Raw genomic sequence first — 72,089 nt, forward strand, 5'->3', positions numbered from 1 at the left:
TTGTATCACTGTTATGTATTAAATTCAGTTAGCCTTTGTACCGTGCTCTGCTTATTTCATACTGGGTCCTTCAAACGCTGGTCGGTTCTCCGAGCTGCGTCCGACACATAACACTGCGGTAAACCAGAAAATAGAACATTGCAGTAGTCCAATCTAGAAGAGATAAACGCATGGATCAGGGTCTCAGCATCAGCCATAGACAGGATGGGACAAATCTTCGCTATATTTTGCAGGTGGAAGAAAGCAGTCCTAGTAATATTTCTAATGTGGAGGCCAAAGGACAATGAAGGATCAAAAATTACCCCAAGGTTCCTCACTTTGTCAGTGTGATGTATGACACACGAGCCGAGGCTGAGCGTTAAATGGTCAAATTGATGCCGATGTCTCACTGGACCAAGAACCATCATTTCAGTCTTATCAGAGTTTAAAAGTAGGAAGTTTCTAGACATCCAACTTCTCACTGCTGCAAGGCAATCTTCTAAGGATTTTATGTGAACGAGATTACCAGCAGTTATCGGCATGTATAACTGACTCGGCTCTTGCTTGCCTCTACTGGTGGTTGGCTCTCACTGCAGTATTGTATCACTTCCTGTTCCGGAGCACAGCAGTGTTTTTCTGTATCTGTTAGCTGTTTAATCTGCGCAGTTAGATTGATCTAGTTATCTAGATTACGATTTGTTTCCCAGTGTAATCTTTACGTGCCTTAACTAAAGCACTCCTTCTGCTGAATCACCTCTAAATTATTTACACATTATTCACTTTGTGTGTTTTTAGGAATCCGCTAGCTTAGCGCAGCTACTAGCTCTTAGCCGGTTTAGCATGGCGGCTTCTCCTGTCTCTCCCGCACTTTTCTGCTCTGGGTGTGAAATGTTTAGTTATTCCTCGGCCTCCTTTAGCAGTAATGGTACTTGTAATAAGTGTAGCTTATTCGTAGCTTTGGAGGCCAGGCCGGGCGAATTGGAGACTCGACTCCGCACCGTGGAAAATTCTATAGCTAGCCAGGCCCCTGTAGTCGGTGCGGACCAAGGTAGCTTAGCCGCAGTTAGTTTCCCTCTGGCAGATCCCGAGCAGCCGGGAAAGCAGGCCGACTGGGTGACTGTGAGGCGGAAGCGTAGTCCTAAACAGAAGCCCCGTGTACACCGCCAACCCGTTCACATTTCTAACCGTTTTTCCCCACTCGACGACACACCCACCGAGGATCAAACTCTGGTTATTGGCGACTCTGTTTTGAGAAATGTGAAGTTAGCGACACCAGCAACCATAGTCAGTTGTCTTCCGGGGGCCAGAGCAGGCGACATTGAAGGAAATTTGAAACTGCTGGCTAAGGCTAAGCGTAAATTTGGTAAGATTGTAATTCACGTCGGCAGTAATGACACCCGGTTACGCCAATCGGAGGTCACTAAAATTAACATTGAATCGGTGTGTAACTTTGCAAAAACAATGTCGGACTCTGTAGTTTTCTCTGGGCCCCTCCCCAATCGGACCGGGAGTGACATGTTTAGCCGCATGTTCTCCTTGAATTGCTGGCTGTCTGAGTGGTGTCCAAAAAATGAGGTGGGTTTCATAGATAATTGGCAAAGCTTCTGGGGAAAACCTGGTCTTGTTAGGAGAGACGGCATCCATCCCACTTTGGATGGAGCAGCTCTCATTTCTAGAAATCTGGCCAATTTTCTTAAATCCTCCAAACCGTGACTATCCAGGGTTGGGACCAGGAAGCAGAGTTGTAGTCTTACACACCTCTCTGCAGCTTCTCTCCCCCTGCCATCCCCTCATTACCCCATCCCCGTAGAGACGGTGCCTGCTCCCAGACCACCAATAACCAGCAAAAATCTATTTAAGCATAAAAATTCAAAAAGAAAAAATAATATAGCACCTTCAACTGCACCACAGACTAAAACAGTTAAATGTGGTCTATTAAACATTAGGTCTCTCTCTTCTAAGTCCCTGTTATTAATTAATCCAAAACCCAGACAGAGCTTTAATTCATTTGAAAGCTTGTCTCTTAGTCTTGTCCATCCAAATTGGAAGTCCCAAAAACCAGTTTTATTTGTTATTATCTATCGTCCACCTGGTCGTTACTGTGAGTTTCTCTGTGAATTTTCAGACCTTTTGTCTGACTTAGTGCTTAGCTCAGATAAGATAATTATAGTGGGCGATTTTAACATCCACACAGATGCTGAGAATGACAGCCTCAACACTGCATTTAATCTATTATTAGACTCTATTGGCTTTGCTCAAAAAGTAAATGAGTCCACCCACCACTTTAATCATATCTTAGATCTTGTTCTGACTTATGGTATGGAAATAGAAGACTTAACAGTATTCCCTGAAACTCCCTTCTGTCTGATCATTTTTTAATAACATTTACATTTACCCTGATGGACTACCCAGCAATGGGGAATAAGTTTCATTACACTAGAAGTCTTTCAGAAAGCGCTGTAACTAGGTTTAAGGATATGATCCCTTCTTTATGTTCTCTAATGCCATATACCAACACAGTGCAGAGTAGCTACCTAAACTCTGTAAGGGAGTTAGAGTATCTCGTCAATAGTTTTACATCCTCATTGAAGACAACCTTGGATGCTGTAGCTCCTCTGAAAAAGAGAGCTTTAAATCAGAAATGTCTGACTCCGTGGTATAACTCACAAACTCGTAGCTTAAAGCAGATAACCCGTAAGTTGGAGAGGAAATGGCGTCTCACTAATTTAGAAGATCTTCACTTAGCCTGGAAAAAGAGTTTGTTGCTCTATAAAAAAGCCTCCATAAAGCTAGGACATCTTTCTACTCATCACTAATTGAAGAAAATAAGAACAACCCCAGGTTTCTTTTCAGCACTGTAGCCAGGCTGACAAAGAGTCAGAGCTCTATTGAGCTGAGTATTCCATTAACTTTAACTAGTAATGACTTCATGACTTTCTTTGCTAACAAAATTTTGACTATTAGAGAAAAAACTACTCATAACCATCCCAAAGATGTATCGTTATCTTTGGCTCCTACAAATATGTAGGACTGCTTTTTTGCATTTACGCAATATCTCTAAAATCAGAAAGGTCTTGTCTCAGAGTGATGCTGAAAAATTAATTCATGCATTTATTTCCTCTAGGCTGGACTATTGTAATTCATTATTATCAGGTTGTCCTAAAAGTTCCCTAAAAAGCCTTCAGTTGGTTCAGAATGCTGCAGCTAGAGTACTGACGGGGACTAGCAGGAGAGAGCATATCTCACCCGTGTTGGCCTCTCTTCATTGGCTTCCTGTTAATTCTAGAATAGAATTTTAAAATTCTTCTTCTTACTTATAAGGTTTGAATAATCAGGTCCCATCTTATCTTAGGGACCTCGTAGTACCATATTACCCCATTAGAGCGCTTCGCTCTCAGACTGCAGGCTTACTTGTAGTTCTTAGGGTTTGTAAGAGTAGAATGGGAGGCAGAGCCTTCAGCTTTCAGGCTCCTCTCCTGTGGAACCAGCTCCCAATTCAGATCATGGAGACAGACACCCTCTCTACTTTTAAGATTAGGCTTAAAACTTTCCTTTTCGCTAAGGCTTATAGTTAGGGCTGGATTAGGTGACCCTGGACCATCCCTTGGTTATGCTGCTTTAGACGTAGACTGTGGGGGGGTTCCCATGATGCACTGTTTCTTTCTCTTTTTGCTCCGTATGCATCACTGCATTTAATCATTAGTGATCGATCTCTGCCCCCCTTCACAGCATGTCTTTTTCCTGGTTCTTTCCCTCAGCCCCAACCAGTCTCAGCAGAAGACTGCCCCTCCCTGAGCCTGGTTCTGCTGGAGGTTTCTTCCTGTTAAAAGGGAGTTTTTCCTTCCCACTGTAGCCAAGTGCTTGCTCATAGTGGGTCGTTTGACCGTTGGGGTTTTTCATAATTATTGTATGGCCTTGCCTTACAATATAGAGCGCCTTGGGGCAACTGTTTGTTGTGATTTGGCGCTATATAAGAAAAAAGTTGATTGATTGATTGATTGATCAGGGAGACAGACACCCTCTCTACTTTTAAGATTAGGCTTAAAACTTTCCTTTTTGCTAAAGCTTATAGTTAGGGCTGGATCAGGTGACCCTGAACCATCCCTTAGTTATGCTGCTATAGACGTAGACTGCTGGGGGGTTCCCATGATGCACTGTTTCTTTCTCTTTTTGCTCTGTATGCACCACTCTGCATTTAATCATTAGTGATCGATCTCTGCTCCCCTCCACAGCATGTCTTTTTCCTGGTTCTCTCCCTCAGCCCCAACCAGTCCCAGCAGAAGACTGCCCCTCCCTGAGCCTGTTAAAAGGGAGTTTTTCCTTCCCACTGTAGCCAAGTGCTTGCTCACAGGGGGTCGTTTTGACCGTTGGGGTTTTACATAATTATTGTATGGCCTTGCCTTACAATATAAAGCGCCTTGGGGCAACTGTTTGTTGTGATTTGGCGCTATATAAAAAAATTGATTGATTGATTGATTGATAATGTTTTCCTTCATGTATCCTGTGTTTAATAAACATGATTGTATACTTTTTTCTTCATGTAAGTGGACCAAATACTTTTTTCTTAATGTTTTCCTTCATGTATGCTGTGATTAATAAACATGAATGTACGAGGTCTCTTAGATAATAAACCGACCCTTTTATTTTTTTTTTAACTATATGGATTTGAATGCCATGCGATTACACCAATCATGCTTGAACCCTCGTGCGCATGCGTGAGTTTTTTCACGCGTGTCGGTGACGTCATTTCCCTGTGGGCAGGCCTTGAGTGAGATGTGGTCCCGCCCTCTCGGCTGAATTCCTTTGTTTCACACGCTGCTCGAGACGGCGCGCGTTGCTTTATCAAAATTTTTTCTGGACCTGTGAGGAATATCCGAGTGGACACTATTCGAGAAATTAAGCTGGTTTTCTGTGAAAAGTTTAACGGCTGATGAGAGATTATGGGGTGTTTCTGTCGGTGTAAGGACTTCCCACGGAGCGGGACGTCCTGCAGCGCTTCCAGGCGCTGTCGTCGGCCTGTTTCGAGCTTAAAACATCCTAATTTAAGGCTTAATTCACCCAGGACATCGTGAGAGAACAGAGAAGATTCAGAAGAGGCCGGCATGAGGAATTTATGCGGACATTCCACTGTTTAAGGACATTTTTTTAATGAAAGACGTACGCGCAAATTCGCCGAGTCGTTTCCGTGACGACTCAGCAAATCTGTGTGCGCCGCGACAGGAAAAACACCTCCGTGTTGAAAACCATTTGTAGAATTCAGGCGGCTTTTAATGGCTTTCAACAAGTGAGTAACTGAGAAATTGTTTAACAGCTTGGGCATGTTCCAACTTGCTCGTTAAGATTTCCAACACGGAGGTGTTTTTCCTGCCGCGACCCCCCGCGGTCGGGTCCAGCCCGACATGCGACTCTGCCCGCACGTTCTTTCATTACAAAAAGACCGTTAACAATGGAATGTCCGAATAAACTCCTCATGCCGACTTCTTCTGAAAGTTCTCTGTCCTCTGACGACTTACTGCGTCAACAGAGCCTGAAATGTGGAAGTTTTCAACTTGAAACGGCGAGACGCTGCCGCCTCGAAGCGCAGATCGCCGTCAGGCGCCGTGGGCCGTCCTTAAAGCGACACTACCAGACCAAAATCTCTCATCAGCCGTTAAAATTTTTACCGAAAACCAGCTGAATTTATTGAATGGTGTCCACTCAGTTGTGCCTTACAGTTTTGAAAAAATTTTTATCAAACAAAGCAACAGTCTCTGAGCCATTCCTAAACAATGAAAAAAATCGACGAGCGGGTGGACGACTCCTCACTCAAAGCCTGCCCACAGGCGAATGACGTAACCGACAGGCGTGAAAAAACTCTTGCATGCCCACGAGGGTTCAAGCATGTCTGATGTAATCACACGTGATTCAAATCCATATGGTTTTTGAAAAAATAATAAGGTCGGTGTTGGGAAAGTGTAGGAACACGGACCCACAACAGGGGGCGCAAATGAACGGACAATGGAGAAAGTCAAATCACAAAGTTTTACTGTTGTGAATTCACACAACAAACACAACAGATTACAAATACAGCAGTAACCGAATTCCAATGGTGTAGTGTGGGCAGGCTCGACGATAGGAGACGTCTGTCCGAGTCGAACCGGAACCACCCGATTTCCTCTGCCACCGAACCCCGGGGATACTGGAGCCGCCAAGTCCCGAACCCCAGGTGGCCACTGCCTCCGCTCGTCGGATCCGTTACTGCTGGCAAGGAACAGAAACAGTCAGGTGTGGGTGCGGCTGCACCCAGCAACACACAGGGTGGAAACACCACCTCCACCTCTTGTCAGGAAAATACTGGTAAGTGCAGGAGTGTGAGTACTTATCCAAGAAGTCCAATACAGTCTCCCGCTGTACTACTCACTATCTGTTATCCAACACACAAGCAACAAAGTATTATCGTCAAGAACACAATTGGCTGAGTACGTTACCTCCTTAGTAGAGCGATATCTCGGCAATGAGGTGGAGATGCCGTCCTGCTGATATACCTCCCTGTTGATTGATATCAGCTGTCTCAGGTGATGGGTGTCAGCTGTCACCCTGGCTGCTCCTGTGAGGCGGCAGCGCCCTCCGGTGCCTGGAGCCCGCACTCCAGGCAGGGCGCCCTCTGGTGGTGGTGGGCCAGCAGTACCTCCTCTTCAGCAGCCCACACAACAGTCGGATACTTTTCTAATAGACCTCGTATATGCTTTTTTCTTAATGTAAGTGGACCAAATACTTTTTTCTTAATGTTTTCCTTCATGTTGGGAAAGTGTAGTGACACGGACCCACAACAGGGGGCACAAATGAACGGTCAATAGATGAGCCAAAAGGTAACAATTTAATGTTGTGAATTGTGCACAACGAGCATACAGACAATCTCAGAATATCATTACAGTCAATCCACAAAGGTGACGTGTGGGCAGGCTCGAGGATAGAAGACGTCCGTCCTGAGAAGAGCCGGAACCACACAATTTCCGCCAGCCACAGAACCTGGTGAATACTGGAGCCGCCAAGTCCCGAATTCCCAGGTGATCACCGTCCCCGACTGTCGGATCTGGTACTGCTGGCGAAGAACAAAGACAGTCAAGTGTGGGTGTGTGTACACCCAGTAACAACAGCGGTGGGAATGCCACCTCCACCTCTCACTCAATGCTTGCAGCGATCCCTCAGAGGAAAAAAAGTGCCGTCTTGCACAGCCTCCACAAAAAGGACCGGTACTCCTGCAAACACTCACAATAAACTGATTTACAAAAGATCACAAAAAGGCTGAGGATATTACCTCCAATGAAGTATGATATCTCGGCGATGAGGTGGAGATGACGTCTGGGTTTTATGGAGTGGGGTGATGAAGAATGAGTGACAGCTGTCAGGACATAATGAGTAACAGCTGTCACTCCCGGCTGTGTCCGTGGCGGCAGCGCCCTCTTGTGCCTGAAGCCCGCACTTCAGGCAGGGCGCCCTCTGGTGGTGGGCCAGCAGTACCTCCTCTTCTGGCGGCCCACACAACAGGACCCCCCCCCCCCCAATGGGCGCCTCATGGCGCCCGACCAGGTTTATCGGGGTGTCTGCGGTAGAAATCGGCCAGGAGGGCCGGATCCAGGATGAAGCTCCTCTTCACCCAGGAGCGTTCTTCGGGTCCATACCCCTCCCAGTCCACCAGATATTGGAACCCTCGGCCCATTCGACGGACGTCCAGGAGCCGGCGCACCGTCCAAGCCGGCTCCCCGTCAATGATCCAGGCAGGAGGCGGCGCCGGACCGGGAGCACAGAGGGGTGAGGTGTGGTATGGTTTGAGTTTGGAGACGTGGAACACCGGTTGGATCCGCAGTGAAGCTGGGAGCTGGAGCTTCACTGCGGCAGGGCTGAGGACCTTGAGGATGCGAAACGGGCCGATGAACCTGTCCATCAGTTTCGGTGACTGTACTTGCAGAGGGATGTCCTTCGTTGACAACCACACCTCCTGCCCGGGCTGGTATGCAGGGGCCGGGGACCGCCGGCGGTCTGCATGGGTCTTCGCCCTCGTCCGGGCCTTCAACAAGGCAGAATGGGCGGTGCGCCTCACCCGACGGCACCTCCGAAGGTGGGCACGGACCGAGGGCACACCGACCTCTCCCTCCACCACGGGAAATAATGGGGGCTGGTACCCCAAACACACCTCAAATGGGGAGAGGCCGGTGGCAGAAGACACCTGGCTGTTATGCGCATACTCGATCCAGGCCAGATGGTTACTCCAGGCCGTCGGGTGCGCGGATGTTACACAGCGGAGGGTCTGTTCCAGCTCCTGGTTGGCCCGCTCTGCCTGTCCGTTCGTCTGTGGATGGTACCCGGACAAGAGGCTCACGGTGGCCCCCAGTTCCCTGCAGAAACTCCTCCAGATGTGAGAGGAAAACTGGGGACCACGATCCGAGACTACGTCAGTGGGTATCCCATGCAGACGGACGACGTGGTGGACCAGGTGGTCTGCTGTCTCCTGGGCCGTAGGGAGCTTTGGGAGGGCCACGAAGTGGGCCACCTTGGAGAATCGGTCCACTATCATGAGGATGGTGGTGTTGCCCTGGGACGGTGGGAGACCCGTGACAAAATCCAGGCCGATGTGGGACCAGGGGCGATGAGGCACAGGAAGCGGTTGGAGCTGACCTTGGGACTTCCTGTGGTCAGCCTTGCCCCTGGCACAGGTGGTACAGGCCTGGATGTACTCCCGGACGTCGGCCTCCATAGACGCCCACCAGAAGCGCTGCCGGACAACTGCCACGGTCCTTCGCACCCCTGGATGACAGGAGAGCTTGGAACTGTGACAGAAGTCCAAGACTGCAGCCCTGGCCTCTGGTGGGACGTATAGCTTGTCTTTTGGTCCAGTTCCCGGGTCCGGGCTTCGTGCCAGGGCCTCCCGGACGATCTTCTCCACGTCCCAGGTGAGGGTGGCCACGATAGTGGACTCCGGCAGGATGGGCTCCGGTGGATCCGACAGTGCAGTTTTGACCTCCTCTTCGTGTACCCGGGACAAGGCATCCGACCTCTGGTTCTTGGTCCCGGGGCGATAGGTGATCCGGAAGTCAAAACGCCCGAAGAACAGTGACCAGCGGGCTTGCCTGGGGTTCAGCCGCCTGGCGGTCCTGATATACTCCAGGTTCCGATGGTCAGTGAAAACCGTGAAAGGCACAGACGCTCCCTCCAACAGGTGTCTCCACTCCTCAAGAGCCTCTTTCACCGCAAGGAGTTCTCGATTGCCGACATCATAGTTCCGTTCAGCCGGGGTCAACCTGCGTGAAAAGTAGGCACACGGGTGAAGAACCTTATCGGTCTCTCTGCTCTGGGACAGCACGGCTCCTATCCCTGAGTCAGAGGCGTCCACTTCAACCACGAACTGGCGGCTAGGGTCGGGCTGCACCAAAACTGGCGCAGTAGAGAACCGTCGTTTCAACTCATTGAACGCGGCTTCGCACCGATCCGACCAGGTGAAGGGGACTTTTGGAGAGGTCAGGGCTGTCAGGGGACTAACTACCTGACTGTAGCCCTTAATGAACCTCCTATAGAAGTTAGCGAAACCGAGGAACTGTTGCAGCTTCCTACGGCTTGTTGGTTGGGGCCAATCTCTCACCGCCGCAACCTTGGCCGGATCAGGGGCGACGGAGTTAGAGAAGATGATAAACCCCAGGAAGGACAAAGACGTGCGGTGAAACTCGCACTTCTCGCCCTTCACAAACAGTCGGTTCTCTAACAGCCGCTGCAGGACCTGACGTACATGCTGGACATGATTCTCAGGATCCGGAGAAAAGATGAGAATATCGTCCAGATATACGAAGATGAATCGGTGCAGGAAGTCCCGCAAGACGTCGTTAACCAAGGCTTGGAACGTCGCGGGGGCGTTGGTGAGGCCGAACAGCATGACCAGGTACTCAAAGTGACCTAACGGGGTGTTAAATGCCGTCTTCCATTCGTCTCCCTTCCGGATCCGAACCAGGTGATACGCATTTCTAAGATCCAGCTTAGTAAAGATTTTGGCTCCATGCAGGGGGGTGAACACGGAATCCAACAATGGCAACGGGTATCGATTGTGAACCGTAATCTCATTCAGCCCCCTGTAATCAATGCATGGACGGAGTCCGTCATCTTTCTTGCCCACAAAAAAGAAACCTGCCCCCCATCGGGGAGGTGGAGTTCCGGATCAGCCCGGCAGCTAATGAGTCCCGGATGTAGGTCTCCATTGATTCGCGCTCAGGTCGTGAGAGGTTGTACAGCCTGCTGGACGGGAACTCAGCGCCTGGAACCAAATCAATGGCACAATCGTACGGACGGTGCGGGGGAAGGGTGAGTGCCAGATCCTTGCTGAAGACGTCAGCAAGATCGTGGTACTCAACCGGCACTGCCGTCAGATTGGGAGGGACTTTGACCTCCTCCTTAGCCTGTAAACCGGGAGGAACCGAGGATCCTAAACACACCCGATGGCAGGTTTCGCTCCACTGAACCACCACCCAGACGGCCAATCAATCTGGGGATTGTGCTTCAACATCCATGGGAAGCCCAAAATCACGCGGGAGGTAGAAGGAGTTACAAAAAACTCAATCTCCTCCCGATGGTTTCCAGACACCACCAGAGTTACTGGTTGTGTCTTGTGTGTGATTAAAGGGAGGAGGGTGCCATCTAGTGCCCGAACCTGCAATGGCGAAGGAAGCGCCACCAGAGGGAGCCCTACCTCCCTTGCTCATCTGCTGTCTAGCAGATTCCCTTCTGACCCCGTGTCCACCAGTGCTGGGGCTTGAAGGGTTAAATCCCCGCTCAGGATTGTGACTGGGAGTCGTGTGGCAATCTGTGTGTGTCTCACTTGAATGTTTTGACCCCCCCTTAGCCCAGTCTCTAAGGGCGAGTGTTGTCGTTTTGGCCGTTTGGGGCAGTTTTTCTGTATGTGCTCTTTTGAGCTGCAGAGAAAACACTCCCCGCGGATCAGCCTCCTCATTTTGGCCCTGTGCATTTCCCTAACAACGTCAGCAGGGGGAGCTGTTGCCCCACAGAGCGCTGCGGCTGTGGAGCGTGGGGAGGGCGGCCCCTTTTCGAACCCGGAAGGGAGAGGGGCGGCGCGTATCCGGTCACGTCCTTCGCCTCGCTCCCGACGGCGTTCCTCCAACCGATTGTCTAACCATATAACGAGATCGATAAGCCCATCTAAATCCCGCGGTTCCTCCTTAGCTACCAGCTGCTCCTTCAGGATTAACGACAGTCTGTTTATGAAGGCGGCGCGGAGCGCAACGTTATTCCAGCCGGACCTCGCAGCCGCGATGCGGAAGTTGACTGCATAAGTGGCTGCGCTCTCGCGTCCCTGTCTCATTGACAGCAGCACGGTTGAAGCGGTCTCTCCTCTGTTAGGGTGATCAAACACTGTTCTGAACTCCCCCACAAACACAGTGTATGCTGATAACAACTGTGAATTCTGTTCCCAGAGCGCCGTAGCCCAGGCTTTACCCCGAAGCAGAGCAATCACATAAGCTATTTTACTAGCATCTGACGCGTACATGACGGGACGTTGTGCGAAGACGAGTGAACATTGCATGAGAAAGTCCGCGCACGTCTCCACACAACCTCCGTACGGCTCAGGAGGGCTTATGTATGCTTCAGGGGATGGTGGGAGGGGTTGTTGAACCACCACTGGAACGTTCATATCTTGCACAGGGTCGGCAGGAGGACGAGCTGCAGCAGCGCCCTGAGCGCTCGCCGCCATCTCTGCGGAGAGAGCCTCCACCCTGCGGTTCAGGAGGATGTTTTGCTCGGTCATCTGATCTAACCGAGCCGTAAAGGCGGTGAGAATGTGCTGCAGCTCACCAATCACGCCTCCTGCAGATGCCTGCGCTCCCTGCTCTCCCATTGGTCGTTCAACAGGCGGATGACGCCCCTCAGAGTCCATGACGCTGGCTGAGATATCCTGTTGGGAAAGTGTAGTGACACGGACCCACAACAGGGGGCGCAAATGAACGGTCAATAGATGAGCCAAAAGGTAACAATTTAATGTTGTGAATTGTGCACAACGAACATACAGACAATCTCAGAATATCATTACAGTCAATCCTTTCATTGATAATTGGCAAAGCTTCTGGGGAAAACCTGGTCTTGTTAGGAGAGACGGCATCCATCCCACTTTAGATGGAGCAGCTCTCATTTCTAGAAATCTGGCCAATTTTCTTGGATCCTCCAAACTGTGACTGTCTAGCGTTGGGACCAGGAGGCAGAGCTGTGGTCTTATACACCTTTCTGCAGCTTCTCTCCCCCTGCCATCCCCTCATTACCCCATCCCCGTAGAGACGGTGCCTGCTTCCAGACCACCAATAACCAGCAAAAATCTATTTAAGCAAAAAAATTCAAAAAGAAAAAATAATATAGCACCTTCAATTGCACCACAGACTAAAACGGTTAAATGTGGTCTATTAAACATTAGGTCTCTCTCTTCTAAGTCCCTGTTGGTAAATGATATAATAATTGATCAACGTATTGATTTATTCTGCCTAACAGAAACCTGGTTACAGCAGGATGAATATGTTAGTTTAAATGAGTCAACACCCCCGAGTCACACTAACTGTCAGAATGCTCGTAGTACGGGCCGGGGCGGAGGATTAGCAGCAATCTTCCATTCCAGCTTATTAATTAATCAAAAACCTAGACAGAGCTTTAATTCATTTGAAAGCTTGTCTCTTAGTCTTTTCCATCCAAATTGGAAGTCCCAAAAACCAGTTTTATTTGTTATTATCTATCGTCCACCTGGTCGTTACTGTGAGTTTCTCTGTGAATTTTCAGACCTTCTGTCTGACTTAGTGCTTAGCTCAGATAAGATACTTATAGTGGGCGATTTTAACATCCACACAGATGCTGAGAATGACAGCCTCAACACTGCATTTAATCTATTATTAGACTCTATTGGCTTTGCTCAAAAAGTAAATGAGTCCACCCACCACTTTAATCATATCTTAGATCTTGTTTTGACTTATGGTATGGAAATAGAAGACTTAACAGTATTCCCTGAAAACTCCCTTCTGTCTGATCATTTTTTAATAACATTTACATTTACCCTGATGGACTACCCTGCAGTGGGGAATAAGTTTCATTACACTAGAAGTCTTTCAGAAAGCGCTGTAACTAGGTTTAAGGATATGATTCCTTCTTTATGTTCTCTATTGTCATATACCAACACAGAGCAGAGTAGCTACCTAAACTCTGTAAGAGAGTTAGAGTATCTCGTCAATAGTTTTACATCCTCATTGAAGACAACTTTGGATGCTGTAGCTCCTCTGAAAAAGAGAGCTTTAAATCAGAAGTGTCTGACTCCGTGGTATAACTCACAAACTCGTAGCTTAAAGCAGATAACCCGTAAGTTGGAGAGGAAATGGCGTCTCACTAATTTAGAAGATCTTCACTTAGCCTGGAAAAAGAGTTTGTTGCTCTATAAAAAAGCCCTCCGTAAAGCTAGGACATCTTTCTACTCATCACTAATTGAAGAAAATAAGAACAACCTCAGGTTTCTTTTCAGCACTGTAGCCAGGCTGACAAAGAGTCAGAGCTCTATTGAGATGAGTATTCCATTAACTTTAACTAGTAATGACTTCATGACTTTCTTTGCTAACAAAATTTTGACTATTAGAGAAAAAATTACTCATAACCATCCCAAAGATGTATCGTTATCTTTGGCTGCTTTCAGTGATGCCGGTATTTGGTTAGACTCTTTCTCTCCGATTGTTCTGTCTGAGTTATTTTCATTAGTTACTTCATCCAAACCATCAACATGTTTATTAGACCCCATTCCTGCCAGGCTGCTTAAGGAAGTCCTACCATTATTTAATGCTTCAATCTTAAATATGATCAACTTATCTTTGTTAGTTGGCTATGTACCACAGGCTTTTAAGGTGGCAGTAATTAAACCATTACTTAAAAAGCCATCACTTGACCCAGCTATTTTAGCTAATTATAGGCCAATCTCCAACCTTCCTTTTCTCTCAAAGATTCTTGAGAGGGTAGTTGTAAAACAGCTAACTGATCACCTGCAGAGGAATGGTCTATTTGAAGAGGTTCAGTCAGGTTTTAGAATTCATCATAGTACAGAAACAGCATTAGTGAAGGTTACAAATGATCTTCTTATGGCTTCGGACAGTGGACTTATCTCTGTGCTTGTTCTGTTGGACCTCAGTGCTGCTTTTGATACTGTTGACCATAAAATTTTATTACAGAGATTAGAGCATGTCATAGGTATTAAAGGCACTGCGCTGCGGTGGTTTGAATCATATTTGTCTAATAGATTACAGTTTGTTCATGTAAATGGGGAATCTTCTTCACAGACTAAAGTTAATTATGGAGTTCCACAAGGTTCTGTGCTAGGACCAATTTTATTCACTTTATACATGCTTCCCTTAGGCAGTATTATTAGACGGTATTGCTTAAATTTTCATTGTTACGCAGATGATACCCAGCTTTATCTATCCATGAAGCCAGAGGACACACACCAATTAGCTAAACTGCAGGATTGTCTTACAGACATAAAGACATGGATGACCTCTAATTTCCTGCTTTTAAACTCAGATAAAACTGAAGTTATTGTACTTGGCCCCACAAATCTTAGAAGCATGGTGTCTAACCAGATCTTTACTCTGGATGGCATTTCCCTGACCTCTAGTAATACTGTGAGAAATCTTGGAGTCATTTTTGATCAGGATATGTCATTCAAAGCGCATATTAAACAAATATGTAGGACTGCCTTTTTGCATTTACGCAATATCTCTAAAATCAGAAAGGTCTTGTCTCAGAGTGATGCTGAAAAACTAATTCATGCATTTATTTCCTCTAGGCTGGACTATTGTAATTCATTATTATCAGGTTGTCCTAAAAGTTCCCTAAAAAGCCTTCAGTTAATTCAAAATGCTGCAGCTAGAGTACTGACGGGGACTAGCAGGAGAGAGCATATCTCACCCGTGTTGGCCTCTCTTCATTGGCTTCCTGTTAATTCTAGAATAGAATTTAAAATTCTTCTTCTTACTTATAAGGTTTTGAATAATCAGGTCCCATCTTATCTTAGGGACCTCGTAGTACCATATCACCCTAATAGAGCGCTTCGCTCTCAGACTGCAGGCTTACTTGTAGTTCCTAGGGTTTGTAAGAGTAGAATGGGAGGCAGAGCCTTCAGCTTTCAGGCTCCTCTCCTGTGGAACCAGCTCCCAATTCAGATCAGGGAGACAGATACCCTCTCTACTTTTAAGATTAGGCTTAAAACTTTCCTTTTCGCTAAGGCTTATAGTTAGGGCTGGATCGGGTGACCCTGGACTATCCCTTGGTTATGCTGCTTTAGACGTAGACTGTGGGGGGGTTCCCATGATGCACTGTTTCTTTCTCTTTTTGCTCTGTATGCATCACTCCGCATTTAATCATTAGTGATCGATCTCTGCCCCCCTCCACAGCATGTCTTTTTCCTGGTTCTTTCCCTCAGCCCCAACCAGTCTCAGCAGAAGACTGCCCCTCCCTGAGCCTGGTTCTGCTGGAGGTTTCTTCCTGTTAAGAGGGAGTTTTTCCTTCCCACTGTTGCCAAGTGCTTGCTCACAGGGGGTCGTTTTGACCGTTGGGGTTTTTCATAATTATTGTATGGCCTTGCCTTACAATATAAAGCGCCTTGGGGCAACTGTTTGTTGTGATTTGGCGCTATATAAAAAAAAAGTTGAGAAAGTTGAGTTGAATCCACAAAGGTGACGTGTGGGCAGGCTTGAGGATAGAAGACGTCCGTCCTGAGAAGAGCCGGAACCACACGATTTCCGCCAGCCACAGAACCTGGTGAATACTGGAGCTGCCAAGTCCCGAATTCCCAGGTGATCACCGTCCCCGACTGTCGGATCTGGTACTGCTGGCAAAGAACAAAGACAGTCAAGTGTGGGTGTGTGTACACCCAGTAACAACAGCGGTGGGAATGCCACCTCCACCTCTCACTCAATGCTTGCAGCGATCCCTCAGAGGAAAAAAAGTGCCGTCTTGCACAGCCTCCACAAAAAGGACCGGTACTCCTGCAAACACTCACAATAAACTGATTTACAAAAGATCACAAAAAGGCTGAGGATATTACCTCCAATGAAGTATGATATCTCGGCGATGAGGTGGAGATGACGTCTGGGTTTTATGGAGTGGGGTGATGAAGAATGAGTGACAGCTGTCAGGACATAATGAGTAACAGCTGTCACTCCCGGCTGTGTCCGTGGCGGCAGCGCCCTCTTGTGCCTGAAGCCCGCACTTCAGGCAGGGCGCCCTCTGGTGGTGGGCCAGCAGTACCTCCTCTTCTGGCGGCCGACACAACACTTCATGTATGTTGTGTTTAATAAACATGAACGTATACTTTTTTTTCTTCGGGTAACTGGAACAAATACCTTTTTTCTTAACGTATGCTGTGTTTAATAAACATGAACGTATACTTTTTTTTTCTTCAGGTAACTGGAACAAATACCTTTTTTCTTAACGTATGTTGTGTTTAATAAACATGAACGTATACTTTTTTCTTCAGGTAACTGGAACAAATACCTTTTTTCTTAACGTATGCTGTGTTTAATAAACATGAACGTATACTTTTTTTTCTTCATGTAAGTGGACCAAATACTTTTTTCTTAATGTTTTCCTTCATGTATGCTGTGTTTAATAAACATGAACGTATACTTTTTTCTTCATGTAAGTGGACCAAATACTTTTTTCTTAATGTTTTCCTTCATGTATGTTGTGTTTAATAAACATGAACGTATACTTTTTTTCTTCATGTAAGTGGACCAAATACTTTTTTTTCTTAATGTTTTCCTTCATGTATGTTGTGTTTAATAAACATGAACGTATACTTTTTTTTCTTCATGTAAGTGGACCAAATACTTTTTTCTTAATGTTTTCTTTCATGTATGTTGTGTTTAATAAACATGAACGTATACTTTTTTTTCTTCATGTAAGTGGACCAAATACTTTTTTCTTAATGTTTTCCTTCATGTATGTTGTGTTTAATAAACATGAACGTATACTTTTTTTCTTCATGTAAGTGGACCAAATACTTTTTTCTTAATGTTTTCTTTCATGTATGTTGTGTTTAATAAACATGAACGTATACTTTTTTTTCTTCATGTAAGTGGACCAAATACTTTTTTCTTAATGTTTTCTTTCATGTATGTTGTGTTTAATAAACATGAACGTATACTTTTTTTCTTCATGTAAGTGGACCAAATACTTTTTTCTTAATGTTTTCTTTCATGTATGTTGTGTTTAATAAACATGAACGTATACTTTTTTTCTTCATGTAAGTGGACCAAATACTTTTTTCTTAATGTTTTCTTTCATGTATGTTGTGTTTAATAAACATGAACGTATACTTTTTTTCTTCATGTAAGTGGACCAAATACTTTTTTCTTAATGTTTTCTTTCATGTATGTTGTGTTTAATAAACATGAACGTATACTTTTTTTCTTCATGTAAGTGGACCAAATACTTTTTTCTTAATGTTTTCTTTCATGTATGTTGTGTTTAATAAACATGAACGTATACTTTTTTTCTTCATGTAAGTGGACCAAATACTTTTTTCTTAACGTATGCTGTGTTTAATAAACATGAACGTATACTTTTTTTCTTCATGTAAGTGGACCAAATACTTTTTTCGTAATGTTTTCTTTCATGTATGTTGTGTTTAATAAACATGAACGTATACTTTTTTTCTTCATGTAAGTGGACCAAATACTTTTTTCTTAACGTATGCTGTGTTTAATAAACATGAACGTATACTTTTTTTCTTCATGTAAGTGGACCAAATACTTTTTTCTTAATGTTTTCCTTCATGTATGCTGTGTTTAATAAACATGAACGTATACTTTTTTCTTCATGTAAGTGGACCAAATACTTTTTTCTTAATGTTTTCTTTCATGTATGTTGTGTTTAATAAACATGAACGTATACTTTTTTTCTTCATGTAAGTGGACCAAATACTTTTTTCTTAATGTTTTCTTTCATGTATGTTGTGTTTAATAAACATGAACGTATACTTTTTTTCTTCATGTAAGTGGACCAAATACTTTTTTCTTAATGTTTTCTTTCATGTATGTTGTGTTTAATAAACATGAACGTATACTTTTTTTCTTCATGTAAGTGGACCAAATACTTTTTTCTTAACGTATGCTGTGTTTAATAAACATGAACGTATACTTTTTTTCTTCATGTAAGTGGACCAAATACTTTTTTCTTAATGTTTTCTTTCATGTATGTTGTGTTTAATAAACATGAACGTATACTTTTTTTTCTTCATGTAAGTGGACCAAATACTTTTTTCTTAATGTTTTCTTTCATGTATGTTGTGTTTAATAAACATGAACGTATACTTTTTTTCTTCATGTAAGTGGACCAAATACTTTTTTCTTAATGTTTTCTTTCATGTATGTTGTGTTTAATAAACATGAACGTATACTTTTTTTCTTCATGTAAGTGGACCAAATACTTTTTTCTTAACGTATGCTGTGTTTAATAAACATGAACGTATACTTTTTTTCTTCATGTAAGTGGACCAAATACTTTTTTCTTAATGTTTTCTTTCATGTATGTTGTGTTTAATAAACATGAACGTATACTTTTTTTCTTCATGTAAGTGGACCAAATACTTTTTTCTTAATGTTTTCTTTCATGTATGTTGTGTTTAATAAACATGAACGTATACTTTTTTTCTTCATGTAAGTGGACCAAATACTTTTTTCTTAATGTTTTCTTTCATGTATGTTGTGTTTAATAAACATGAACGTATACTTTTTTTCTTCATGTAAGTGGACCAAATACTTTTTTCTTAACGTATGCTGTGTTTAATAAACATGAACGTATACTTTTTTCTTCATGTAAGTGGACCAAATACTTTTTTCTTAATGTTTTCTTTCATGTATGTTGTGTTTAATAAACATGAACGTATACTTTTTTTTCTTCATGTAAGTGGACCAAATACTTTTTTCTTAATGTTTTCTTTCATGTATGTTGTGTTTAATAAACATGAACGTATACTTTTTTTCTTCATGTAAGTGGACCAAATACTTTTTTCGTAATGTTTTCTTTCATGTATGTTGTGTTTAATAAACATGAACGTATACTTTTTTTCTTCATGTAAGTGGACCAAATACTTTTTTCTTAACGTATGCTGTGTTTAATAAACATGAACGTATACTTTTTTTCTTCATGTAAGTGGACCAAATACTTTTTTCTTAATGTTTTCCTTCATGTATGCTGTGTTTAATAAACATGAACGTATACTTTTTTTCTTCATGTAAGTGGACCAAATACTTTTTTCTTAATGTTTTCTTTCATGTATGTTGTGTTTAATAAACATGAACGTATACTTTTTTTCTTCATGTAAGTGGACCAAATACTTTTTTCTTAATGTTTTCTTTCATGTATGTTGTGTTTAATAAACATGAACGTATACTTTTTTTCTTCATGTAAGTGGACCAAATACTTTTTTCTTAATGTTTTCTTTCATGTATGTTGTGTTTAATAAACATGAACGTATACTTTTTTTCTTCATGTAAGTGGACCAAATACTTTTTTCTTAATGTTTTCTTTCATGTATGTTGTGTTTAATAAACATGAACGTATACTTTTTTTCTTCATGTAAGTGGACCAAATACTTTTTTCTTAACGTATGCTGTGTTTAATAAACATGAACGTATACTTTTTTTCTTCATGTAAGTGGACCAAATACTTTTTTCGTAATGTTTTCTTTCATGTATGTTGTGTTTAATAAACATGAACGTATACTTTTTTTCTTCATGTAAGTGGACCAAATACTTTTTTCTTAACGTATGCTGTGTTTAATAAACATGAACGTATACTTTTTTTCTTCATGTAAGTGGACCAAATACTTTTTTCTTAATGTTTTCCTTCATGTATGCTGTGTTTAATAAACATGAACGTATACTTTTTTTCTTCATGTAAGTGGACCAAATACTTTTTTCTTAATGTTTTCCTTCATGTATGTTGTGTTTAATAAACATGAACGTATACTTTTTTTCTTCATGTAAGTGGACCAAATACTTTTTTCTTAATGTTTTCCTTCATGTATGTTGTGTTTAATAAACATGAACGTATACTTTTTTTCTTCATGTAAGTGGACCAAATACTTTTTTCTTAATGTTTTCTTTCATGTATGTTGTGTTTAATAAACATGAACGTATACTTTTTTTCTTCATGTAAGTGGACCAAATACTTTTTTCTTAATGTTTTCTTTCATGTATGTTGTGTTTAATAAACATGAACGTATACTTTTTTTCTTCATGTAAGTGGACCAAATACTTTTTTCTTAACGTATGCTGTGTTTAATAAACATGAACGTATACTTTTTTTCTTCATGTAAGTGGACCAAATACTTTTTTCTTAATGTTTTCTTTCATGTATGTTGTGTTTAATAAACATGAACGTATACTTTTTTTCTTCATGTAAGTGGACCAAATACTTTTTTTTCTTAACGTATGCTGTGTTTAATAAACATGAACGTATACTTTTTTTCTTCATGTAAGTGGAACAAATACTTTTTTTCTTAACGTATGCTGTGTTTAATAAACATGAACGTATACTTTTTTTCTTCATGTAAGTGGAACAAATACTTTTTTCTTAACGTATGTTGTGTTTAATAAACATGAACGTATACTTTTTTTCTTCATGTAAGTGGAACAAATACTTTTTTCTTAACGTATGCTGTGTTTAATAAACATGAACGTATACTTTTTTTCTTCATGTAAGTGGAACAAATACTTTTTTTCTTAACGTATGCTGTGTTTAATAAACATGAACGTATACTTTTTTTCTTCATGTAAGTGGAACAAATACTTTTTTCTTAACGTATGCTGTGTTTAATAAACATGAACGTATACTTTTTTTCTTCATGTAAGTGGAACAAATACTTTTTTCTTAACGTATGCTGTGTTTAATAAACATGAACGTATACTTTTTTTCTTCATGTAAGTGGAACAAATACTTTTTTTCTTAACGTATGCTGTGTTTAATAAACATGAACGTATACTTTTTTTCTTCATGTAAGTGGAACAAATACTTTTTTTCTTAACGTATGCTGTGTTTAATAAACATGAACGTATACTTTTTTTCTTCATGTAAGTGGAACAAATACTTTTTTCTTAACGTATGTTGTGTTTAATAAACATGAACGTATACTTTTTTTCTTCATGTAAGTGGAACAAATACTTTTTTCTTAACGTATGCTGTGTTTAATAAACATGAACGTATACTTTTTTTCTTCATGTAAGTGGAACAAATACTTTTTTTCTTAACGTATGTTGTGTTTAATAAACATCAATCAATCAATCAATCAATTTTTTTATATAGCGCCAAATCACAACAAACAGTTGCCCCAAGGCGCTTTATATTGTAAGGCAAGGCCATACAATAATTATGTAAAACCCCAACGGTCAAAACGACCCCCTGTGAGCAAGCACTTGGCTACAGTGGGAAGGAAAAACTCCCTTTTAACAGGAAGAAACCTCCAGCAGAACCAGGCTCAGGGAGGGGCAGTCTTCTGCTGGGACTGGTTGGGGCTGAGGGAGAGAACCAAGAAAAAGACATGCTGTGGAGGGGAGCAGAGATCAATCACTAATGATTAAATGCAGAAACATGAACGTATACTTTTTTTCTTCATGTAAGTGGACCAAATACTTTTTTCTTAATGTTTTCCTTCATGTATGTTGTGTTTAATAAACATGAACGTATACTTTTTTTCTTCATGTAAGTGGACCAAATACTTTTTTCTTAATGTTTTCCTTCATGTATGTTGTGTTTAATAAACATGAACGTATACTTTTTTTCTTCATGTAAGTGGACCAAATACTTTTTTCTTAATGTTTTCCTTCATGTATGTTGTGTTTAATAAACATGAACGTATACTTTTTTTCTTCATGTAAGTGGACCAAATACTTTTTTCTTAATGTTTTCCTTCATGTATGTTGTGTTTAATAAACATGAACGTATACTTTTTTTCTTCATGTAAGTGGACCAAATACTTTTTTCTTAATGTTTTCCTTCATGTATGTTGTGTTTAATAAACATGAACGTATACTTTTTTTCTTCATGTAAGTGGACCAAATACTTTTTTCTTAATGTTTTCCTTCATGTATGTTGTGTTTAATAAACATGAACGTATACTTTTTTTCTTCATGTAAGTGGACCAAATACTTTTTTCTTAATGTTTTCCTTCATGTATGTTGTGTTTAATAAACATGAACGTATACTTTTTTTCTTCATGTAAGTGGACCAAATACTTTTTTCTTAATGTTTTCTTTCATGTATGTTGTGTTTAATAAACATGAACGTATACTTTTTTTTTTCATGTAAGTGGACCAAATACTTTTTTCTTAATGTTTTCTTTCATGTATGTTGTGTTTAATAAACATGAACGTATACTTTTTTTCTTCATGTAAGTGGACCAAATACTTTTTTCTTAATGTTTTCTTTCATGTATGTTGTGTTTAATAAACATGAACGTATACTTTTTTTCTTCATGTAAGTGGACCAAATACTTTTTTCTTAATGTTTTCTTTCATGTATGTTGTGTTTAATAAACATGAACGTATACTTTTTTTCTTCATGTAAGTGGACCAAATACTTTTTTCTTAATGTTTTCTTTCATGTATGTTGTGTTTAATAAACATGAACGTATACTTTTTTTCTTCATGTAAGTGGACCAAATACTTTTTTCTTAATGTTTTCTTTCATGTATGCTGTGTTTAATAAACATGAACGTATACTTTTTTTCTTCATGTAAGTGGACCAAATACTTTTTTCTTAATGTTTTCTTTCATGTATGTTGTGTTTAATAAACATGAACGTATACTTTTTTTCTTCATGTAAGTGGACCAAATACTTTTTTTTCTTAACGTATGTTGTGTTTAATAAACATGAACGTATACTTTTTTTCTTCATGTAAGTGGACCAAATACTTTTTTCTTAATGTTTTCTTTCATGTATGTTGTGTTTAATAAACATGAACGTATACTTTTTTTTCTTCATGTAAGTGGACCAAATACTTTTTTCTTAACGTATGCTGTGTTTAATAAACATGAACGTATACTTTTTTTCTTCATGTAAGTGGACCAAATACTTTTTTCTTAATGTTTTCTTTCATGTATGTTGTGTTTAATAAACATGAACGTATACTTTTTTTTCTTCATGTAAGTGGACCAAATACTTTTTTCTTAACGTATGCTGTGTTTAATAAACATGAACGTATACTTTTTTTCTTCATGTAAGTGGACCAAATACTTTTTTTTCTTAACGTATGCTGTGTTTAATAAACATGAACGTATACTTTTTTTCTTCATGTAAGTGGAACAAATACTTTTTTTCTTAACGTATGCTGTGTTTAATAAACATGAACGTATACTTTTTTTCTTCATGTAAGTGGAACAAATACTTTTTTCTTAACGTATGTTGTGTTTAATAAACATGAACGTATACTTTTTTTCTTCATGTAAGTGGAACAAATACTTTTTTCTTAACGTATGCTGTGTTTAATAAACATGAACGTATACTTTTTTTCTTCATGTAAGTGGAACAAATACTTTTTTTCTTAACGTATGCTGTGTTTAATAAACATGAACGTATACTTTTTTTCTTCATGTAAGTGGAACAAATACTTTTTTTCTTAACGTATGCTGTGTTTAATAAACATGAACGTATACTTTTTTCTTCATGTAAGTGGAACAAATACTTTTTTCTTAACGTATGTTGTGTTTAATAAACATGAACGTATACTTTTTTTCTTCATGTAAGTGGAACAAATACTTTTTTCTTAACGTATGCTGTGTTTAATAAACATGAACGTATACTTTTTTTCTTCATGTAAGTGGAACAAATACTTTTTTTCTTAACGTATGTTGTGTTTAATAAACATCAATCAATCAATCAATCAATTTTTTTATATAGCGCCAAATCACAACAAACAGTTTCCCCAAGGCGCTTTATATTGTAAGGCAAGGCCATACAATAATTATGTAAAACCCCAACGGTCAAAACGACCCCCTGTGAGCAAGCACTTGGCTACAGTGGGAAGGAAAAACTCCCTTTTAACAGGAAGAAACCTCCAGCAGAACCAGGCTCAGGGAGGGGCAGTCTTCTGCTGGGACTGGTTGGGGCTGAGGGAGAGAACCAAGAAAAAGACATGCTGTGGAGGGGAGCAGAGATCAATCACTAATGATTAAATGCAGAAACATGAACGTATACTTTTTTTCTTCATGTAAGTGGACCAAATACTTTTTTCTTAATGTTTTCCTTCATGTATGTTGTGTTTAATAAACATGAACGTATACTTTTTTTCTTCATGTAAGTGGACCAAATACTTTTTTCTTAATGTTTTCCTTCATGTATGTTGTGTTTAATAAACATGAACGTATACTTTTTTTCTTCATGTAAGTGGACCAAATACTTTTTTCTTAATGTTTTCCTTCATGTATGTTGTGTTTAATAAACATGAACGTATACTTTTTTTCTTCATGTAAGTGGACCAAATACTTTTTTCTTAATGTTTTCCTTCATGTATGTTGTGTTTAATAAACATGAACGTATACTTTTTTTCTTCATGTAAGTGGACCAAATACTTTTTTCTTAATGTTTTCCTTCATGTATGTTGTGTTTAATAAACATGAACGTATACTTTTTTTCTTCATGTAAGTGGACCAAATACTTTTTTCTTAATGTTTTCCTTCATGTATGTTGTGTTTAATAAACATGAACGTATACTTTTTTTCTTCATGTAAGTGGACCAAATACTTTTTTCTTAATGTTTTCCTTCATGTATGTTGTGTTTAATAAACATGAACGTATACTTTTTTTCTTCATGTAAGTGGACCAAATACTTTTTTCTTAATGTTTTCCTTCATGTATGTTGTGTTTAATAAACATGAACGTATACTTTTTTTCTTCATGTAAGTGGACCAAATACTTTTTTCTTAATGTTTTCCTTCATGTATGTTGTGTTTAATAAACATGAACGTATACTTTTTTTCTTCATGTAAGTGGACCAAATACTTTTTTTCTTAATGTTTTCCTTCATGTATGTTGTGTTTAATAAACATGAACGTATACTTTTTTTTCTTCATGTAAGTGGACCAAATACTTTTTTTCTTAATGTTTTCCTTCATGTATGTTGTGTTTAATAAACATGAACGTATACTTTTTTCTTCATGTAAGTGGACCAAATACTTTTTTCTTAATGTTTTCCTTCATGTATGTTGTGTTTAATAAACATGAACGTATACTTTTTTTTCTTCATGTAAGTGGACCAAATACTTTTTTCTTAATGTTTTCCTTCACGTATGTTGTGTTTAATAAACATGAACGTATACTTTTTTTCTTCATGTAAGTGGACCAAATACTTTTTTCTTAATGTTTTCCTTCATGTATGTTGTGTTTAATAAACATGAACGTATACTTTTTTTTCTTCATGTAAGTGGACCAAATACTTTTTTCTTAATGTTTTCCTTCACGTATGCTGTGTTTAATAAACATGAACGTATACTTTTTTTTCTTCATGTAAGTGGACCAAATACTTTTTTCTTAATGTTTTCCTTCATGTATGCTGTGTTTAATAAACATGAACGTATACTTTTTTTCTTCATGTAAGTGGACCAAATACTTTTTTCTTAATGTTTTCCTTCACGTATGCTGTGTTTAATAAACATGAACGTATACTTTTTTTTCTTCATGTAAGTGGACCAAATACTTTTTTCTTAATGTTTTCCTTCATGTATGCTGTGTTTAATAAACATGAACGTATACTTTTTTTTTTCATGTAAGTGGACCAAATACTTTTTTCTTAATGTTTTCCTTCACGTATGCTGTGTTTAATAAACATGAACGTATACTTTTTTTCTTCATGTAAGTGGACCAAATACTTTTTTCTTAATGTTTTCCTTCATGTATGCTGTGTTTAATAAACATGAACGTATACTTTTTTTTCTTCATGTAAGTGGACCAAATACTTTTTTCTTAATGTTTTCCTTCACGTATGCTGTGTTTAATAAACATGAACAATTGCTTTTTTCTCTGTGTGTGACTTTAATGAATGTAATAAAGCACATATTCTAAACCTTATACAGCCTGTGTTTCCTATAATATTGTTGAAAAGGGTAAATTGTTTTTCAAACGAGGTTTTTGTGAAAAACACTTAGTGGCACCTTTTGCTCTAAAAAATACCATCTGGCCTGACACCCAGCCACCCTGCCGGGAGTGACGGAGAAGAAACTTTGTTTTTTCCGCCTTCATCACCTTGGGGCGGCATCTCCGATCAGCGGGTGTCCCGCAGTCCCTGATCGACCGGGTAATATCTTAAAAGAAACTGCATCTATCGTGACTAAGAATAAGCTTTGTTTTTCCGTCTTCAAACAAGCCCAGCGAACGACCCCATCATCAGGAAATCGGGTGTAATAAAACATTCAAGCTTCAACCAAAGATTCAAGCTTCTCTACTATGTTATAAAAGACAATCTGGCGTAACACCCCTGCTGCACACACACACACACGCACACACACACGCACACAGTTAGCATCTGCAACAGGTATTACAGCCGTGGGGTCATGTTTCCGTGAGGAGCTCTATGCGTGGGTATTTGACCGTCTTGCTGCAAAGACTTACAGCTGTTACAGCCGAGAGACGGTTATTTTTAACCCTTCTTTAGTTTAAGAATTAACAGAAACAGAAAAGGAGACGCATTAATTTAAGAATTAAAAAATATTAAAGGGGTATTAAAATATTCGTGTTTAATCAGTAAATTGAAGAAAACCTCCCATAATTGTGTAAAAGATATGGGTATTTTTTAATCCTTCTTTAATTGAGGAATTAAAAACCATAAAAGGACACACTTTAATTTAAGAATTAAAAAATATTAAAGGGGTATTAAAATATTAGACAGTGATTTATGTTTAATTATTTCAGAATTAGTTAATTCTTTAATTAATACATTAAAAAAGATCTAGGTATTTTTTAATAATTCTTTAATTCATGAAATAAAAGGACATTAAAATATTAGACCGGGGGGAGGTAGGGCTTGGAGGCGGAGCTTGGGGCGGGGTTGGGGAGGTGCTAGGGGCGGGGTTAGGGGCGTGGCTTAGGGGCGGGACATAGTTTATTCTGATTGTCTGTGACATCATAAGGGGGGGCGTAGGGGCGGGATATAGTGACGTAGTCGATTCTGATTGGCTGTGATGTCATAAGGGGGCGGGGCTTAGTGACGTAGTCAATTCTGATTGGCTGACAGGGCCATAAATCAGTTTTTGACATAAGGTCGCTCAGTTTACTCTCTCAGAGTCATTGGTGTTGTCTCTGACTTCAATCAAGGCCTCTCTCACTGCACCAGCTTGAAACCTCAGGAGCTCCACACGGCTGATTTTACTCTCCCACCTTGTTTCTGTCCACATCTTCAGAGTAATGCTCACATGTTTTTGCAGTATGGCCCATCTCTGTGTGGAGGCTGAAAACAATGTGTAAAGCTTCTGCAAAATCCCAAAGTAGCTTGTGGCATCAGTGGATCCTTTTGCAGCATCTGCCACAACCAGATTTAGTGTATGAGCTCCACAAGGAACAAAAAGAGCTCTGGGGTTGACCTGAAGAAGCCTAGCTTGAACTCCCTTATTTTTTCCTCTCATGTTGGCCCCATTGTCATATGACTGACCTCTGCAGTCCTCAAAGGAAATTTTGAGCTCTTCTAGTTTTTTCAGAACCAAGGAGTCCAAATGCTCCCCTGTGGATTTTTCTGCCTCCAAAAACCCATTAAATGCTCCTTTATTTGTGGCTTCTCTTTCAGTGAAATTATTCTAATCACAACAGACAACTGTTCAATGTGGCTGATATCCGGAGTGCAATCAAGAATTATAGAAAAAAACTTTGCCTGTTTAATGTCACTAACAATTGTTGAAATTGTTTTGCTGCTTAACAAACCAATCAGTTCATTTTGTATGTGGTGGCTGAGGTAGCTGTGGTGCTTGCAGGTCCCTTTCTCAACACGGTTCAGGTGTTCTTTCATTATAGGGTCAGATTTTGCCATCAGTTCAACCTCTTTCAGAAAACTGCCATTTGATGGTGAAAACAATGCTTCTGTGTGTCTCCTAAGTGCCATATTTCTAACTGCTGGAGACTGTATTATAGCAGTGAGACGTATCAGCACAGCTCTCCATCTCACGCTCTCAGCCTCCAATAGTCCCATCTCCTTTTTATCAATTGTTGCCTCTTTTTTCATCCTCACTGCCAACTCTTTCCTTGCTTTCAATGAATTTTGGTGTTCTGGGCTGTTGTCATGTGAGCTGAGCAGAGAACTGGCATGTTTCCAGTCTGTGAGACCTGAATTTGTTAGACTTGTATTCCTTTTAGAAAACAACTTGCAACTTCTGAGTACACCAACCAGCTTCTCAGCATCTTTTCACCACTTACTAATGTCTTCCAAAAATACTGGTGGTGACAACTTCTTCCATCGCCCTCGTTCTTTGGAAAAACAAAGTCAGCTGTTACTTGACTTGATCCTCTGCAAACCAACAGTGTGTGAATGTTCTCAGTCAGAACTGAAGGCCAGTCAGCAGGATCAGTAGGAAGGTGCTCATCAGCAGCAGAACTTGGTGGGAATTCAGCTCCTGACATTTCTATAATTGCAAAACATTTGTGTCAGTATACACACGTTTTTTTGAATTTATAGTGGTGGAAAATAAAATGTAATTAAAAAAACTTTTCAAAATGGACCTCCTACCCTCCACACACACACACACACTAACACCCACCTGAAGATTCCTGGTAGGATGAAGATGTAAATGGGTCTTCATCCTGACGATCAAACACCATATGTGGGGGAGGAGGAGGAGGATGGTTCCTGTTCCTGAGGCTCCAAGTCCACTGCTGAAGATAGCTGTTCAGCTGAAAACGTGGATAGCTCTTCATCCTGGCCTGTGGCAGTGGGTGCTCCAAAATATTTCAGAAGTGCCCCTGAATTTGCCTCAAAATACCAAACATACAAACTCTCATACACCATCAATTGCATCCTCATCAAACATTCCTAATTCTGTCCCTCATGGTTATTTAATAGGCTATAAAACCTTTGTTAAGCAGCAGCCTTTATGTAATAGAGTAATTCCAGCAGACTAACAGGGACTGTCACACTGACACAGAAAATGACTAACAACTAAGACAAAAACAAACCAGCGTATACATATATATCCAATTTATGAAATTCAGAGGAGGAGAAATTCTTGAGGCGTCTAAATATACATGGTCCAAACTACATCACAAAATGCTGTTTGTTTAGTTCAAGAAGAATTTTGATCTTCTAATATTTTCTGCTGCTGTTAACAAATATGTCGTCCTAAGCAGCTAAACGTAACCAGTTAGCATCTTATGTAAAAAGTCGATCTTGCAGCAGCAGGTTACAGCCTACGTAACACATTTCACACAAGAAATGACACAGCTTCTGCTTACCTTTAGCTTTTGCTCGTTTCTCCTGTTCTTCTTTTCTCTTTTTCCTAAACTGTGCACCTGATGGCTTTGCCCTTTTCTTTTCCATCTTCCATAATACGCACTGAAGCGGAATAGGTGATCACCCCAACACAACAACAGCACCGACACAACAACAGCACCGACACAACAACAGCACCGACACAACAACAGCACCGACACAACAACAGCACCGACACAACAACACAACAACAGCACCGACACAACAACAGCACCGACACAACAACAGCACCGACACAACAACAGCACCGACACAACAACACAACAACAGCACCGACACAACAACAGCACCGACACAACAACAGCACTGACACAACAACACAACAACAGCACCGACACAACAACAGCACCGACACAACAACAGCACCGACACAACACAACAACAGCACCGACACAACAACAGCACCGACACAACAACACAACAACAGCACCGACACAACAACACAACAACAGCACCGACACAACAACAGCACCGACACAACAACAGCACCGACACAACAACAGCACCGACACAACACAACAACAGCACCGACACAACAACAGCACCGACACAACAACAGCACCGACACAACAACAGCACCGACACAACACAACAACAGCACCGACACAACAACAGCACCAACACAACAACACAACAACAGCACCGACACAACAACAGCACCGACACAACAACACAACAACAGCACCGACACAACAACGCAACAACAGCACCGACACAACAACAGCACCGACACAACAACAGCACCGACACAACAACAGCACCGACACAACAACACAACAACAGCACCGACACAACAACAGCACCGACACAACAACACAACAACAGCACCGACACAACAACAGCACCGACACAACAACAGCACCGACACAACAACAGCACCGACACAACAACACAACAACAGCACCGACACAACAACACAACAACAGCACCGACACAACAACAGCACCGACACAACAACAGCACCGACACAACAACAGCACCGACACAACACAACAACAGCACCGACACAACAACAGCACCGACACAACAACAGCACCGACACAACAACAGCACCGACACAACACAACAACAGCACCGACACAACAACAGCACCAACACAACAACAGCACCGACACAACAACAGCACCGACACAACAACACAACAACAGCACCGACACAACAACGCAACAACAGCACCGACACAACAACAGCACCGACACAACAACAGCACCGACACAACAACACAACAACAGCACCGACACAACAACAGCACCGACACAACAACACAACAACAGCACCGACACAACAACAGCACCGACACAACAACAGCACCGACACAACACAACAACAGCACCGACACAACAACAGCACCGACACAACAACACAACAACAGCACCGACACAACAACAGCACCGACACAACAACACAACAACAGCACCGACACAACAACAGCACCGACACAACAACAGCACCGACACAACAACAGCACCGACACAACAACAGCACCGACACAACACAACAACAGCACCGACACAACAACAGCACCGACACAACAACACAACAACAGCACCGACACAACAACAGCACCGACACAACAACACAACAACAGCACCGACACAACAACACAACAACAGCACCGACACAACAACAGCACCGACACAACAACACAACAACAGCACCGACACAACAGCACCGACACAACAACACAACAACAGCACCGACACAACAACAGCACCGACACAACAACACAACAACAGCACCGACACAACAACACAACAACAGCACCGACACAACAACAGCACCGACACAACAACAGCACCGACACAACAAAACCTCCTCCAAACCTCCAGAACCTGTTACCTGTCTGTCACACCATGGCAGAAATCTACATGCAGCACACAGCAGGCAGAGGGCGCTCATTACCCACAAGTGGAGTATAGCGGTAGGCACTGCTGTAGCGGTTGCAATGCGTTTGGGGGGACCGCAAGTCGGTCATGCCGCCCCAGATAAGACTTCTGGGTGTTATCATGTGTGTGTGTGCATGATTTTATTTAGGAAGTTCATTGTAAGGACATAAAAGGTAAGTCCCTTCGGCTGCTCCCTTGTTTGCACTTGGGGTTGCCACATCAAATCCAAGGTGGATCTGCATGTTGATTTGGCACAGGTTTTATGCCGGATGCACTTCCTGACACAACTCCACATTACATGTGGTATGAGTGGGATTTGAACCTGGAACGTTTTGCACTGAAACCAAGCGTATTAACCACTTGGCCACCACCCCCTAATGTAAATATGTTAAGAATACATGGATGACACAAGAAAGTGAAAATTATGTCAATTGTGGTCCATTAAAAAAAAAAAAAAAAATCAAATGACAAAATAGAAGTAAAAATAAAACAATACGAGTGAAGCGATGCACAGCGGTTTGAAGCTTGCTCATGGTACACGGTGTCCTAAACAGAAAGTGCCAGTTTTGAGTCCACAGTGAAGCAGAACGTGTGAAATGTTTAGTCCCCCAAGAAGCTGAAAGGCATTAGCTATGGTAATGCTCTTCTGAAGCATTTTACTGAAAAACGTCTGAAGGACCTAAATGACATGGTGGTGAGCTGCTGAAGAGCTTCACTCATTCATGTGTGCGACATACACATATTAAAGATGTATATCAATAATCCAGTGAGATTCTATGATTGAAATATTGATTGAGAAACGTTCTGGGTCAGGGGTGGTGACCAAGTGTTTAGTGCACTTGGTTTTGATACAGAAGGTTTCTGGTTCCAAGCCCACCTCTGCCACATTTCTCCATGTAATGTGGAGTTACATCAGGACAGCGGTGGGCACAGCTAACCAAAAAATTAGCTCTGATAACAGATAATCAGCTAATTGAAAAGTTATCTTTTATAAAGTTAAACCGATAAAACCACCCAAAAATTTATCGGAAGCTACAGATAACTGATAAATTCCTTTATTGTCTCCAGTACTCTTTTGAGTTTTAACACCATGATTGCTTTTGGTAGTATCAAAGGAAACAACAGACCCAAACAGGGAGTCAGCACTTCTGTCTTTGAGCGTCCTGCCCCCTGCTGGAAGCTCCTGTTTACTACATAACTTCCAGCAGTGAAGCTCAAATCTACTCAGCAACAAACAGCTTTACTGTGAGGCAGAGGTCTTGGAAAATAAAGCAGTGCTGCGTTATGGTTTGGTTTATAAATAAATTTAATACTGGACCACATTAAACAACATAACAGTACAACCATTATTCAATGTTCAAAAAAGAATAATTCATAATGCAGGTTATTGGGATCATATCAATCCTAGTGATGGGATGATGATACCTCAAGGAGTGTATTGACACACTACACAAACTGTGTCCAAACTGTGTCGGTCGCTCAGTAGTGACGCCTGCAGTAGTTATAAAATCATTGCGGGTAAATAAAATGAAAAAAGATGGAAAAGCTAACATGCTGCAAACACAACGTCAGCCTGTGAAATAGTTAATCACCAGTCCTCTATTTAAAATATGATCTCATCATTGCATAATTTCATGTGCTCAATTTGTGTGTGGAGTTAATCTGTTCATGAGAAGAGTTTAAAATTTGTTTAAAACCTTGTTTGTATAAATGCTAAACTGAGTTGGTTTGTAAAATATAGCAAATTTGTCTGTAATAAAAGTCAGAGTTAAAATTTGTAACTTATGTATGGAAATTTGTTAACTTGATATGATATGAAATAAAAGACTAAAAAATAGATTCATTTATGCATTTTTATTGAGGAACAAAGGTTTCTGAAGGCGATTTCTCCTCTCTTTCACTCTTTCACAGGGTACAGATGAAGATGGTGAACAGAAACATTTCAGTGCGAGTTGATAAAGGTGTGTATGTTTTCTGGTTATTCTTCCAGTATTGTAAAGGAGTACAAACATATCTAATCTTATTTAGTGTCAAAAGATCAAAATTATTCCAGACTGGGGAAACGTCTTTGAACGATCCATGAAGTCAGTGGAACAAGGTGAGGGCAAGAAAAACTCCACCAGCAAAACTCCAGCCAACAAATCCGCAACATGTCGATACACTTTTGTTTCCTTATAAACACAATTTGGCACAGCGCAGCCGAACGACACAGTTCCTGTATCGGTCACGTGATTTTTGTCTTAAAGCGATACACACACCGATACAGGGTTTCACTCTTGTGTGCTCGGCACAGTGTTGACGCACCAGAGTGTTGTTCATCCCATCACTAACCAATCCACTGTTTATTACATCACAGATTTTAAAACTCCATGACATGATTTCATTTAAGACTGTTCAATTGATGCATAAAGTGAAAAGCAAGTACCTCTGAGAATTCAAGGATATTTTATGCAACGAGAAGGAATATATAATTTAAGGGGTTTGTATCATTTTAAAATTGCTGGTGCAAAGATGACCAGGAAATGCTTCTGTGTCTCTATTTGTGGCCCCAAAAAAATGGAATAAGCTACCTGAGAAACTCCAACGATGTCCAAATATCAATCAGTTTAAATATTTATACAACGAAATGGTGTTCGACGGATGTGTATCTGATGGAAAACGTTGAGTTGTGTTGTATGATGAATGTGCTTCATTTGAATTCTTACTATTGAATGTTCTGGGGTAACTAGAACAAAATAGGAGCTGTTATGAAATACAGTGGTCCCTCATTTATCGCAGAAGTTACGTTCTAAAAATAACCTGCAATAAGCAAAATCCACAAAGTAGTCAGACCTATTTTTTGCAATTATTATAGATGTTTTAAGGCTGTAAAACCCCTCACTACACACTTTATACACTTTTCTCAAACAGGCATTAACATTTTCTCACTTTTCTGTCTTGTGTAAACACTCTCTTTTTTCTTCTGGGCGAGAAGATTATAAACAGACACACGCAGAACCAGTGGTGGGCACACTTCCAATAATCCGCTAACAGATAATTATCGAAGATAATGTTTTCATTATCGGATTATCTTTTTAGATAACTTTAAAAACCATTATCGGACCAATTATCTTCCAATTAATTTTTGTCCAAAAACTTTTAAACCGATAAACAAAGCTGAACAGATTTTAAAATTTAAAATCAGTTCAGCACCTACCTGTTAAAAGTTTTGTAACAGATGGACAGTTATACCCTCTACTAACAGAAGAGAGCTGCGTCTCTATCCTCTGTAGACAAAGGAGAAATGGCCAAAAAAAAAAAAAATTTCCTTTAAAACCATACTGATATGCTGGCAATATCAACTAAGTCATCCAGAGGCATACATTTTTAACTTATGGTTCAAATTTTAACCAAACTAATTTTGGACAAGTTATTTAAAATTACTGTCATGTCTGAAGTTTTATAAAGTGAAAATATCAGATATATGTTTTAGTTTTAAAGTCATGTGCTAATTTTTAAGGTTTTGTGAGCACATGCTGTGCCCAGCAGTGCATTATGGGTAGGATGATGTAATCTCAGTACGTTCACGACAGGACAAATGCATTTCATACACTCTGTTCAGGCTTCACGGACAACAGCATTAAACTCTAGTGCCTAAAACTCTTGTGAATATATTCTCTGGGTTTATAGACATTGTTATATTTGCGTTTGTTAAATTCCATGCATTTTAAATGTAGCAGACAGGGATTATCTGGAATTTTGTTTTCAAGGCCTCTACTGCCATCTACTGGCCAGTAGTGTTCATGGCAGTATTCGCCCTAAGTACTAAGCATCTGGGCACCAAATCAACTTTTCGGATTTGCAAATGGCTTTTTTTTTTTTTTACAAATGAAGTTTAAAAACAAAACAAAACAACAGCAAAATTAAATAAATAAATAACATTTTCAGCAGCAGGATACCCTCACGACGGCTGACCAGAATAATATCAAACAGGTTTGATTTTCATTGGACCATACGATCGGCAATCAGGAGGTGGTCCTGAGATGTTAAATGCAGCTTGTTACTCCATGTACACTACACGATGCAGGACATGTGATTAATCTGAAACTTGGTCCAAAAAATTCCTGCATGAAAAATCATCTTGCACAGTGTAAAGCATGTTTTACAACATCATAAAACATGCGCACATTCTCTCCACATACAAAACATTTTGCAATGACACTTCCAGGGCTCCGTAAAAATGCCTGTTTTTACAAATAAAAAATGGAATACTTTACAAAAGCACATTTATCTGTAAACACCAACACACGACACACGTCACATTAACGTGTTGGTTTACATAATGAATGACTGAACCAATCAGTATTTAGGAGAGGCACTTTTACCCAGAATCCTTTGCGATCTGTCTGTGTTTGTTACAAAACCTCAGAATTAGTGTTGTGTGGGCCGCTGAAGAGGAGGTACTGCTGGCCCACCACCACCAGAGGGCACCCTACCTGGAGTGCGGGCTCCAGGCACCAGAGGGCGCTGCCATCTCACAGGAGCAGCCGGGGTGACAGCTGTCACCTACGACAGCTGTTACCAATCTTCTGATCCGCAGCGGTATATCTGCAAGACGTCATCTCCACTTCTCTGCTGAGATATCGCTCTACCAAGGAGGTAACGTATCCAGCCAAACAGTATCTTTTGACCATTAAATACTTTTTGCCTTTACACAGAAAGAGAAAAGAACAGCAGGAGACTGTATTTTGGATAAGTACTCACATTCCTGCACTACAGTGTTTTTTCCTGACGAGAGGTGGAGGTGGTTTTTCCACCATACGTGTTGCTGGGTGCAGGCGCACCCACATCTGACTGTTTCTGTTCCTCGCCAGCAGTACCGGATCCGACAAGCAGAGGCAGTGGCCACCTGGGAGTTCGGGAGTTCTGGCGGCTCCAGTATTCGGTGGCGGAGGAAATCGTGTGGTTCCGGTTCTGCTTTGGACAGACGTCTCCTATCTTCGAGCCTGCCCACATGACACCTTTGTGATTCGGCTTTATTGTCTGTATTGTAATTGGTTGTGTTAGTTGTGCTTATTTCACAACAGTAAAAGTGTTATTTGACTTCCTCCATTGTCCGTTCATTTGCGCCCCCTGTTGTGGGTCCGTGTTCCTACACTTTCCCAACAATTAGTGCATTATTCAACATTAATGCTGCATTCACACCGGGCGCGACACGAGCGACTGCAGCCACAGGTTGCCATGTAATCCCTATGGAACGACGCATTTTGGCGCCAAGTCACGCACTGCGATGCGATGGGCGCGAATGAAGCGATGTGAGTGAAGCGATTTTGAGCGATTGGTGTGTTCGTAGCACGATATTGCGTTGCATCACGTCGCGTTGCCCTCCTCCCCAAGTTGAAAAATCTGAATTTTTTCGTCTCTTCGCGCTGCGATGACCAATCAGGGACTGAATATATAGTGACGTGGAGATGTCTGGAGTTTGACTGAAGATGTGATCATGTCCTGTCTCTGGTAGCAGCCTGTGAGCAGGACTTATGTCTCTTTTGTCCTTTATTTCACAATTATGACAGAGTTTTTGGAGCGAGCAGCAGCACCACAGCAGTGGGAGAGGAGTTTTTCTTATTTTACATGCGCATGCGAGCGAATCATCCGTGGAGATTATTTTACTTATTAACTACACAGATGTATAAGAAAGCAAATTGTGACTGGTTTCTAAACACAATTATGACAGAGTTTTTTGGGGGAAAGAGCGAGGAGCAGCCCCACAGGAGGGGGAGCGGAGTTTCTTTCTTTTTTCTATATGTGCGCGCGCGAGTGAATCGTGTCTGGAGAATATTTTCTTAATTAACTACACAGATGTATGATAAAACAAATGGTGACTGGTTTCTAAACACAATTATGACAGAGTTTTTTGGGGGAAGAGCCAGCTGCAGCAAGAAGCTGAGTTTTTTTTATTTTTTATATTGTTTACATGTGCGCACGTGAACGGGATAGTTGGTCCTCAAACTGGGTCCTGCAGAGGTGGAAGGACCACGGAAAGTGGCCGTCATCCAGATGCAGCTCCTGCAGCAAATAATGATCCTCTCTGTATTGGGAGCTTTTCACAACAACTCGCTCCGTGTGATCAAGGTCCGTCATGATGACTTGACGCCGAGCGGAATGGAAGCGCCTCCTATTTGATGACGCATTGGAGTGAATTTTCACAGCGAAAGTCCACTCAAGCAGAGCGACACACCGGGCGAAGGAGGCGCGTGCGTCGCCACGCGACCCCCGCGAATTTGTAGCATTTGATCGCGCCCGGTGTGACCACGGCGTTAAAGATATATATGTATATTTTAACTTTGTACAAATGACAGAATTGACATTAATGGAGTTATTCTATCGGTATTAATGTTATTTATAAATCAAAACCATAAGTCAGCATGACTTTATTTTTCAAGACCTCCGCCTGACCGGAGCGTTGTGACTGATAGAGAGTTGGCTTTAAGGCTGCTCTCAGAGTGCCTCTGTACTGGGAACTCTGTAGTAAACAAGAGCTTCCAGCAGGGGCAGAATGTTCAAAGACAAAAGTGTGGTCTCGTTTGGGTCTGTTGTTACTTTTAATATTACTAGAAGCTATTGTGGCATTAAAACTTAAATTGGTTTTATTAGTAGTTGTAAATGTGCCAGAGACAATATTGGAATTTATCTGTTATCGGTTATCTGTAACTTCCGATACATTTTTGGGTCGTTCATTGTTTTATCTTTATCGAAGATAACTTCTCAGTTATCTGATTATCTGTTATCGAAGTTAATTTTTTGGTTATCTGTGCCCACCACTGCGCAGAACACAATGCACGTGCTCTCCCTTCACTCACACTCACTGTCTCCGGAGGTACGGATACGGGACCCGCAAAGAATCCAAGTCCTCTCTCGGTGGCCACGGAGCTCTGCGACTGCGGTCAACATCCGCATCAAAACAGCGAGCGTAGTCTCTGGACCTGTTGCCAGATTTGGCGCAGCACCACACAGCAGACAGGAGGGCGGTGTGAGTGGCCTGCTGCTGTGTTTACCGAGCCCGCAGACTCAGTAAGTGCATCGGAGGCAGTGAGAGCAATCGCGGTGATACCGACCGGTGCTGCGACCGGCCCGCCTGATAAAGACGCAGAACACAATGCGCTGTAAAAAAAAAAAAAGTATGCAAAATTGCACACAAAAAAAAAAATCTGCGAAACTGCGAGGCCGCAAAAGGTGAACCACGTTATAGCGAGGGATCACTGTACTCACTTCCTTCAATGGTAGTTATGAGCTACTACTGTTCAGGCTTTGTTTGGAAATGAACGTGTATGAACTGGCATCTAGCCTGGGTTGACTTGACTGTATGAGTGGGTGTAGGCATTGATAAGCGTTGCTTCTGCCTACACCTTTCGGGCACCATGTTTATTTTTGGTTATTGTTTTCTTGTTCTTTCTTTCCTGTAACTTTTGTTTTTTATTTTATTTAAAAAATTTTTTTTTGGTAGTGATTTTGTGGTCTGCAAATGAGTGTTTGTTTGTTTGTTTGTTTTTTGCATTGGTGCCTAATAAATTCAATATTCAATTCATAAAGGCCTTAATTCTAAGTTTCGATGCAGAAAAAGCTTTTGATTCTGTCAGCTGGCAATACCTCTTTAAAGTGCTTATCAAATTTGGTTTCAATGAAATAATGGTAAAGACCATCAAAGCTATTTATAACAACCCTACGGCAAGAATCAAAATAAACGGCTCCCTATCCAAGCCACTCACCCTAGAGAGGAGTGAGGCAGGGATGTGCCTGGTCTCCACTCCTCTTCGCTCTATTCCTAGAACCACTAGCCCAACACATTAGACAGAATGTTAAAATTAAGGGAATTCATATCAACAAAATTGAACATAAAATAGCATGCTACGCGGATGATATCCTCCTGTACCTCAAAAACCCTGAATAGCAGGAGGTAAAATCACAAGTCAGAATTCAATACATCCACTTGGGAAATGATTCACAATATTAATACCAGCATTTTGGCATCAAAATTAATCCGATATCTTGAAAATAACCCCCACCCCTTGAATGTAACAAAGTATGGTCTATTTTCAATTATTTGGCTATTCCGCTATGTGTAAAGTTTGTCCATGCGGACGGATCCGCGCGTCGGGACGCAGCCGGAGCGGTGCGGCGGCACAGGAAAAACACCTCCGTGTTGATAACCATTTGTAAAATCCAGGCGGCTTTTGATGGCTTTCAGTGGAGTGAGTATATGAGAAATTGTTTAACAGGCAGGACTGTTAAAGATTTTGTATATATGTTATCACTGTTAAACATTTGTACCTTTGTCTTCTTTCTCATGAGAACGGTGTTGTGCTGTTTTGCACCTAACCCTGAGAATGTACGTGTTATTCAACCTTGTTTTAGCATGCTGGGGTCAATCTGAACTGGGAATGAAGAGCTGGATGTACTTATTATTATTATAATACAACTTTGTTTTTGTAGCCGCTAACGACTGGGAGTGAAGCATGACGGGGTCAGGCTGAACTGGGAGTAAGAGAACTGAAGGTTGTTTTGACTGTTGTGATGTGATGCTTAGTGTGAAGGAGTGTGAAGGACAGGACACTTCAGGCAGATGCAGAACAGCTGATAACTGCAACAGACGAACGAGATGTGCTGACCCTCGACGATAAGAGTAAAAGAAAGAAACTGTGTTTCCTTACAGCTGCACTTATTGACGTATGTGTTTATGTTACGGGAAGAAACTTGTCTCGCGTTGTCCCCCCCCCCCCCCCTTAGGACAAGTTTCATGATGTAATGAGGGCTTCTCTAATAAAAAGAGCGGGAGCACAGGCCAGACTTTAGTGTAGCCTTGGTGTACAGCCTGGCTGCACTCCGCGCGTGATTAATTTGACTTTCTGTCTCACTGGTGTTTCTTGACTCTGTTTGTCTTATCAAAGGTTTTAAGAATGTTTGGAGGAGAAAATACCCAACATTGACTGGGGGCTCGTCCGGGAGTTGAACCCGGGACCTCTCGCACCCAAAGTGAGAATCATACCCCTAGACCACCAGGGACGGCGGAGTCCCCTAATGCAGGACATTAGTTAAATACGAATACGAATACGCGTACGGTTATTAAAAGTGTTTCTATGTGTAAATAGTGTTTTGTGTAAGTGTAAATAGAATAACTGTGTGAAAGTGTAATACTTTGGACAACGTTAGTGACAACCGTGTGTGGATGCGGAGGCAAGTGATTCCGCTTCCTACGGGGAGGTGAAAGGAATCAACCACACGACGGCAAATTAATTGTCACGTCCAAAGAAAGTGAAAACTTCAGATTTAGAACACCCCAGGTGTGCCCCCGTCTGAAGTCCAAATTATAACAAGGGATAATAAACATGGGGGGTAAGACGTCTAAAAATAAGGAAAATTTATCAACTGACGACTGTAAATTTATGGAAGCAAAAAATCCAAAAGCAACAAAGAAATTGGAGACCTGGATAAATAAACATGACTTTGACGGACGACTGAACCTGATCAGCATACAGAAGCTAAAGAAGGAGTTAGAACAGGAACATAAAGGTGATGAGAAAAAGATGCAGAAAGTAGGGGCAGATTTAGTGGCATTTTGGGAGGAGGAAGCAGAGAACAGACGGAAGGGAGCAGAGAAGCGACGATTAGAGAAAGCAAGGAAAAAGAAAGCTGTAGGTAAGGCAGAAGAAGATGTGATAATTCAGTACAGAGAACCAGAACAGCCTCAACAACCACCGCCGGCTGGATCGGTGACAACAACAGCTTTATCTCCTCTACCAGAGGATGACGATGTACCGCCACCACAGTATGATTTGGCAGTAAAACCTAAGGTAAAAAGTGAGAAACCAGAAAAACCAGAAAAACCACAAACACGCAGTCAAGCGAAAGTGCCTACAGCCCCTCCCATGGTGGAACACAGTGATCAGGGAGGTGCCTATCCTATGATAGAAGTACCAAATCCTCGTGCAGGAACAGCAGGACAGCTATCAACCATGCTCGTATATCGAACATGGAATGCTGATGATGTCAAAGCAGCAGTCGACATGATACCATCGCCACATGTCGATATCGAGGGATTTATGCAGGATATAGAAAACATTAGAAATTCTTACCACCTTAATGGACCTGAAGTCCAACAGGTGTTGATGAAAGCATGTGGCCCTAAATGGAGTCAGATACGCGGAGACTGGAATCCTGCAGACCAACAAGGCGTACCACTGACACATGATGATCTAGTCTTGAAAACAAGAGTGGAAGCTATGATTACACGTGCAAAAGGTGTGTTAGGACCAAAGATAAATTATACTGAAATTACCAGGACAACACAGAAAGAAGGAGAGCCATGGACAGAGTTTAGATGCAGATTTGAGAGTGTATTTAGAGTCCATAGTGGCATATTGCCAGGAACACCAGTGTATGAACAACAATTGAAAAACGCTCTGATCCAACATTCCAACAAGGATATAAAAGCTTGGATACAGAAACATTGGATTGGATTGCCAACAGGCACATTGGAAGAAACACACACCCACTGTTGTCATGCAGAAGAAGTCTTAAAGCAGAAAAAGACAAGAAACAGCGACAAAGGAGTGTATGTAGCACTCCTTAAGACAGCAGAAGCAGTGCAAACGCCCCCAAAAGCCATGGCAGAACAGACAAGGTGGACAGCCACAACGTCAAGGACCATGGCAACCACAACAGCAGCACAGACAGGGAGGGCCACCACGTGGTCCCCTGATTTGTTGGAACTGTGGAAGAGAGGGACATATGTATAGAAATTGTCCGAATCCACCTACTGATGGAGCAGCAGGAGGAACTCCACAACGGAATAATCCTCCGCAGCCACAGTATCCACAATGACTAGAATCCATAATCCATGATTCCACATCAGATAGGCAGTCTGATTGTGATATGGATCTGTGTGCCTTACTGGGAAATCCGGTACCAAAACCAGAAGTGACTTTGTTGGTAAATGGACGACCAGTGACATTCCTTTGTGATACAGGAGCATGTAGAACCACATGTAATGACAACATACCTGTCCATCAATTAAGCAATGAAATTTTTAGGGTTCGCTCTGCAAATGGACAAACATCAGACGTCCCTATCACTAAACCCATAACGTTGACAGATCCATTTGGCCTGACGTGTACTATGTCAGTGTTGAACATGCCACAATGTCCAGTTAACCTCTTAGGACGAGACGGATTGACTGCATTGGGCTTGTCCATAATTGTGGAACAAGGGAAATTAGTTGTTGAGCGCACAGGAGGCGTTAACATGGTAAGAGAAGAAAGCGATGACCCCACATTCCACTATTACTATACATTTGACATTTCAGAAGAAGATGCTGCAGGATGGGGTAAAGATGTCGTCCTGCAAGCGACAGCCCTACTAAAAAATCCTGAACAACAGATGTCACCACCTGACCTGCATGTCACAATGTGGCATAAAGATCCTCCAGGTCCGGATGGTGACTATGAAAACAAATTGAAAGACATTTCACCTGTGAAGCTGACAATGACAGATTTGATTCATGATGGCAACTCAACAGCTGTCATAACAGTAACAGGTGCCACTGAAGATGTTTCAAAATTGAGATTCACAGGTATGCCATTACATGTGTCACTTTGTAAGCCATATTTGACAGAATGGCAAGAATTGGGACTGACAGTCATGACAGCTTTGTCAGCCACTGATTGGAGCAGAGTTGGACCACGAACGGAGTTCAGCCCATCAACTAAATTGTATAAAGTGCCAGTTAATGTCTCATTGGTGCTGACAGCTGGAACACATATTGATGTGTCCACTTCACAATCCTGAGTGTTTCAGTTGAGTCCTGACGAAGATGATCTTCTCTCTTCGGTACCATCAGGATTGTGGACAACAGGTCCTTCAGACGTAGGACTGATACAAAACCTGTAGTTATACGACCAAAAACAGAATACAGACCATGTGTAAGACAGTATCCATTGAAACCTGATGCAATTGACGGAATCAGGCCAGTAATAGAGGATTTATTAGCAGCAGGAGTAATAGTGCCATGTCCAGATTCACCATGTAACACACCCATATTTCCTGTAAAAAAGGCTCCGCCCTCAGTGGGGTGGAGAATGATTCAAGATCTGCAGGCAGTAAATGCTGCTGTGATTAAAAGAGCACCATGTGTTCCGGATCCACACACCTTGTTAAATTCGCTGAGACCAAATTCTAATAGTTTCTCAGTAATTGACATAAGTAATGCATTTTTCTCTGTGCCAGTACACCCAGATAGTCAATTCTGGTTTGCTTTTACCTTTAAAGGACAACGATATACATTCACCAGATTACCGCAGGGTTACGCAGAGAGTCCAACTATTTATTCTCAAGTCATGTCAGCATGTTTAGCCAATTTCGTTCCACCGGCAGATAGCCAACTATTAGTGTATGTTGATGACATTTTGATTGCCTCTGACACACGAGAAAACTGCATAACTGACACAGTGGCATTATGTTTCTTATTTGATAATGGCCACAAAGTGAGTAAAAACAAAGTTCAGTTGTGTAGGGATAAAGTAAAATATTTAGGACATGAATTATCAGCCACAGGGGGCACGATCCTGTCTGACAGGAAGGAAGCAATTTTGCACGCTCCAAAACCACAAACCAAAAAGCAGATGATGTCATTTCTTGGACTGACTAATTACTGCAGGGCATGGATTCCCTGCTATGCAGAGTTAACTAGTCCACTTTCTGATTTGATGTACAAAGATGATATTTCAATGTCAACCGTGTTGGAATGGAACAAAGATGCTGAGGAAGCTTTTGTAAAAGTAAAGCAAACATTAGTGTCATCCACAGTTTTGGCACTACCAGATTATAGTAAACCATTCATTCAAACAGTTGATTGTAAGAATAAGTTCATGACTAGTGTTTTGGTTCAAGTGTATGGCTCAAAATTGAGGCCAGTTGCCTACTACTCATCTAAATTGGATGCAGTGGCAAGTGCTCTACCACCATGTGTACAGGCTGTTGTTGCAGCCTCTATGGCTGTTCAAAGTAGCAGTAATGTTGTTCTATTCCATCAGTTGACACTGAAAGTTCCACATGCAGTTTCTGCACTTCTGTTGCAGACAAACATGAGCCTTTTGTCCCCAGCAAGACATCTTTCGTGCATGTCCTTGCTATTATCACAACCACACCTTACTGTAGAGCGATGTACAACATTGAACCCGTCCACATTGATACCCTTACCTGAGGATGGTGAGCCGCACAATTGTCTTGATGTAGCAACAGTCTGTACGAAAGCACGCCCAGACCTCCGGGACACACCCATCCCAAACAGTACAATTGTGTATGTGGATGGTTCTTCCACTAAAAATGCTTATGGACAAACGCAATCTGGATATGCTGTTGTCACAAATTCAGAAGTATTGGATTCTGCTTCATTGCCATCGTCATTTTCAGCACAAGCAGCTGAATTAGTTGCTTTAACTGCAGCTTGCTATCTGTTTAAAGGTACGGCTGTATCAATTTATACAGACAGCCAGTACGCTTTCAGCACAGTGCATGTGTTTGCAAAACTGTGGGAAGAGCGTGGAATGGTGACATCATCTGGAAAGCCGGTGACTCACTCTCCTAACTGCACTACTGCAAGCTGTGAAATTGCCTCAACAAATTGCTATATGCAAATGTGCGGCTCACACCAAAGGCTCTGACAGTGTTTCAAAAGGGAATGATTTTGCTGACAGAGTAGCAAAAGAAGCAGCAGCAGCTTCTTCTATTTTTGTTGTACAGGACACCACTCCAGATTTGCATTTAGGTCGTACACTGCTTGCTGACATGCAACAGCAGGCGACTGACAGAGAAAAACAAATGTGGATAAATAAAGGAGCTACGTATGCAAATGATTTGTACGTATGACCACGAAAGAAACCCATATTGCCGAAAAATATGTTTAAATGGGCAGCTATTATGAGCCATGGCGTGACGCATGTCTCATCAGGGGGTATGATATCGCAATTGCAATCTATTTTTTGTCTTTATGGGTTCGATGCATATGCAAAACAGCATTGTAGAGCATGCATGACATGTGCAAAACACAACTCACAAGGCAATATGAGACCCCAAAGAGGCAAATTTCCAACACCACAATATCCCTTTCAAGTGATTCATATGGATTATATACAGCTGAGTAAACATGAAGGGAAGGAATTTTGTTTAGTCATAATTGATGCCTTCTCAAAATGGGTAGAATTGTTCCCTACAAAACATGCAGATGCACTTACAGTGGCTAAGGCATTGTGCAAAGACATCATTCCACGATTTGGAATACCAGAAACAGTCTATTCAGATAATGGAGCGCATTTTGTTAATACAATAGTACAATATGTAGGAGAAGCGCTACAGGTCAATCTCAAAAACCATTGTGCTTATCATCCACAAAGTGCCGGATTAGTGGAAAGGATGAATGGAACGGTAAAAAACAGACTTAGAAAGACAATGGAGGAAACAGGCAGACCATGGACACATTGTGTAGATTTAGTAAAAATGTATATAAACATAACTAGTACCATGGGGTTGACACCGTATGAAACATTGTTTGGCAGAAAATATCGATTGCCATATTATGGGCAAATTTGGGATGTACCTGAGGAAGCCAATTTGGCAGATTACATGAGAAAAATGTTAGAAGGACAACGAGGGAGAGTTCCAAACACTGATGATCCCATTTCTCCACAGGAGGACCCTAAAGTGGTACCTGGAGACTGGGTGTTGATAAGAAGCATCAAGAGAAAACACTGGCATTCACCTAAATGGGAAGGGCCCCATCAAGTACTACTCACAACACCCACAGCCTTGAAAATTGGGGAAAGAAGTACATGGATTCATTTAACTCACTGTAAGAAAGTCATTTCTGCAGACACAGACAAACAGTAAGAACAGTAGGACAAGACTAGTAATAGTGTGTGAGCTTGGTGTTAAGATCCAGGTTAGACACGAAAGCTAGCAGAAGACATTAAGAAGCCACTGTTCTGAACATAGGTGTGCTGTAGTGTGCAGAAATGGCGAAAGAAAAAAACAAAAGAACGAGGGTTTCTGGACCCCATGGACAGTCCTTATTATGCTACTTTTCTTTTTCGGATTGGGCTTATTATTAAAAGCCATAAGCACGGGACATGATAATAAGGATCACCTCCGCAGATTGCAGAGACCAAAAAGAAGTAACGAAGACCCCAGTCCGATAATAAATGCCACAGTACATAGCTGTGATAGGAACAATGCGTACCGATTTGGTGTACAAGCCTGCATTCCTAGAAATGCTTCTGTGGTCATCTCTGTACCATATAGTGCTCTTACCCATGGAATATGGGATGGTGACAGAGGGACTAATTACGGAAATAGTTTCTCATGGTATATGACCAATGATCAACAAGATAAGAGATGGGAAACGTTGGTAGCCGATGAATGGAGTAGATGGACACCAAGATGGGCACAAACCGAGTGGGCTAAGTACCAGAGTCAAATTCTCAAAATGTATCAAACAGAGGATAAGCTGTCTATAGTGGTGAATACCACAGGAAAAGGAACCATATTCCCACCTGATATAGAGGGAGACTGTTGGTTGTTCCTCCTTTGGGTATACAAACCAGGAAAAGATCCGTATTTCCATTTTTTCCTCTGTGAAACAGATAGAGTACAGCAACCAATATTGACAGAATTGAGTATGTCAAAGGGGGTGTCCATACAAGCAAAGGGGGTGCCCATACAAGCAAAGGGGATGTCCGTACAAGGCACAAAAGACATGAAGGCAGATGACTGGTTCCTAGTAACTACAGGAATTAGTGGACAAAATAACAATTGGCTGTTAATGGCAGAACAAGCAGGACTAGCAGCAAAGAAGGACTGTGTTGTATGTATGGGACCCAGACCTATATTACAGGTAATACCGGCAGCATTACCCAAAGACTGTCTGCTGACTGTTATGACACAGACATACATTGCAGCAAACAACAAATGTTCTAAGTGGGACAAGATCTATCCATTGACGAAATTGACTAAGATTAAACCTTTATTTTCAAGCAAAGTTGGGCATGCTAACCATACATGTGTACACTTGACAGGGACAAGTAAGACTTTGGGTAGCTTAAACCACACTGCCTGGTGTAAGAATGTGGTCCATAGTACTCCCACATTCAAACCTGTCGGTAGGAGTGATGTATGGTGGTGGTGTGGTGATAACAGAATCTTTGACAGACTGCCACGAAATGTGTCAGGTTATTGTGCATTAATATCATTATTGTTACCAGTTAAAGCTATACCCATGACCACTGAAGACGTTACGACATATGCAGCCTCTCTTATTCCTGAAGATTGGCAGAAAGGCATAGCCAGACATAGAGTAAAAAGAGATTTTAAAGGAGTAGGAAATCCAACATATATTGACGCAATAGGAGTCCCCAGAGGAGTGCCTGACGAGTATAAACTGGTTGATCAAATAGCAGCTGGATTCGAATCTTCCATCTGTTGGTGGTGTTCAATTAATAAAAACGTGGACAGAATAAACTACATCCACTACAATGTACAGAAATTAGGAAATTGGACTGAGGAAGGATTTAAGGCTGTCCACTCACAGTTAGAAGCCACGTCCCTTATGGCCTTCCAGAATCGTATTGCTCTGGATATGTTGTTGGCAGAGAAAGGAGGTGTTTGTGTCATGTTCGGAGAACAATGCTGCACATTCAATCCCAACAACACAGCTGCAGATGGCAGTCTCACTCAAGCCATTGACGGGCTGAGGATGTTGAACAGGAAGATGAAAGAGCACAGTGGAGTAAACACCGAAGGCTGGGATTGGTGGCTGGAAGGGATGGGAAAATGGAGGTCTTTGATTTCTTCACTATTAGTGTCTATAGCAGTATTTGCTGCAATTCTAACATTGTGTGGATGTTGTTGTATTCCATGTCTCCGAGGCCTTGTAAATAGAATGATAACCACAGCAATAAGTCCAGGACCAGGAGGGGGTCCAGCATCATATCCACTCCTGGGGCAAGATGACACCGAGGAGGACGATGACTCCCATGACCTGTACCCAGACCAATGGAAGTATGATGACCCAGACACCGATGATGGTGACAATGATGACATCACCTCTGGGGTGTAAGCCTATAGAACATACCATGATGAACCTCTTAGTGAAAATCTCAAAAAGAAGTGCTAAGCTGGGTGATGCCTACTGTATGTTTAACAGGCGATAAACAGGAGGGGAATGTTAAAGATTTTGTATATATGTTATCACTGTTAAACATTTGTACCTTTGTCTTCTTTCTCATGAGAACGGTGTTGTGCTGTTTTGCACCTAACCCTGAGAATGTACGTGTTATTCAACCTTGTTTTAGCATGCTGGGGTCAATCTGAACTGGGAATGAAGAGCTGGATGTACTTATTATTATTATAATACAACTTTGTTTTTGTAGCCGCTAACGACTGGGAGTGAAGCATGACGGGGTCAGGCTGAACTGGGAGTAAGAGAACTGAAGGTTGTTTTGACTGTTGTGATGTGATGCTTAGTGTGAAGGAGTGTGAAGGACAGGACACTTCAGGCAGATGCAGAACAGCTGATAACTGCAACAGACGAACGAGATGTGCTGACCCTCGACGATAAGAGTAAAAGAAAGAAACTGTGTTTCCTTACAGCTGCACTTATTGACGTATGTGTTTATGTTACGGGAAGAAACTTGTCTCGCGTTGTCCCCCCCCCCCCCCCTTAGGACAAGTTTCATGATGTAATGAGGGCTTCTCTAATAAAAAGAGCGGGAGCACAGGCCAGACTTTAGTGTAGCCTTGGTGTACAGCCTGGCTGCACTCCGCGCGTGATTAATTTGACTTTCTGTCTCACTGGTGTTTCTTGACTCTGTTTGTCTTATCAAAGGTTTTAAGAATGTTTGGAGGAGAAAATACCCAACAAGGACATGTTCCAACTTGTCCTTAAGGCTTTCAACAGAGGTGTTTTTCCTGTGGCGGAGCGTCGCGGTGGCTGCGTCCCGACGCGCGGATCCGTCCGCACGTCTTTCATTAAAAAAATCTCCTTTAACAGTGGAATATCCGGATAAAATGCTGAAACCGACTTCTTCTGAAACTTCTCTGTTCTCTCACGACGTCCTGGATCAATAGAGCCTGAAATGTGGAGGTTTTCAGCTTGAAACAGGCTGATGACGCCGCCTGAGAGCGCTGCGCGACGTCTCGCACCGTGGGAAGTCCTTAAAGCGACAGAATCACCTCAAAATCTCTCATCAGCCGTTAAAATTTTCACTGAAAACCAGCTTAATTTTTCGAACCGTGTCCACTTCGATGTGTCTCACAGGTTTAGAAAAAATTTTGATCAAACAAAGCGCCAGTCTCTCAGCAACTTCTCAGACAAAGGAATTCCGACGAGGGGCTGGACGACTCCTCCCACAAGGAGTGCTCACAGGCGAATGACGTCACCGACAGGCGTGGAAAAACTCACGCATGCGCACGAGGGTTCAAGCATGTCTGACGTAAAAACATATGAATGAAATCCATATAGTTTTTGAAAAAAATAAAAGGACCGTTACTTTATTGACAGACCTCGTATACAGGCCGTATAACCGGATAAAAATTTACAACAATACATAGACTCGAGAACCCATGGGTGAAATCCTCCCTCAAGATTTGGAGATCACTAATTAGAAAATATATACTTGATGTGGAGGTTAGAAGTTGGTGTGTCTATGATTCGGACTTTATACCAAATAAATTTGATGATGGATTCAAAGTGTGGACTGAAAAAGGCATCACATCAATGTGCAACATTATACAGAAGGATACTTTTGAGTTTTCAAAGTCTAAAGGGTCATTTTTCATTACAAAGAGAAGATTTCTATAGATACCTCCAATTATGACATTATTATAATGAGAAAATAAAAACAGGGATAGTAGAGAGGCCAGTAAACCATTTGTCAAATTATTTATTGATGCATACAATTGAACATTGTGAGAGGGATTATCTCCTGACTGTATAAGAGTCTGCAGAATTTAGAACTAGTTCAACAAAATATATACAAGTGAAATGGGAAAGGGAAGGAAACATGACAATAACAGATAAAGAATGGGAAGACATCTGAATATTTCAATGGAAAACTACAAAATCTCACGCATGGAAGGAATTTTGCTGGAAAAATGTAGCCCGATACTTCATCACTCCACTCATGAAGGTGCACCAAAACAATGGTAACGCTCACTGCTGGTGAGGCTGCGGGTGTCAGACTGCAAATCATTATCATGTCTTCTGGGATTGTCCAAAAATATAAACTTACTGGAAAGACATACATAATGCAATACAGGAAGTTCTCAGTACACAGATATCATTTGACTTCTGTACACCTGTATTTGTATTCTCGCCATGTTTATGTTTTGTTTTCTGTTCATCATTTATTTATTGTGTAGTTTTGTCTTAGTAGCTGTTTTGCCATATTGTTTTCATTTACTCTTACCTTAGTCACTTCAGGGCGATTCTATGGTAACGGAATTACAACCGGAGCACATTTTTAATGGGGAGCTAAAATATGGCCAGATTTTCCAGTCGTTGTAATTCCGTTACCATAGAATCACCCTTCAGTCTTAGTTTGGTTCTGTTTATTTCATTTCTTGTGTTATGCTTTAGTCTGGCTTTTTCTGTGAAGTTTACTTATTTACTTATTTACTTATTTTTCTCTTTAGTCATTTTTGGCATTATCTGTTATTCTGTAGTCTGGCTTTGTTTTCTAGTTAGTCTGTAGTTTGCTCTTGTTAGTTTTTATACTTTAGCCATGGTCAGTTCCATTCTAGTTTTGTCTTAGTCTTTTATTTTCTGGCTGGTCTGTCCACCTTAACATTTATTAGTTTTTGGGTCATTTCTTTCCGTTAGCATGTTATGATCTTCAGTTGTTTTTTTGTTTTTTTTCTCTGTCTGTTTTCTTTCTTTCATAGTTCTGCCTTGTCTTGCCATGTATGGACTCAGCTCTGTTTTGTGACCTCATCTTGCTTCTGCCCAAGTACTGTGTCTACCTGTGTAAAAGATCTAAGCCTGCCTTTTTGAAGACACCTTTGCCTCCCGACCACTTGTACCTCTGCATCCTTGACTGTCTGTGTACCAAATCCCAGCTCGTTTTAACCGATAAAGCCTTTCAATTTCAATTCCACTGTCTGTGAGTTTTTTGCATTTGGGTCCCACAACCTTCTGTGCCAACATCTCCTTGAGTTCATGACAACACTTTGGAAAAGGTCACCTTTTCTTTGAATCTAAAGATGGACAGATTTATGAAACACTGGAAAAGATGGGTGCAATTTATTAGACCTTGAAGACCAGATTTTGTCAAGATAGTGAATTAAGGGAACAGCAACCTCTCATCTCTTACACAGGATTTTTGTTTTAAGTCTTCAACAGTATCTCAATGATTAACACAACTGAATGAAACTATAATGCTGCGATACTCTTTAAAAAGTATTTCTATGTATTCTGACTATTGTTTCATAAACCCTCTGGATGTAAAAGTTCAACTGTACATGTCCTGTCCCCCCCGCTTCTTCTTTCTCTCACTGATTTATGTTGTTAAAACAAAAGGAAATGGACCAGTCATATGGCCGCTGCAAACTTGGAACAAGACATTCCATTGCAGCTACAAGAAACACGGATCTGTATAACATAATACACTGGTCCCTCGTTTTTTACTTCCCTTAACTCGCTCTTGCTTGCCTCTACTGGTGGTTGGCTCTCGCTGCGGTATTGTATCACTTCCTGTTCCGGAGCACAGCGGTGTTTTTCTGTATCTGTTAGCTGTTTAATCTGCGCAGTTAGATTGATCTAGTTATCTAGATTACGATTTGTTTCCCAGTGTAATCTTTTAAGTGCCTTAACTAAAGCACTCCTTCTGCTGAATCACCTCTAAATATTTACACATTATTCACTTTGCGTGTTTTTAGGAATCCGCTAGCTTAGCGTAGCTACTAGCTCTTAGCCAATTTAGCATGGCGGCTTCTCCTGTCTCTCCTCACTTTTCTGCTCTGGGTGTGAAATGTTTAGTTATTCCTCGGCCTCCTTTAGCAGTAACGGTACTTGTAATAAGTGTAGCTTATTCGTAGCTTTGGAGGCCAGGCTGGGCGAATTGGAGACTCGGCTCCGCACCGTGGAAAATTCTACAGCTAGCCAGGCCCCTGTAGTCGGTGCGGACCAAGGTAGCTTAGCCGCCGTTAGTTACCCCCTGGCAGATCCCGAGCAGCCGGGAAAGCAGGCTGACTGGGTGACTGTGAGGAGGAAGCGTAGCCCTAAACAGAAGCCCCGTGTACACCGCCAACCCGTTCACATCTCTAACCGTTTTTCCCCACTCGGCGACACACCCGCCGAGGATCAAACTCTGGTTATTGGCGACTCTGTTTTGCGAAATGTGAAGTTAGCGACACCAGCAACCATAGTCAATTGTCTTCCGGGGGCCAGAGCAGGCGACATTGAAGGAAATTTGAACTGCTGGCTAAGGCTAAGCGTAAATTTGGTAAGATTGTAATTCACGTCGGCAGTAATGACACCCGGTTACGCCAATCGGAGGTCACTAAAATTAACATTAAATCGGTGTGTAACTTTGCAAAAACAATGTCGGACTCTGTAGTTTTCTCTGGGCCCCTCCCCAATCAGACCTGGGAGTGACATGTTTAGCCGCATGTTCTCCTTGAATTGCTGGCTGTCTGAGTGGTGTCCAAAAAATGAGGTGGGCTTCATAGATAATTGGCAAAGCTTCTGGGGAAAACCTGGTCTTGTTAGGAGAGACGGCATCCATCCCACTTTGGATGGAGCAGCTCTCATTTCTAGAAATCTGGCCAATTTTCTTAAATCCTCCAAACCGTGACTATCAGGGTTGGGACCAGGAAGCAGAGTTGTAGTCTTACACACCTCTCTGCAGCTTCTCTCCCCCTGCCATCCCCTCATACCCCATCCCCGTAGAGACGGTGCCTGCTCCCAGACTACCAATAACCAGCAAAAATCTATTTAAGCATAAAAATTCAAAAAGAAAAAATAATATAGCACCTTCAACTGCACCACAGACTAAAACAGTTAAATGTGGTCTATTAAACATTAGGTCTCTCTCTTCTAAGTCCCTGTTGGTAAATGATATAATAATGATCAACATATTGATTTATTCTGCCTTACAGAAACCTGGTTACAGCAGGATGAATATGTTAGTTTAAATGAGTCAACACCCCTGAGTCACACTAACTGTCAGAATGCTCGTAGCACGGGCCGGGGCGGAGGATTAGCAGCAATCTTCCATTCCAGCTTATTAATTAATCAAAAACCCAGACAGAGCTTTAATTCATTTGAAAGCTTGACTCTTAGTCTTGTCCATCCTAATTGGAAGTCCCAAAAACCAGTTTTATTTGTTATTATCTATCGTCCACCTGGTCGTTACTGTGAGTTTCTCTGTGAATTTTCAGACCTTTTGTCTGACTTAGTGCTTAGCTCAGATAAGATAATTATAGTGGGCGATTTTAACATCCACACAGATGCTGAGAATGACAGCCTCAACACTGCATTTAATCTATTATTAGACTCTATTGGCTTTGCTCAAAAAGTAAATGAGTCCACCCACCACTTTAATCATATCTTAGATCTTGTTCTGACTTATGGTATGGAAATAGAAGACTTAACAGTATTCCCTGAAAACTCCCTTCTGTCTGATCATTTCTTAATAACATTTACATTTACTCTGATGGACTACCCATTAGTGGGGAATAAGTTTCATTACACTAGAAGTCTTTCAGAAAGCGCTGTAACTAGGTTTAAGGATATGATTCCTTCTTTATGTTCTCTAATGCCATATACCAACACAGTGCAGAGTAGCTACCTAAACTCTGTAAGGGAGATAGAGTATCTCGTCAATAGTTTACATCCTCATTGAAGACAACTTTGGATGCTGTAGCTCCTCTGAAAAAGAGAGCTTTAAATCAGAAGTGTCTGACTCCGTGGTATAACTCACAAACTCGTAGCTTAAAGCAGATAACCTGTAAGTTGGAGAGGAAATGGCGTCTCACTAATTTAGAAGATCTTCACTTAGCCTGGAAAAAGAGTCTGTTGCTCTATAAAAAGCCCTCCGTAAAGCTAGGACATCTTTCTACTCATCACTAATTGAAGAAAATAAGAACAACCCAGGTTTCTTTTCAGCACTGTAGCCAGGCTGACAAAGAGTCAGAGCTCTATTGAGCTGAGTATTCCATTAACTTTAACTAGTAATGACTTCATGACTTTCTTTGCTAACAAATTTTAACTATTAGAGAAAAAATTACTCATAACCATCCCAAAGACGTATCGTTATCTTTGGCTGCTTTCAGTGATGCCGGTATTTGGTTAGACTTTCTCTCCGATTGTTCTGTCTGAGTTATTTTCATTAGTTACTTCATCCAAACCATCAACATGTTTATTAGACCCCATTCCTACCAGGCTGCTCAAGGAAGCCCTACCATTATTTAATGCTTCGATCTTAAATATGATCAATCTATCTTTGTTAGTTGGCTATGTACCACAGGCTTTTAAGGTGGCAGTAATTAAACCATTACTTAAAAAGCCATCACTTGACCCAGCTATCTTAGCTAATTATAGGCCAATCTCCAACCTTCCTTTTCTCTCAAAAATTCTTGAAAGGGTAGTTGTAAAACAGCTAACTGATCATCTGCAGAGGAATGGTCTATTTGAAGAGGTTCAGTCAGGTTTTAGAATTCATCATAGTACAGAAACAGCATTAGTGAAGGTTACAAATGATCTTCTTATGGCCTCGGACAGTGGACTCATCTCTGTGCTTGTTCTGTTAGACCTCAGTGCTGCTTTTGATACTGTTGACCATAAATTTATCACAGAGATTAGAGCATGCCATAGGTATTAAAGGCACTGCGCTGCGGTGGTTTGAATCATATTTGTCTAATAGATTACAATTTGTTCATGTAAATGGGAATCGTCTTCACAGACTAAAGTTAATTATGGAGTTCCACAAGGTTCTGTGCTAGGACCAATTTTATTCACTTTATACATGCTTCCTTAGGCAGTATTATTAGACGGTATTGCTTAAATTTTCATTGTTACGCAGATGATACCCAGCTTTATCTATCCATGAAGCCAGAGGACACACACCAATTAGCTAAACTGCAGGATTGTCTTACAGACATAAAGACATGGATGACCTCTAATTTCCTGCTTTTAAACTCAGATAAAACTGAAGTTATTGTACTTGGCCCCACAAATCTTAGAAACATGGTGTCTAACCAGATCCTTACTCTGGATGGCATTACCCTGACCTATAGTAATAGTAATACTGTGAGAAATCTTGGAGTCATTTTTGTTCAGGAACGAATATGTAGGACTGCTTTTTTGCATTTACGCAATTTCTCTAAAATTAGAAAGGTCTTGTCTCAGAGTGATGCTGAAAAACTAATTCATGCATTTATTTCCTCTAGGCTGGACTATTGTAATTCATTATTATCAGGTTGTCCTAAAAGTTCCCTAAAAAGCCTTCAGTTAATTCAAAATGCTGCAGCTAGAGTACTGACGGGGACTAGAAGGAGAGAGCATATCTCACCCATATTGGCCTCTCTTCATTGGCTTCCTGTTAATTCTAGAATAGAATTTAAAATTCTTCTTCTTACTTATAAGGTTTTGAATAATCAGGTCCCATCTTATCTTAGGGACCTCGTAGTACCATATCACCCTAATAGAGCGCTTCGCTCTCAGACTGCAGGCTTACTTGTAGTTCCTAGGGTTTGTAAGAGTAGAATGGGAGGCAGAGCCTTCAGCTTTCAGGCTCCTCTCCTGTGGAACCAGCTCCCAATTCAGATCAGGGAGACAGACACCCTCTCTACTTTTAAGATTAGGCTTAAAACTTTCCCTTTTTGCTAAAGCTTATAGTTAGGGCTGGATCAGGTGACCCTGAACCATCCCTTAGTTATGCTGCTATAGACGTAGACTGCTGGGGGGTTCCCATGATGCACTGTTTCTTTCTCTTTTTGCCCTGTATGCACCACTCTGCATTTAATCATTAGTGATCGATCTCTGCTCCCCTCCACAGCATGTCTTTTTCCTGGTTCTCTCCCTCAGCCCCAACCAGTCCCAGCAGAGGACTGCCCCTCCCTGAGCCTGGTTCTGCTGGAGGTTTCTTCCTGTTAAAAGGGAGTTTTTCCTTCCCACTGTAGCCAAGTGCTTGCTCACAGGGGGTCGTTTTGACCGTTGGGGTTTTACATAATTATTGTATGGCCTTGCCTTACAATATAAAGCGCCTTGGGGCAACTGTTTGTTGTGATTTGGCGCTATATAAAAAAAAATTGAATTGAATTGAATTATCGCGGGAGTTACGTTCTAAAAATAACCCGCAATAGGTGAAATCTGCGAAGTAGTCAGCGTTTTTTTTTTTTTTAACAATTATTATAGATGTTTTAAGGCTGTAAAACCCCTAATTACACACTTTATACACTTTTCTCAAAGAGGCATTAACATTTTCTCACTTTTCAAACCTTAGTAGAAAAATAAGTCCAGTATTATAGAATGAAACCAAAGATCAAAACCTGTTTTCAGGCCCAAACATTTGTTTGAGAAATAAAAATAGAACATTTTCCTACAAATAATTATGATGGCTTTTAGAACTAACGAATTTAATTTTAACGATCAACCTACGAGGTTGGACACATAAGAAATTATTAATAGTTACTCAATAGTTACTTACTTAATAACATTTACATTTACTCTGATGGACTACCCATTAGTGGGGAATAAGTTTCATTACACTAGAAGTCTTTCAGAAAGCGCTGTAACTAGGTTTAAGGATATGATTCCTTCTTTATGTTCTCTAATGCCATATACCAACACAGTGCAGAGTAGCTACCTAAACTCTGTAAGGGAGATAGAGTATCTCGTCAATAGTTTTACATCCTCATTGAAGACAACTTTGGATGCTGTAGCTCCTCTGAAAAAGAGAGCTTTAAATCAGAAGTGTCTGACTCCGTGGTATAACTCACAAACTCGTAGCTTAAAGCAGATAACCCGTAAATTGGAGAGGAAATGGCGTCTCACTAATTTAGAAGATCTTCACTTAGCCTGGAAAAAGAGTCTGTTGCTCTATAAAAAGCCCTCCGTAAAGCTAGGACATCTTTCTACTCATCACTAATTGAAGAAAATAAGAACAACCCCAGGTTTCTTTTCAGCACTGTAGCCAGGCTGACAAGAGTCAGAGCTCTATTGAGCTGAGTATTCCATTAACTTTAACTAGTAATGACTTCATGACTTTCTTTGCTAACAAAATTTTAACTATTAGAGAAAAAATTACTCATAACCATCCCAAGACGTATCGTTATCTTTGGCTGCTTTCAGTGATGCCGGTATTTGGTTAGACTCTTTCTCTCCGATTGTTCTGTCTGAGTTATTTTCATTAGTTACTTCATCCAAACCATCAACATGTTTATTAGACCCCATTCCTACCAGGCTGCTCAAGGAAGCCCTACCATAATTTAATGCTTCGATCTTAAATATGATCAATCTATCTTTGTTAGTTGGCTATGTACCACAGGCTTTTAAGGTGGCAGTAATTAAACCATTACTTAAAAAGCCATCACTTGACCCAGCTATCTTAGCTAATTATAGGCCACTCTCCAACCTTCCTTTTCTCTCAAAAATTCTTGAAAGGGTAGTTGTAAAACAGCTAACTGATCATCTGTGTTATATGGCTGGGGGGGCCTGGCTGCCGGTTTGTTTGTCTTTTTGTTTTCCTCCCAGGTGGCGTGCATTTGGGACTGAGTGGCTGTGTTGCTGAGGCTGTCAGGACCTCACCCTGATCACCTGCGACTCGTCAGGACTCACAGCTGAGGTGCATCTGGATGGATTGGAGCATGTTGGCATTTAAGACTGGAGTGCACAGTGTGTATTTGCCAGAGACTCGACCTTGTGACCAGACGGGTGAGATCGTCGTCTCGGGAGCCATCTCATCAGCAGCGGATGCTGAGAAACGTCCAGGTTTGATGCACAGTCTGTGAAAGAGGAGGGGGTGAGGTCTCACGCTCGTCAGCACACTTCTGAGGTACGTTAGATTTTGTGACTAACAGTTATACAGTCAGTAAATGTGGTGTCCCTCACACCTTATTGTATTGAGCTGTTTGTTAGTCATGTATCAGCTTCCACTGCGGTGGAGTTTTGTGAACTGGATGTTCCATGCCTGCAGGTTGGAAGCTGATCAGCAATCAAGCCAGGAAGTGTTTGCTGTTTGTACACCTTTAAGTGTTCTGTGTGTAGAGTGTGGACTCACATAATGGTTCCTTCTTTCACAGACTCGGTTGTTGCGGCCACCTGGGGGGGTGTCGGCGGGGTCCTTGGGTCCGAAACAGCTTCTGGCTCCGGACCGTTAGCGCTGCTGGGAGCGCACCACGCCAGGCCGCACCTTTCTGTTCTTACATTTTCACTGTTATGTATTAAATTCAGTTAGCCTTTGTACCGTGCTCTGCTTATTTCATACTGGGTCCTTCAAACGCTGGTCGGTTCTCCGAGCTGCGTCCGACACATAACAATCTGCAGAGGAATGGTCTATTTGAAGAGTTTCAGTCAGGTTTTAGAATTCATCATAGTACAGAAACAGCATTAGTGAAGGTTACAAATGATCTTCTTATGGCCTCGGACAGTGGACTCATCTCTGTGCTTGTTCTGTTAGACCTCAGTGCTGCTTTTGATACTGTTGACCATAAAATTTTATTACAGAGATTAGAGCATGCCATAGGTATTAAAGGCACTGCGCTGCGGTGGTTTGAATCATATTTGTCTAATAGATTACAATTTGTTCATGTAAATGGGGAATCTTCTTCACAGACTAAAGTTAATTATGGAGTTCCACAAGGTTCTGTGCTAGGACCAATTTTATTCACTTTATACATGCTTCCCTTAGGCAGTATTATTAGACGGTATTGCTTAAATTTTCATTGTTACGCAGATGATACCCAGCTTTATCTATCCATGAAGCCAGAGGACACACACCAATTAGCTAAACTGCAGGATTGTCTTACAGACATAAAGACATGGATGACCTCTAATTTCCTGCTTTTTAAACTCAGATAAAACTGAAGTTATTGTACTTGGCCCCACAAATCTTAGAAACATGGTGTCTAACCAGATCCTTACTCTGGATGGCATTACCCTGACCTCTAGTAATACTGTGAGAAATCTTGGAGTCATTTTTGATCAGGATATGTCATTCAAAGCGCATATTAAACAAATATGTAGGACTGCTTTTTTTGCATTTACGCAATATCTCTAAAATCAGAAAGGTCGTGTCTCAGAGTGATGCTGAAAAACTAATTCATGCATTTATTTCCTCTAGGCTGGACTATTGTAATTCATTATTATCAGGTTGTCCTAAAAGTTCCCTAAAAAGCCTTCAGTTAATTCAAAATGCTGCAGCTAGAGTACTGATGGGGACTAGAAGGAGAGAGCATATCTCACCCATATTGGCCTCTCTTCATTGGCTTCCTGTAATTCTAGAATAGAATTTAAAATTCTTCTTCTTACTTATAAGGTTTGAATAATCAGTCCCATCTTATCTTAGGGACCTCGTAGTACCATATCACCCCAATAGAGCGCTTCGCTCTCAGACTGCAGGCTTACTTGTAGTTCCTAGGGTTTGTAAGAGTAGAATGGGAGGCAGAGCCTTCAGCTTTCAGGCTCCTCTCCTGTGGAACCAGCTCCCAATTCAGATCAGGGAGACAGACACCCTCTCTACTTTTAAGATTAGGCTTAAAACTTTCCTTTTGCTAAAGCTTATAGTTAGGGCTGGATCAGGTGACCCTGAACCATCCCTTAGTTATGCTGCTATAGACGTAGACTGCTGGGGGGTTCCCATGATGCACTGTTTCTTTCTCTTTTTGCTCTGTATGCACCACTCTGCATTTAATCATTAGTGATCGATCTCTGCTCCCCTCCACAGCATGTCTTTTTCCTGGTTCTCTCACTCAGCCCCAAACCAGTCCCAGCAGAAGACTGCCCCTCCCTGAGCCTGGTTCTGCTGGAGGTTTCTTCCTGTTAAAAGGGAGTTTTTCCTTCCACTGTAGCCAAGTGCTTGCTCACAGGGGGTCGTTTTGACCGTTGGGGTTTTACATCATTATTGTATGGCCTTGCCTTACAATATAAAGCGCCTTGGGGCAACTGTTTGTTGTGATTTGGCGCTATATAAAAAAATTGATTGATTGATTGATTGATATATTTCCAAACAAAAAGATAATTTAAAAAATGAATACTGATAGATTAACTCCATTAATGTCAATTCTGTCATTTGTACAAAGTTAAAATATAATATATATCTTTTAATGTTGAATAATGCACTAATTCTGAACTTCTTTAACAAACACAGACACCAAAGGGATTCTGGGTAAAATGTGCCTCCACTAACACTGATTGGTTGACTCATTCATTCTATGTAAACCAGCACGTTAATGTGAGGTGTGACGTTTGTTGGTGTTTACAGATAAATGTGCTTTTGTAAAATATGCCATTTTTTATTTGTAAAAAAACAGGCATTTTCAAAAAAAAAGCCAAGTTGTAATTAGATAACCATCTGATATAACCAGTGTCAAATAAATAGAACACTGCCATCTACTGGTGCCCAGATGTTCAGTACTTAAGCTGGGTTTACACTGTGTGAGTTTTGGCCCTTTTTCAGATGATTTTTCACTCGTGCGAGAATTTTTTGGATTGCACACAGTTTCAGGTTAATCGCGCGTCCTGCATCGTTTAGTATACATGGAGTAACGAGCTGTGTTTAACATCTCACGACCACCTCCGATCGGCAATCGTATGTTCGGTTGAAAACTGAACTGAAACCAGAAGAGCGGTTCCAGCTAGCCCAGCTCCTATGCACTTATGAGGGCGTGCTCTCCACTGGCCCCAGTGACCTTGGCTGCACTGGCCTGGTGCAGCATGACATTGTAACCCAGCCTGGTGCTCCAGTTAAGCAGCCGCCACGTTGGATGGCAGCTGAAAAACAACAAAGTGCAGACCAGCAAATTCAGGACAAATTAGAGGGGGGAGTGGCCCACTGCAGCCATAGCAGCTGGGCTTCCCCAATAGTGATGGTGCGTAAAAAGGATGGGACGTACCGTCTCTGCATAGACTACACAGCTCTAAAGGATGCCACCATCAAGGATGCATACCCGCAATTCGCATCCAAGACACACTCGACACCCTCTCCACTGCCAAATGGCTCAGCACACTGGACCTCGTTTCCGGCTACTGGCAGGTCGAGTTGACCCCCAGGGCACATAAGGCAGCAGCTTTCTGCACCAGAAAATGTCAGGCACGGCGGGTGCCAAGCACCCAAAGTGTTAGGACCCAGAATGCAAACTCCCGGACTAGGCTTGGATGTAGAAGAAATCATAGTCTTTAATTCAGGCTCAGGTTCGGTACACAGGTGATCGGTCGGCGAGGCAGAAGCACAAACAGGGTCAGGCAAAAAACGCCAGTCATGGGCAAACAGGGTTCAAAGGCACAAGCAGACACAGACATCATGGACGAGGCAAAAGGCGCAGTCAAAAAACACAAAGCAGGATCTGGATACATGGCAAAACAAACAGGACTAGATACAGAGCTGGTAAGTGTGCAAAGACAACAAACGAGCAAGAGTGTGGTGGCTGGCTGGAGATTAAATAAGACAAAAGTTAACAGGGTGCACGTGAAAAACAATCAAGAAGGGGCGTGGCTAGTGAACGAAGATACTACATTGTGCAAGACAGTGAGGGAGGACAACACAAGGTGGAGTGAAGAAAAGACAAAGATATGTGAACAGGTGCACAGAGCGTGAGTGAAAGAAAAACACAAAGCAGAGTTAAAGTGAGAGAAAAACATGGCAGGTGCAGGATGTGAAGTGAACATAAATAACTGGGCGTGAGACGAGGACATGAAAGCAGGTGCAGGATGTGGAGTGGGAACAAAAGGCAAAAACAAAACTGAGCTACAACTGAATACTATTACCATGAACAGGAATCAAACATGAACATGAGAACTAAACTAAACATGAACTGGCAAGACGGACTTCACAGGACAGAAAAGCAAACCAGAGATAAACTAGATAAAAACTGCTCAGAGAATAATAAGAAACTTAACACAATGACAAAACTAAACTGGAACAGGCAGACATAAACTCCAAGTAGAAAAGAAACAAAACCTGACAAGGTGCAAACAGAAATGAGAACAGAAAAAATAGGCAAACGATAACTAAATGATCAACCATGAAAACAGACTGATAGAATGGAACTGAAACATGGCCAAAGTATAAAAGTAACAAGGAAAGAAAGTGACAAAGCAAAATTAGGACGTAGAATAAACACATGATGAAAGTAACAAAGAAAACAAAGTGACAAATCAAAACAGAACTGAGAATAACCATATGATGAAAATAATATAACTAGTGAATCATAACAAGAACAAAGTGACAAGAAAAACATGACAGAATAAATCATGATGAAAATAATTACTAATAAATCAAAGCCGAAGCAGGCAGGAAACCACAAAAGGGGAAAAAACAAGGGCTCAACACCATGACCTGGCCAAATCCCTGACAGAAAAGGACTTTTGAGTGGAATGTCATACCGTTTGGACTGTGCCAATGCACCACGCAACCATTCCTAGTGGCTGATGGACCATGTCCTGACTGGTATACAGTGGGAGACCTGCCTGGTGTGCTTGATGACATAATTGTGCTGGGCAGGAATGTTGACAGAGCTGTTGCAGCATTTGGGCCAGGTTTTTGACCATCTCGCCACATCAACCTCAAGTTAAAACCGCCAAATGTGTCTCTTCCGGCGGTCAGGTGGCCTACTTGGGCCACATCGTTTCAGAGGATGGTGTGGCCACTGACCCTAGCAAGATCCAGAAGGTGAAAGAGTGGCTGTTAGAGTTGTTCAGAGTTAGACCTGAAAAGTTTACACACACAGGAATGATCATGCTGGAGACACTGAATTTCTTTATCCTGTACAGGAGAGGACAAACGAGAAGCTCCTTCAGAAAGAACTGTCGCCCGTCCTAAAGGTCCCGCCCACTGCCTCTCCTATTTATTGAATATCGTTGCATACAGCATATAGGAATGACGATATCACAAAACAATGGAAAGACACCTACATCAACCCAGGGGGTCTGTCAGTTCGTCAGTAGGCCTTGCCTCATACTATTGGCATTTTGTGAAAGACTTTGCTGCTGTGACTGAACCCCTCTATGCTCTTAATAAGAAATATGCCCGGTTCCAGTGGAGTGCAGAATGCCAGGCAGCATTTGATGAACTTAAACACTGACTGACCACAGCCCCTGTACTGGGCTATCCACTCAACCAAGGTGACATGATACTGGACACTGATGCGAGTGATGTGGGCATCGTCGCTGTGCTCTCACAAATCCAGCGGGGCAAAGAGCGCGTATTAGCCTATAGGAGTCGCAAGTTGTCAAAAACTTACCAGAACTACTGCACCACACGACGTGAGCTGCTGGCCGTGGTGGATTCACAAGACATTTTCGGCAGTATCTCCTGGGGCGGCCCTCCATCACGTGTACAGACCACAGCAGGCTTCGGTGGCTCACAAGGCTGAAAGAACCTGAGAGACAGCTCGCCAGGTGGTTGGAAAGGCTTGCCGAATATGACTTGGAAATTGTCCATCGCCCCAGCCGGTTGCACAGAAACACTGATAGCCTCTCTAGGAGACCATGCCTTCAGTATTGTCCATGTAAGCTTCCAAACCCTTCCCTTTACTCGGAGAATGTCAGTCATCAAGGTGTGCAGTGCGCCTTGTACTCTGACATTAACCAGGTGGGTTGAGCCAGTGGGGTTAGGGGGGCCCACAGCTCCCTCAGTAGTAAATCCGGTGGGGGTACACAAGGAAATCCCAGCTGATGTCTGTAGGTCTGAGGCGAATAATTCTAAGCTGTTCAGTGGTTGGTCCACAGAGGAGCTGCAGCAGGTTTAGAAGGCTGATCCAGATATTGCGCCTATCAGGACATGGATGGAGGCCATTGAAGAACAGCCACCATGGCTAACAGTCTCAGCACACAGCCCAGCAACAAAGACAATCTGGAGCCAGTGGAAGTGGCTCTACATCAGAGATGGATACTGGTCAGGCCTTTCTACTGCCTAGATGATACCCCAGTTCTACCTACAGGTTGTACTCCCTCAGGCCCTTCGATCCGATGTCATGAGACAGATGCATGAGGGGCAAGTGGGGGGACACTTTGGGGTAGAAAGAACTGTAGCCCGCCTGCAGACCCGATACTACTGGTACAGAATGAGAGAGGATGTTACCCTCTGGTGCAGCACCTGTATCAGCTGTGCAGTCAAAGCCAGGTCTCGGAAGACACTGCAGGCACCTATGGGCACTGTAGAGTGGCGTCGCCATGGAATGCATCGCCTTGGACATCATGGGACCATTGAATGAGACAGAACGTAAATAGTCATTTGTGCTTATGATTCAGGACTATTTCACAAAGTTTGTGGAAGCTTTTCCCCTGCCTGACCAGCAGGCTGTGACTGTGGCCAGAGTGTTGGCCTTAGAGTGAGTGTGCCATTATGGACTTGCACCTCTCAATCTGGCTGACCTGATAAGCCCCTATGTACCAGCTCGGGCCCTGCGTTCTCAGGGTGCAGGACTTCTGTGTGTTCCCAGGGTGAATAAAAAGTCTGCCGGTCACAGAGCTTTCTCCTACCGTGCCCCAGCTCTGTGGAACGATCTCCCAGCACACATTCGGCATTCTGATACTGTGGAGACTTTTAAGTCATGTTTAAAGACTCATTTGTTTTCCCTGTTTTATCATTAGTTTTATGATGTGTTCTTATTCTTGTATTCTTTTATGGTCGTCTTTTTATTGTGTTTTAAATTTCTAATTCAGTTTTTTGTTGTTGTTTTATGTTGTGTGAAGCGCCTTGAGACGATTTCATCGTGAATTGGCGCTATATAAATTAATAAAAAAAATTTGATGGAGTACCCACAGGCCACTGCACAGTGATCAAGGCTGAAATTAGAATCAGAAGTGTTCCAGGAAATGTTCAAACTGTTCAGCATTGAGAAGACACGCACCGCACCTTTTCGACCTCAGTCTGATGGCCAAGTTGAGAGATTTAATGCGACCTTGCAAAAGATAGTAGCCACTGAGGCTGAGCACTGCCATTGGGACTGGGACCTCATGATCCCCTGTGCTGTAATGGCCTACAGAGCAACAAAGCACAGCGCAGCTGGTTTCACTCCCAACTTCATAATGTTTGGCTGGGAAGTAAGTGAACTGGTGGACCTGGTGGCTGGTCTGCCCCCAAGCACTGATACAGCCCCGTCAGCCCCTAAATTTGGCCAAAAGACCCGAGAGTGCCTGGAGCTAGCTCATCAAATTGCCAGGGAAGTCCTTGGTGAGTCTGTACAATGTTCAAAGAGACAATATGACAAAAACTGCTGCCGCACACAATACCAGATTGGCGACGCTGTGTGGTACATAATCAAGGGCACCCGGAAAGTCAGGAACATGGTTAAGAAATTCCTGCCATCTTATGAGGGCCCTTACTTCATCTTGGGACATTTGGATGATCTGGTGTATCGCATCCAGAAACCCCTGAAGACCAAAGTGAAGGTAGTTCACCATGATCATTTGAAGCTGTACCACTGCCGTGACCTACTGGACAACACCTGGGCTCTGGAGCAGGCTCGCAACTGGGCACCTGTGGAGGTATCACCCCCGGTGTTGGGGTGAGGATCCTGCAGACTATACCCTGGATTTGACTCAACTGTTCGACAGCATTGACACCACAGCTGGGAAGGCCCCTGACTGCAACCCTTCAGATCCAACAATGGCCACCACACCTATTCCCTTCACCCTGCTGCCGGACTCAGCTGCTTCCCTTGACTCTCAGGACAGTTGGGGCGGGGTGGTGGAACGTCAGCAGGGCCATAACTCTTGGAGGCTGATTTGCCAGTGAAGGTCGCCGGTCCGGTTTGGTGAGTTGGTTGACTGAATTCATTGTTCATAAACGGTTTTTCTTATAAAAAAGAAAAAAGTGCACAGGTTGTAAGCACCTAAACAAAAAGAGTTCAGAGAATGGAGTGTTTTGAGTTTTACACTGATATTGCATTTGCTATTATTTTGCTGTTCAAGGTGAGGTTTGAGTGTTATAAATGTCCTGCCCTGAAATGTTCTGCTAACAAAGAGCCCCAGATGGAAGGGTTTTAGTGATGTGATGGTTGATACTAATCTTGTTTATACTCCCAGGTTCATGCTCTGTCATGATGTGCTCGTATGTGTACTTTCATGGAGTGGAATTATGTAAATTGCCATCCATAGTGGGGTTATGAGAGCAGCTAATGCTTTTGGAGTTTTCCCCTTTAAGAGAGAGAGCGCTGTGTGCTGTGATGACGTCAGTGTGTGTGTGTGTGTGTGTGTGTGTGTGTGTGTGTGTGGCGGGCTGAGCGGGAGGAGACGAGTGTGGAACGGAGCAGGTTAGCAAGGAGAGAGATAAATATCAGAAGGAAAAGTGTGACTTTCCAAAAGAAGTGTTCTGTGAATAAATATAAAGCTTAGAAGGGTAAAGTGTGTCCGTCCGTCTGTTCGCTGGCTGCCGTGAGAGTCAGTCGGGTTGTTGAACCTGAAGCTAGTTCAGCCCTGGAGGACAACTGAATGTCTTCCCCTACACTCCTGAACCACGGTCCAGGAGCTGAGTAGGAAAGTTCAACAGTGTCATGTGGTTAAACTTTCTGCTGCAATCATGGAAGCAGTTGCAAAAAGTGTTTTTTTTTTGTTGTTTCTGGTGGAGAAGAGGTGAGGAGGTAGGAGACGTTGTGTCGGTAAGTGTTAGCCTACACAGCTAACCAGAGTAGCGCTGTTCTCTCACCTGCAAAACCGCCTTGACAGGTTTGAGCTCCGGGTCAGAAACAAACTGCAACACACTTTCCGCCATATCATCACTTTTCCTTTCCATTTTTACTTTGTGAGTAATTAGCTAAAAAACTCAGAGAAAATGTTGTGTTTTTTCCCCTGGAAGTAGAGAAATTACATCATGTGCATCATATTTTACTCCTTTGGTGCCCTAACCCTCCCTCAAACCAGACTGTGCTGCCCAGTTGCCACAAAACCTTTTCAAAATGTTTCGGAGAGTTGACACTTTAATGTTTCCTGGGAAGTTGCTCAGAAAAAGAAATGTTCATGTGTTCATCCCCTGACTTGTCTCAAGCAAACTGGCTGTCAAAGTGATGATTTAATTCTTATATATTTGAACTAAATTGCCCCATCCCAGCTTTTTTTTGGAATGTGCTGTCGGCCTGAAATTCAGGAATGGATGAATATTAACAAATAAAATGAACGGCACATGTGGTGTGTTCATGCCACATGCAGTGAAACAGAATTCACAGTAATTGTAAGAATCACTGCAGGGTTTTTTTGTTGTTGTTGTTGTTTGTTTACATTTTCCAAACCAGCCATAGTTTTACAAATTTGTGGTTGTGCACGCTCCAGCTCGTTCCAGTGCACGGGTCAGCACAGCCCGACAAGAATCTTTCATCGAACACTTTGACCTACTTTGTTTTCCCACAAATGTACATTCTCTGTGTCAAAGTGAAGAAAGCTCCTGGATGAGCGCTGAAACATCACGAAGACCATCAAGAATTCCACTTGCTCTTGAGAAAACCATTAAAATCTTATTTTATTATCTGTGTTTTATACTCTTGCAAAGTGCAATGCAAAGATTTAATTTGCACTCTTATGTTGAAAGGTCTGAGTGCCAGAGCAGAACACGACGGGTAACGGCTGCCGTTATCTGTGAGAAGAATGTTAAGTGTCCCTGAGATAAGGACACACAAATAGACCTAAGAAGAGACACAAAGAATGATGGGAACAAAGAGTCTGTCTGCTTTTCTCTGTCTGTCAGGTTTGAGAAAACATTCACTCTGACAGTGGCTGTCCCAACACATTCTTTACCTGAATGATGGTAAAACTGAGATCATGGTGTTTGAGCGCTCTGGCATACCAAATGTGGTAACACCAAATTTTGGTGCTTTGGCTAACTATGTAAAACCAGCTGTCAAGAATTTGTTTGTGATATTTGACAGCTGTTTGAGGTTCGATCAACAGATAAATTCTGTTGTCAAAGCTAGTTTTTTCCAACTTTGCCTTTTGGCTAAAATAAAGCACTTTCTCAGTAGACGTGATCTTGAGACGCCATTCATGCTTTCATCAGCTCCAGACTTGATTATTGTAATGCACTTTATTCGGGCATTAATCAGTCGTCTCTTGCACGTCTCCAGTTGGTGCAGAATGCTGCTGCTCGTCTTTTAACAAACACTTTTAGACCTGAGCATATTACGCCCGTCCTGTACTCACTCCACTGGCTTCCAGTTTGTTTTAGAATTGATTTTAACATTTTAATGTTTGTTTTTAAAGCTATTTATGGCCTTGCACCTCCCTACTTGTCTGAAATTTTAACTTTGCGCACCTACAGTAGGACATTAAGGGCGTCTGGCCAGCTTTACTTAGATGTTCCAAGGTCAAGATACAAACGCTGGGGTGATCATGGTTTCGTGGTAGCTGGTCCCAGACTGTGGAACGAGCTACCTCTCGAGTTCCGAGCAATTTTTAAATCTAAGTTAAAGACTTATTTATTTAAACTGGCTTTTAACACTTAGTGGGGAGGTGACATGTTCTGTTATTTTATGTGCCGTTTTAAAATTTTATTCTATATGTGTTTTATTTTTGTGAATTTGTGTTTTTAATGTTAAGCACTTTGGACACCAGTTGGTGCTGTAAAGTGCTTTATAAATAAATGTTGATTGATTGATTGAACAAGAAGCTGAGAAGTGTGAAATCACTCTGGATGTCCTCAGGTACGCAGCATGTCACGTGCAGTCAGGCATCATCACAACTATGGGAAGTCTCATCAGATCACTCTTCTCTCTGCTGTGACTAGCCATTTGCCGTGCTTGGTTATTTTGGGGTGAAAGGGGTTTGGTGATACGTGGTGCTCTCCAGTATCCCTCACGGGTACTTTGACAGTAAGAGCTCAGGTTGCTGGAAGAATTATGCACAGTTTTTCCATTCAGGTGTTTCTGACAGATGAGGAAGGAATTGGAGAGAGAGTGGGAATCACCACAGGAGGAACATTTGAATTAAGCATAAAAAATGCATAACAAATGGGACATATTCCATAATATATTCCATACAGCACAGAGAAAATGTATCCGGTCCATGGCATCAAGAAGAAGAATGCACACAACTCGAAACTACCACTGGCAACTGTAGTGGTCCAGAAAATGAAGAGGAAGCACAGAGTATGGAGATGATGCTTTGAAAACAAAGATCCTCACAAATTCCAGGACTACATGAAGCAGGGGTAGACAACCTGTTCCAGAAAGAGCCATGAGGGTGCAGGTTTTCTTTGCAGCCACTGACTCCACCAGGTGATTTCACTGATTAACTGATTCCATCTGCTCAAAGTGATATTAATCAGTAAAATCACCTGGTGGAGTCAGTGGCTGCAAAGAAAACCTGCACCCTCATGGCTCTTTCTGGAACAGGTTGCCTACCCCTGATGAAGGAACAAAGTCAGGAACGACAATCCCAAGATAAATACACGAACAGCAAATTGGGCACAAAAACAGGCAGCTTGGTCCTGACAGTGGAGTCTGGTGAAGGAGTCAAGACTGCAACAGCAGATCAAGACAAAGCCTTCAGGGCCTATTTTGCATCAGTTAAGACCAACAAACCACCAGGTGAAGTCCCACATCTACCAGATTTGATAACCAGCGTCTAAAGACATTCAAGTTCAGATAAGAAAAGCTCAAGGAAAAGGTGAGCAAATAAATCCCCGGGTCGTGATCCTATTAAACCCACAGCACTCAAACAACCTACTGACCAAAGACTGAAAGCACCAAAAAAAATTTAATACATTAATGAAAACTGACAAAATACCAAACGTATAGAGAACAACGCACACACACACACACACACACACACACACACACACACACACACACACACACACACACACACACACACACACACACACACACACACACACACAAAACCATTTGTGACAGCCACCAACCAATCAGTTTAACAAATACTGTGTGAAAAATCACAGAGTGAATAATCAGAGCTGAGATCAGGAAGCAGGTCCACATACAACCTGTTCAGCCAAAAACTGTGGTTTCTATGTGGGTAAACAACTGTTATCCAACTTCTTCAGGTACTGGACCAGCTACTGGCCTCATACAGGGGCCACATAACTGCGGCAGCTTTGGGAATGAAGCGGTGGTAAAAGTTCACCATTCCCAAGAACAACTTCAGCATACTGTGACCGGTCATGGTTAGGACCACATCCACAGGAGTAGCACAGTCCTGTCCTCGGTGACTCTGTGTCCCAGGAAGTCAATGGTGGTCAAACCAAACTGAGCCACAACTGAGCGCCGGCCCTGATGTTTCCCTTTCCACTGAAAGCACAGGGTGGGTGGCACCGCTGGGCTCTGTATCCAAATTTAGCACAGGAAATAGTAAATGGACTAAATTTATAGAGCGCTGTTCCATCTGCATCAGAAGCTCAAAGTGCTTTACAGTGATGCCTCACATTCACTCATCCGCACAGACACACTCGCACACTGATGTCAGGGTGCTGCCATGCAAGGCACTCACTACACACTGGGAGCAACTTGGGGATTAAGGACCGTGCCCAGGGGCCTTGAGGCTGGGGTTTGAATGGAGGATCCTCTGGTCTGAAGCCCAACGCTTAACCACAAGACCATCACCTGCCCATCCCGGCTTGTAGAAACACACACCGGGTTCAGGACGCTGCTGAGGCAAAACAGGTGCCGTTGTCATGAGTGCAGCATCTCCTGTGAGCGGCGCAGGCGTGTTTATGGTGTGGGCAGGGATCAGTGCTGGAGCAGCCACGCCGTGGTGTTGACCAGCCAGAAAAAACTTGTCCGCTTCATTTGCCAGCACTCGGCGGTCTGTGATGGTGGTGTTGGCCAATGCTGCCCACACCTGAGGGGGGAGTTGCTGCAAGACGAGGTGGACGAAGAGGAAATCGGGCCTGTGTTCTCCAGGAGTTGGCACATCCTGTCCATAAGCTGAGAGGGTTTACAGGCCCCTCTGCTGTGCAGAGAAAAAAGCCCGCTGACCCTCTCAGCATCAGAAAGTTCAAATGTCTTTAACACGTGAGCCCTGAGAGCTGCAGAATTATTCCTCACAGGGGGATTGTGCAGCACCTAACCAGGCTTGTTGCTGTGGAACTGCTGACAGCTAATAGTACTTCGTGTCATGTGGAAAGTGTGATAACTGAAATAAGGAGCAACAGTTTCCCATTTTGACAACGCACTAGCGTGCCACTTTATTTTTTTCTTTTCACACAATTCACAGACTTTTTAGAACCACTTGGCCCCACCCATTAACCTCACTGGACTTCTGACAGGAAAAGCATAGCAGGAATAAACATTGCCCACGCAGGGGCCGAGAGAGCAAACATCAATATCAGACACAGCTTGTTCTAGAGCCTTTACGTGACCCGGCCACTTGGGGCTTCCAGGATTAGTTACAGGAGAAACAACGTACATGCTGCAAAGTGTGGGACAAGCTTAGACATCAATTCATCACGTGTGAACCTGATCATGGAGTAAGTGAACATACCAGGCATCTTTCTGGCAGTCAAAGAAGAAAATTGCTT

The sequence above is a fragment of the Thalassophryne amazonica genome, chromosome 5 (assembly GCF_902500255.1).
Source record: "Thalassophryne amazonica chromosome 5, fThaAma1.1, whole genome shotgun sequence".
Lineage (NCBI taxonomy): Eukaryota > Metazoa > Chordata > Actinopteri > Batrachoidiformes > Batrachoididae > Thalassophryne > Thalassophryne amazonica.